At 39.8% G+C, this 72089-nt stretch overlaps 1 protein-coding gene across 1 annotated transcript in view; it reads left to right on the top strand.

Moving 5' to 3' along the window:
* Window positions 1–71504: 71504 nt before the first annotated feature.
* LOC120105118 overlaps window positions 71505–72089 on the top strand; it is a gene marked incomplete at both ends in the record, with an annotated part of 4835 nt that continues 4250 nt past the window's right edge. The window contains one exon of the mRNA XM_039117283.1: window positions 71505–72029. Within this exon, the coding sequence (XP_038973211.1) occupies window positions 71505–72029 (525 nt within the window). The remainder of the gene's footprint in view (window positions 72030–72089) is intronic.

Genomic DNA, 72089 nt, shown 5'->3' on the forward strand with positions numbered 1-72089 from the left:
GTGGCCCTGCTATGTGTCGTATCGAGCTCGGTCACCGACTGCTGAAGTGTGTCAAGCTTGGCGATGAGCACATTCGCCAAGCGCTCGGCCCCCTGGGTAGTGGTGCCCATGTCGTGTCGCATGTCATCGCGCATCTTCCGAGTGGTGCTCGTGACTTCGCTCATGCTGTGGAACTGGGCTTGGATCAGGAACCTTACATTGTAGATCTCTTCCCGCACATGGGCCGTCATCTCAGCCACGGCTGACAGGGAAGGGACCAACGCTGAAGAAGGTGCAGGAGAAGGAGCAGGCACTGAACCCCGGAGCTTCCTAAGTAGGTCGTCCCGGAGATCTCTAACTATCTCCTGCCGCAACTCCCGGAGCTGCTCAGGAGTGATCCGGACCTCCATGGGCTGAGTAGGTGGAGCTGAGGAGGAGGGTCCGGCTGAGGTGGTGGGAGCAGAAGTGGAGGGAAAGGTAGGATAGTTTGAGTCTGGGTCAGGACTGGGGGAAGGTCTGGTGGTATGTGTGGAGGTGGATGATTTCCTAATCCAGGTTCCCTGGACCTTCCGAAACCCCATCCTGTGTAGGGTTCCCGGACGCATGCGATCTGTCCATCGCAATGCGCGAGAGGGTTCCCCCTCAGGAATGGGAATCTCGGCCTCCCTAAATAGAAGAGTGAACATCATGCCATAGGGGAGGGTGAGCCTAGGTCTATCTAGTGGCTCACATAGGTATCTATACATCATCTTGGGAAAGTTGATTGGGGTGTCCTGGAGGATGTAGAACATAAGAGCTAGGTCTCTCTCAGATACAAAATCGAAGCGGCCAGTCTTCGGAAAGAGGGACCTAGAGATGATACTCAAGAGGAGCCGCATCTCAACTGAAAGTGAGCTAGCGGACACCTCATCTAAGGGGGACTGAGGTGGATGACCTAGAATGGCCGTAAGGGCCTCAGTCCTATCCTCGGGGTGTGTGGGAGCCACCCCTACTTGTGGAAGATGGAGGACCTGAGCAATGATATCCTCCGAAATGAACAATGGGACGCCGGCTACCGTGCCCTCGATACCCCCATCGCCCCTATGTACAGTACCGTAGAACTCCCTAACTAAGCCAGGGTATGTGGGGAGATCTAGGGAACAAAAATACTCTAAGCCCTGGGCCCGCAGTCTCTCTCCTATAGTAAAGCCCTTCCGGGAGAGATAGTCGAAATCGACGTATCTCCCGGTGGAGACCGCCTTCTCGGCACACGGCCTCGAGGGAACCTCCCTCGGCGGGGAACGAGCCGGAGGTTGTGGCCTCGCGGGATCGTTCCGAGCCTTGGAACGCCGCTCGGCACCGGTCGCGGGTTGGGGTCTCTTCCGGACAACGGCTTTACGAGGCATTTTGACCTAGGGAAGAGGAAGGAACCTAAAGAAGCGAGGAAGATGGACGGGAAAAACCTTAAGGTCGGCCGGAGACGCTCTAGGAGTCGGCTCTAGGGCTTGTGAACAGTGGCGGCGGTGAATAGAAGTGTTGAGTAAACGATGAAGTTAGGGTTAAAAAATCGGATCCCGACTGCGAGTCGACTCCTCTGAGTCGCGAGTCGACTCGACCTCGAGTCGACTCCAAAGTATGCGCGAGTCGACTCTCCTTATGCGCCTATTGACCTCGAGTCGACTCCTGCTGAATGCGAGTCGACTCCCCCTCTGCTGCCATCGATCTCGAGTCGACTCCCGTAAATGTGCGAGTCGACTCCCCGTTACGAGCCGACTCTGAAACTTGCTCGAGTCGTCTCGAACTCTGGCACGCACCTAAAAATCATGCTATGTTCGTGCCGAATGAGGGAAAATCACTAAGTTATGATCTGATTTGATGATCATTGTAAAGAAACTCTAAATTAGCCACAATCTAATCATCAAAATCAATGAACTAGTGGAAAATACCACTAGGATGGATCAATCACTCCCAATCCCCTCCTAAGCACACTAAATCTCTCTTCACTTAAGGGTTTTGTAAAAATGTCAGCTAATTGATCATCAGTGCAAACAAATTGAAGTGTCACATCACCATTCAGTACATGATCTCTTATGAAGTGATGTCTTACCTCAATATGTTTAGTTCTTGAATGCTGAATTGGATTTTTAGTTAGATTAATGGCACTTGTATTATCACAATTAATGGGAATTTTATCTTGTTTAATGCCATAATCTTCCAATTGTTGTTTGATCCACAAGATTTGAGCACAACAACTTCCGGCTGCAACATATTCAGCTTCAGCAGTAGATAATGCAACCGAGTTTTGTTTCTTGCTAAACCATGAGATTAAGTTTTCTCCTAGGAATTGACATGACCCGCTGGTGCTTTTTCTATCAAGTTTACATCCAGCAAAGTCTGAATCTGTGTATCCTATTAAGTTTAGGCTAGATTCTTTAGAATACCATAACCCTATATTCTTTGTTCCTATTAGGTATTTAAAGATTCTCTTGACTGCAATTAGATGAGATTCCTTAGGATTAGACTGATATCTAGCACACATGCAAACACTAAACATGATATCAGGTCTACTTGCAGTAAGATACAATAAAGATCCTATCATACCTCTATATAGTTTCAGATCTACAGATTTACCTGATTCATCTTGGTCTAATTTGCATGATGAGCTCATGGGGGTGCTGATTGACTTGTTCCCCTCCATATCAAACTTCTTAAGCATCTCCTTGATGTATTTAGCTTGATTGATGAAGATGCCTTCTTCAGATTGTTTGATTTGAAGCCCGAGGAAATAATTCAGCTCTCCCATCATGCTCATTTCAAATTCACTCTACATCAAGTCAGCAAATTCTTCGCAGAGACGATTGTTCGTAGCACCGAAAATAATATCATCAACATAAATCTGCACTAACAACATATCTTTGTTTTTCTTCTTTAGAAACAATGTTGTATCTACATTACCCTAGAAAACTCATGTTCTAATAGGAATTTGCTAAGCCACTCATACCATGCTCTAGGTGCTTGTTTCAAACCATAAAGTGCCTTGTTCAATTTATATACATGATTAGGGTATTGATGATTTTCAAAACCAGGAGGTTGTTCTACATATACCTCCTCATTAATATACCCATTTAAGAATGCACTTTTTACATCCATTTGAAATAATTTGAAGTCCTTAGAGCATGCAAATGCTAGTAAAAGTCTAATTGCCTCAAGTCTAGCTACAGGAGCAAATGTTTCATCAAAATCTATACCTTCTTCTTGATTATAATCCTTTGCTACTAGTCTAGCCTTATTCCTTATTACAATTCCATTTTCATCAAGTTTATTTTTATAAATCCATTTGGTACCTATAATTGAATATTCAGTAGGTCTTTCAACTAGATTCCATACTTTGTTTCTAGTAAATTGGTTTAATTCTTCTTGCATTGTATTTATCCAATTTACATTTTTTTCAGCTTCTTCTATGTGTTTGGGCTCAAAATGTGAAACGAAAGCTAGATGATTGTTTAAGTTCCTAAGAGATGCTCTAGTCCTAACAGGTTGAGATGGATCATCTAGAATTAATTCCTTAGGATGCCCGTGAGCAAACCTCCAAGCCTTAGTCAGCCCATGATCCATAATAGCCTCTTGGCTTGATGATGCATTTCCAATTAATTTTTGATTATCATCTTGTAATGTCATCTCATCTATCTTCTCTTCAAGAATTTCACCATCATCATCAAACTTAACTCTCTTGCTAGAAAAGATATCACTAAAATCATCAAAAACAACATGTATGGATTCTTCTATAACTAGGATTCTTTTATTAAAGATTCTATAGGCTTTACTAGTTGTGGAGTACCCCAAGAATATACCCTCATCAGATTTAGAGTCAAATTTTCCTAGATTATCTTTCCCATTATTTTGAACAAAACACCTACATCCAAAAATATGAAAATAGTTCACTTTTGGTTTTTTGTTTTTCCAAAGTTCATAAGGTGTTTTCTTTATGATGGGTCTTAATAAAACTCTATTTAATATATGACAAGAAGTATTGACGGCTTCTCCCCAAAAGTACTTAGGGAGGTTACTTTCACACAACATAGTTCTAGCCATTTCCTCTAGAGTTCTATTTTTCCTCTCCACAACTCCATTTTATTGTGGTGTCCTAGGTGCAGAGAAATTGTGTGTTATCCCCTTTTTACTACAAAACTCATCAAATAAATGATTTTCAAATTCGGTACCATAGTCACTTCTAATAGCTATTACTGAAGTATCTCTAGCATTTGTTACTTCTTTATGAAATTTCTTGAAAATTGAAAATGCTTGATCCTTATGGCCTAAGAACATGACCCAAGTATATCTAGAATAATCATCTACGATAACTAGACCATATTTATTTCCACCTAGACTTGTGGTTCTAGTTGGTCCGAATAGGTCCATGTGTAGTAGTTCTAGAGGTCTAGAGGTAGAGACACAATTTATAGATTTAAAGGAGTTCCTTGATTGTTTGCCAAATTGACATGCTTCACATATTTTATTCTTTTCAAACTTTAATTTTGGCAAACCTATCACAGAATCTCTTTTAACTAGTTTAGATATGGTGTCCATGCTTGCATGACCTAACTTACGGTGCCATAATCAACTAGCATCATTATCCTTAGTTTCATTAACAACTAAACATGGGTTGTGTTTGGCAAGATCCTCAAGGTCTACAACATACACATTTCCACGTCTTATTCCTTTAAAAACTAAACTATTGTCATTTGGGTTTGTTATGATGCATAGTGATGGTTTAAACATAACATTATAACCTCTATCACATAATTGACTAATGCTTAATAAACTATGCTTAAGACCATCAACATATCGAACATTATCAATAAAAGTTGAAGGGGTAATTTGTACTTTACCTATACCAATGATGTGACCTTGGTTATTGTCTCCAAAAGTCACAACACCTCCCTTCTTAGCTTCAAGGGTGAAGAATTGATCCTTGTCACCCGTCATGTGTCTTGAGCAGCCACTATCCAAGTACCAACAATTTTTGTCGACCTTGGCTGCAAGACACTCCTACACAAGCAAATCATATAATCTTAGGTACCCAAGTTTTCTTGGGTCCTTCATGGTTAGTAATGTTGGTTTCTTTTGGAACCCAAACCCTCTTAATTTTTCTTTTAGTTTTCCCTTTTCTATAATTACACACATTTGCTTTATGTCCTAAAGTTCCACAACAAAAGCAGGTTATTTTCTTAGTTTTACTTTTTCCTGCTTTAACAAAGAAGTTACTAAGAAGTTTTTGCTTATGTTTAGGTTTATACCCTAAACCCGCTCTATTGAATACCGCTCGTTGACTATTAAGTATCATATTCAATTTTTCAGAACTATATGTAAATTTTTCAACCAAGGGTTTGTATTTTTCAAGTTCTTTAGTTAGTGTTTGTTTTTCTGCTTTTAGATCATTTAGTTCTTTTATGAGACTCTCATTTATATGTTTATTATTTTTGGGTTCTAATGTTTCTTTGTTCAGCCTTTCATTTTCTTTAGTTAAGGTATTATTCTTTTGTATCAAGATTTGGTTACTTGTTTTAAGTTCTGCATTTTCTTTGATAAGAACATCTTTATCCTTAACTAATGAATCATACTTACGGAGATGAGTTTGGTTAGTTACTTTTAGTTCTTTGTTTTTAACGTTTATTGTTTTGTATTCATCCATTAATTCATTGAAAGCATCATATAATTCATCGAAAGTAAAATCTAAATGTGATGCGGATGTTACCTCATTTTCATTGGCCATGAAGCAGAAATTGGCCTTTTCTCCTTGTTCCTCATCCGATGATGATGATGATGTGTCGGAGTCCGATAGGGTGGTGACAAGGGCTTTCTTCTTCTTGTACTTGCTCCCCTTCTTCAGTAAAGGACACTCAGCTCTGATGTGTCCCGGCTTCTTGCACTCATAACATCCAATCCCCTCATTTTCTCTTTCCTTACCTTTATCCTTTCGATAGAAATTTGAGGGGCCTCTCCTTTGATGAAAGGACTTCTTTTGGTTGATGAATCTTCTAAACTTACGTACGAGAAGAGCCTCATCATCCTCTCCCTTGTGATCTTCTTCTTCACTGCTGCTACTGCAAGACAAGTCTTTGTTAGATGATGTAGATTTGAGAGCTATTACCTTTTTCTTATGGGAGGACTCTTCTTCGCTGTGTTGCTTCATTGTTAGCTCGTGCATCATTAGGGATCCAAGAAGCTCCTCAAGTGGTAGCTTGTTCAAGTCCTTGGCTTCTTGGATTGCCGTCACCTTGGCTTCCCATGACCTTGGTAGACAGCGAAGAATCTTCCTGACAAGATCACTGTTAGTATAGTTTTTGCCAAGGCTTTTTAGGCCATTGACAATGTCAATAAATCTAGTAAATATGCAAGTGATTGTTTCATTAGAATCCATCTTAAATAGTTCATACTTATGAACCAATATGTTTATTTTGGATTCTTTGACTTGATTCGTGCCCTCATGGGTCACTTCAAGTCTATCCCAAATCTCTTTTGCAGAATTGCAAGTAGAGACTCTATTGAATTCATTCCTATCTAATGCACAGTAAAGCACATTCATTGCTTTGGAATTGAGTGGTGCCTTTCTCATGTCATGGTCATCCCAATCCTTTTCGAGTTTGGGTACAGTGACACCCTCTACATAGATGGATGGGATGTATGGTCCATTTGAAAGAGTAGATGCCCTACAAGCCAATCGCAATATGTATTGCGAAGGGTTTTTCTTTTGATTTGGACATTTAAATATGAATAAAGGCATTATATTTTATCATATGCTGTTGATTATATTTATGATAAACTCCTTAGATTAGGGCAATGGTTTTAAGACTATGATGAGATCATACTAGTGAGACTTAAAATCCTAAAATCCTAATCTTAAATATTCCCAGTCATTGGTACATTGAGTCGGGGATCAATGATTACCGGAAAGACTGGCATGTCTTATGTATGCTAGATGCAGAGGATGATTGATCTCACAATCATTTGTGTGGAGACACTAATACAAAGATATGGGTGCTCATTAGAAGAATGAGTTCACTGAATTGACCTACAAAGAGAAATCTTATGAAGTCTTACTTACATGTCAAAAGATGATTCTCTTAGTGGGAGTTGTGCAACTGATCCTTTGACCTGAGATCACCATGGTATCTTGTGCACATGAACCTATGTTTTGGTTTACACTCATTCATGACAATAAGTTATGTACGAAGTCTTCTGGATATGGTGGATTGTGTACGAAGATTATGAGTAGGTCAACAAGGAATTAATCACTTCTAGTAAGAGAAGATAGCATCCTATTTATTCTAGTCATATGATAATTCAGGAAGCCTTTGATCAAAGCAGAATGAAAATTAGAAAGAGTTTCTAATGTTTCATTATTTGAATTATCATTAAAAGATTGAGAAAAATATGAATATGAAATTGAGTTTGACATATATTCATACTCATATACATATTTGGGATGCAGTTTGATTAAAGGATTGAATTGCATGGTAACTTGCCACTGAAGGGTATTTTTGGTATTTCTACCAAATTCCATATTTTCCGGGTAGACATGACACGTTGCTAGACGTCAATCTTGTCTTATAGGTTTGATCGAACTAAAGAGTTTAATTCGATCATCAATTAGAAAGGATTCTAATTGTTAAGTTCGGGTTCGCGCAGTTTGGACTTAAATCGATTAGAAGAGTTCTAATCAAGTTGGGTCAACTCGCACTCACACCTATTGCTGGCTAAGTATGGAACCCAATGGGTCACACACAAGAAAACTTATCAAGGGTCTAATTGGATTAGATCATGTTTGCAAGATAAACATCCTAGCAGGTGTTGCAAACCTTAGCTCCTGATTCGAACTGGATTCGAATCTGATTCGATGTGGATTCGAATCTGATTCTTAATTGATCTAATTTGATTAGATCATATTCTAATATGGGTTAGCCAAGAGTTGGCACCTAAATTGGCTTGATTTGAGTCTAATTGGATTAGATTTGATAAAACATTTAATTTTGACCGTTGGATCAACATTTGGATGAAGAGAAGGATCAAATGGATGGCGCCATGGATTAGAGCCATTGGATCTTCATCATGGGATGATGGGAGATCATGATCTCGTGATGGACTTGTGATATTGACTTAGTCAACATCAGATGGCGTGAGAAAGAAGGGAATACGGTGAATTTAGAATGGCGCCTCATGAAGAAGTGCCACTTGGATTGGATAAAGATGACACGTCATCATATCCTAACTACTTTCCCTTCAACCGCATCATTCTCTCTCTCCTTCTTTCTTATGGCGCCACCAATAAGGGCCTTTGGATCATCATCTAGCCTTGATCAATGGTTGAGAATGCTCCCTATTTTTCATGCGTGAGAAGAAATGAAGAGAGGCATGAGTACGGTGGATTTCATGAAGAGATGCTTAGGGAATGGATAAGGATGAAGCGCCATATCATAAGCACTTCATCTTATCCTAACTACTTCTGATATGCCCTCTCATCAAATGACACATCACTTGATCTCACGCCCCTCTTCATGCATGAATGGATGGCTACAATGCATCCGTACGCCATCTATAAATAGGGAATGCTCCCGGTGTTTTCAAATCATCGGAAATCAATCCAACTCTCTCTCTCTCATATCCCTTCTTTCTTACATTAGTTTCTTTCTTTCTAACATTGCTTCTAGTGTGTCCTAAGCCAAGACAAGGTGGTCTTCATTAGGACAAAAGGATTAGAAGTGATTTTAGAAGGCTAAAGAAAAATAGAAAGGAAGGAAAGCAAGCCGTTAGAGTTCTTTAGAAGAATTCTGCATTAAGGATCAAAAGTCTTTGGAGCTAAAGTCTTGATCAAGTTTTTGTGTGGATCACCATTGGAGGGCGGACACTTGGACGCCTCGTGGAGATTGTACACTTTGGATTAGCGTTTGAGGTATTCTACTAATTCTGCATTTATTTTATATTATTTGATTGTAATCATTAAGGTGATCTAGGCTTAAAAGGGTTTCATGCATAGGAACTTTATTAAGAAAATTTTTAAAATCCCTAGCTTCTGCTGCCCATTATGACATGCTAGAACCCTACAGTGGTATCAGAGCAAAGGTCCAAGAGTTGTGACCGATCTCCGAAAACTCTCACGCGTGATCGTGTGACGAAGCGTGGCTCTCCGTCCGGAGGCGTATAGAGATGCGTGATCTGATAGGTATACATGGGTGTCACCCTATTTTTAATAGGACCGAACCCATGTAGGAGTGGAGACTCCCCTACAGTGGTATCAGAGCTATCCTTAACTGGTTCAATCAAATAATAATGCATGATGTATGATTATTAATTTACTATGAGATAGTAATGTCATATGCTTAATGAAATGCTGAAATATATGATTCATATATGATATAATATGTAATAAAATGTCATGATATGAAATTTTCCATATAAAGATATGTTGAAGCATGTTAATTAGTTGCTTATGATTTATACATGCTATGAGATAGCTATGATGCATAATAGCTTATTTTAGATATGTTAAATATATGTTACAATTAAAGAATGTGCTAGAGACTAGTAAGTCCTCAATAAAAATTATATTAAGTCATAGTGTTAAAAAATTTTGAGCTAACCCATTCTAGAACAATTAATCTAATTGGTGTCTAAGGAAAGCACTAAAGGTGGTTACTTAATTAGGACCTTACTCTTTGAGTAAGGGGAGCCTCCCACCTGCTTACCTGACCAATTGTTTGATTGTCTATTATGGATAAGCTTAATATTGATATAATACTATTGATAGCCTTCCTTCATGCCTCGATATTATTATGTCAAGATCCATGCTAGTTTGTTGTGCTAACACAAAACTTGCAATGGGGACTGATGTTATACTGTCTTGGTGCATTAAGATGCTTATGGCATATTTTAATATATTGCCTTGTTGTGCAACCATAAGGGCAATATTATTCGAATATGACTATATGGAAATGAAGGGTTTGACTTAACTAAAATATTATTGTTTGTTGTGCTAACACAAGGCAATAAGTATTTTAAGAGGACAAGATAAAGTTGAGAATTGCATGAGATGCAATCGGAAAGAGTTTCCTACCTTTGAACTCATAAAGGTTTGTTGTGTAACCACAAGGCTTTTTATGATGAATTAGGATCTCAACCCTACTAAGAAAAATTATATTTTCACGTTTATCATAGGAGAGGGCTATGATATTCGATAAAAATAGTAGGAGACAAATTAGATTAAAGTCCTTATCTAGTTGCAAACATGTCATCATGATTAGTCTGCTTATATTAGTTATGTTCTTGTATATGTAGAATTATTAAATGGCTTCTTCACTTTCACTAAGAGGCATCTTAGATGCCAACAAGTTGACCGGACCAAACTATGTGGACTGGTTGAGAAATTTAAAGATAGTACTCACTCAGGAGAAAATTTTCTATATACTTGAAACCTCTGATCTTGGAGATCTAGGGGATGATGCTACAGAAGAGGAGGTTGCCACACATAAGATGTGGAAAAATGACAGTTTGACTGTCAAATGTATCATACTTGCCTCTATGAGCAATGAATTACAGAGACAACATGAAGGCATGGACACTCAATCCATACTTCTCAATTTAAAAGAGTTGTATGGAGAACAAAGCAGGACTGCTAGGTATGAGATATCTAAGCAGTTGTTCCGTGCTAGAATGAATGAAGGAACTCCAGTGCAAAACCATGTTCTTATGGTTATAGACTTAATCACTAGATTAAGTCAATTAGGTTTTGCTATGGATAGTGAGCTCAGTCAGGATTTGATCCTGCAATCACTGCCTGATTCATTCTCTCAGTTTGTTGTGAACTTTCACATGAACAAGCTGAACACCTCCCTGCCCGAGCTGTTAAATATGCTCAAAACAGCTGAAGGCCATATTAAGAAGGATAAAGGTCCACTCCTTCTTATAAATAGCACTTCTAAAAGGAAATCGGAAAATAAGGGTTCTAAGAAACGATTGAACCCCAAGAGTAGCATCAAAAAGAAAAAAGGAAAGAAAAACTCCGGATCAAGTACCTGTTTTCATTGCGGCAAAGCTGGCCACTGGAAAAAGAATTGCAAGAGTTTTCTTGCAAGTATGAAGACCGATGCAAGAGTTGCATCAAAAGGTATGTTTATGTTACATGCCAACTTGTCATTAAGTTCTTCAAATTCAAATTCATGGGTATTGGATACCGGCTGTGGTTTTCACATTTGCAAATCTTTGCATGGACTACAGAAAATTAAAATTTTGAAGAAAGGTGACTTCGAGCTGTATGGCGCTGGAGGAGAGTCCATCCAGGCTGAAGCTGTTGGAACCTACAACTTGGAGTTACCTTCGGGAGAGCTCCTACAATTAGAAGATTGTTATTATATGCCCAAAATTATTAGAAATGTAATTTCCATTCCTTTGTTGTTAAAGAAAGGATTTGAAATTAATGGAAAGGGCAATGGTTGCTCTATTTATTTTTCTAATAAGCATCTTTGCAATGGCATTATGGAAAATGGTCTTCTTGTTTTATTACTTAATGACAATGTCTTTCATATTAATAAAAGCAATAAAAGAAAGAGAGAGGAAGTAAATAACACCCTTCTTTGGCATTGCCGACTTGGTCACATAAGTGAATCAAGAATCAACAAGTTATACAAAGAAGAGTTCTTTGATCCTTATGATTATGAATCATTAGGAACTTGTGAATCTTGTCTTATGGGTAAAATGACTAAGTCTCCATTCACTGGACATGGAGAAAGGGCAAGTGAGTTATTAGGACTTATACACACAGATGTATGTGGTCCTATGACAACTCCAGCTAGAGGTGGATACTCTTACTTCATCACATTCACTGATGATTTATCAAGGTTCGGATATGTGTATCTTATGAAACATAAATCCGAAGCTTTTGATAAGTTTAAAGAGTATCAAAGTATGGTTGAAAAACAAACCGGAAAGTGTATTAAAATCCTTCGATCTGATCGAGGAGGTGAATACCTTTCTAGTGAGTTTTTAAATCATCTTAAAGAAAAGGGCATTCTCTCTGAATGGACACCTCCGTATATGCCACAATTAAATGGTGTAGCTGAACGGAGGAATCGTACTTTATTAGATATGGTACGGTCCATGATGTGCTTTACTGATCTTCCTATTTCCTTCTGGGGTTTTGCCCTAGAGACTGCTGCACTAATATTAAACAGGGTACCTTCTAAGTCTGTACCTAGCACTCCATATGAGATATGGAGAGGAAAGAAGCCTAATCTTAAGTATCTTAAGATATGGGGTTGTCAAGCTTATGTCAAAAGAAATTTTGGACACAAGCTAAGTGCTAGATCAGATAAATATATTTTTGTAGGTTATCCTAAAGATAGTATAGGATACATCTTCTATCATCCTACTTAACAAAAAGTTTTTGTAGGTAGGCATGCCATTTTCTTAGAAAAAGAGTTTATCTTAGAAAAGGGCAAGGATAGAAAAATAGAACTTGAAGAAGTTCAAAACCTACAAATAGAAACACAAGAAATTCTTCAACCAGATGTACCCATTGATGAGGTACAACCACAACACACATCTCCTCTCTGAAGGTCAGATAGAGTGCGAAGAGCACCTGAGAGATATGGGTTCATCATTGAAAATGATGAAGCCCACATTGTTCAGAATAATGATCCTCTGACCTATTCGGAAGCTGTCATGAGTAATGACTCTGACAAATGGCTAGAAGCCATGAAATCCGAAATAGATTCTATGTATACCAACCAAGTATGGACTTTAGTTGATGCACCAGAGGGTGTAAACCCTATAGGTTGCAAATGGGTCTATAAGAAAAAGATTGGAGCAGATGGCCAAGTAGAAACCTACAAGGCTAGATTGGTGGCAAAAGGTTTCAGGCAAAAGCAAGGAATTGACTATGATGAAACTTTTTCGCCAGTAGCTATGCTCAAATCTATTCGGATTTTGCATGCAATAGCTGCATACTATGATTATGAAATCTGGCAGATGGATGTCAAAACCGCCTTCCTTAATGGTTATCTTGAGGAAGAAGTTTACATGACACAGCCAGAAGGATTTGTCTCAAGTAAGAGAGCAAATCAAGTATGCAAGCTTAAGAGATCCATTTATGGATTAAAGCAAGCATCGAGGAGTTGGAACATCCGTTTTGATACAACAGTCAAAGAGTTTGGTTTTATCAAAAATGTGGATGAACCATGTGTGTACAAGAAGACTAGTGGGAGTGCCATTGTCTTCTTAATATTGTATGTAGATGACATACTGATCATTGGAAATGATATTCCAATGTTACAATCGGTCAAGACTTGGCTGTCAAAAAGCTTTTCCATGAAAGACTTGGGAGAAGCATCCTATATACTTGGTATAAAGATCTATAGGGATAGATCTAAAAGGATGCTAGGCTTGTCCCAGTCTAGGTACATAGATAATGTGCTGAAAAGATTCAGCATGGAAGAAAGTAAAAGAGGTTATTTGCCTATGAGTCATGGCATACGTCTCTCTAAGAAGATGTCTCCTAAGACATCTGAAGAGAGGAATAGAATGAATTCTATTCCCTATGCTTCGGCAATAGGATCGATTATGTATGCTATGCTATGTACTAGGCCTGATGTTGCTTATGCCTTAGGCATAACAAGTAGATTTTAGGCTGATCCAGGAGAGGATCATTGGATAGCTGTGAAAAATATTCTTAAGTACTTGAGAAGGACTAAAGATATTTTTTTAGTTTATGGAGGATCTGAGTTGAAACTAGAAGGATTTTCTGATTCTAGTTTTCAATCAGATCCAGATGATAGCAAGTCCACTTCAGGGTATGTCTTTACCCTAAATGGTGGTGCAGTGAGCTGGAAGAGTTCCAAACAGCATACTGTAGCTGACTCAACTACTGAGGCAGAATACATTGCTGTAAGTGAAGCCGCTAAGGAAGCTGTCTGGATGAAGAAGTTCATCTCTGAGTTAGGAGTAGTTCCCGAGATTGCTGGACCAGTCCCAGTTTATTGTGATAACACTGGAGCTGTTGCTCAAGCGAAGGAACCAAGGTCTCATCACAAATCCAAGCACATTCTAAGACGCTTCCATCTTGTTCGAGAGATTGTCGAGAGACAAGACATAGTCATTGAACGAGTAGACACCAAGAACAACCTAGCAGACCCGTTCACTAAAGCTCTACCACAACAGCAGTTCAATCGCCACCTCGATTGTATGGGGATAAAATATATGAGCGATTGGCTTTAGTGCAAGTGGGAGATTGAAAGAGTAGATGCCCTACAAGCCAATCGCAATATGTATTGCGAAGGGTTTTTCTTTTGATTTGTCCAAATCATGTACATGACATTTAAATATGAATAAAGGCATTATATTTTATCATATGCTGTTGATTATATTTATGATAAACTCCTTAGATTAGGGCAATGGTTTTAAGACTATGATGAGATCATACTAGTGAGACTTAAAATCCTAAAATCCTAATCTCAAATATTCCCAGTCATTGGTACATTGAGTCGGGGATCAATGATTACCGGAAAGACTGGCATGTCTTATGTATGCTCGATGCAGAGGATGATTGATCTCACAATCATTTGTGTGGAGACACTAATACAAAGATATGGGTGCTCATTAGAAGAATGAGTTCACTGAATTGACCTACAAAGAGAAATCTTATGAAGTTTTACTTACATGTCAAAAGATGATTCTCTTAGTGGGAGTTGTGCAACTGATCCTTTGACCTGAGATCACCATGGTATCTTGTGCACATGAACCTATGTTTTGGTTTACACTCATTCATGACAATAAGTTATGTACGAGGTCTTCTGGATATGGTGGATTGTGTACGAAGATTATGAGTAGGTCAACAAGGAATTAATCACTTCTAGTAAGAGAAGATAGCATCCTATTTATTCTAATCATATGATAATTCAGGAAGCCTTTGATCAAAGCAGAATGAAAATTAGAAAGAGTTTCTAATGTTTCATTATTTGAATTATCATTAAGAGATTGAGAAAAATATGAATATAAAATTGCGTTTGACATATATTCATACTCATATACATATTTGGGATGCAGTTTGATTAAAGGATTGAATTGCATGGTAACTTGCCACTGAAGGGTATTTTTGGTATTTTCACCAAATTCCATATTTTTCGGGTAGACATAACACGTTGCTAGACGTCAATCTTGTCTTATAGGTTTGATCGAACTAAAGAGTTTAATTCGATCATCAATTAGAAAGGATTCTAATTGTTAAGTTCGGGTTCGCGCAGTTTGGACTTAAATCGATTAGAAGAGTTCTAATCAAGTTGGGTCAACTAGCACTCACACCTATTGCTGGCTAAGTATGGAACCCAATGGGTCACACACAAGAAAACTTATCAAGGGTCTAATTGGATTAGATCATGTTTGCAAGATAAACATCCTAGCAGGTGTTGCAAACCTTAGCTCCTGATTCAAACTGGATTCGAATCTGATTCTTAATTGATCTAATTTGATTAGATCATATTCTAATATGGGTTAGCCAAGAGTTGGCACCTAAATTGGCTTGATTTGAGTCTAATTGGATTAGATTTGATAAAACATTTAATTTTGACCGTTGGATCAACATTTGGATGAAGAGAAGGATCAAATGGATGGCGCCATGGATTAGAGCCATTGGATCTTCATCATGGGATGATGGGAGATCATGATCTCGTGATGGACTTGTGATATTGACTTAGTCAACATCAGATGGCGTGAGAAAGAAGGGAATACGGTGAATTTAGAATGGCGCCTCATGAAGAAGTGCCACTTGGATTGGATAAAGATGACACGTCATCATATCCTAACTACTTTCCCTTCAACCGCATCATTCTCTCTCTCCTTCTTTCTTATGGCGCCACCAATAAGGGCCTTTGGATCATCATCTAGCCTTGATCAATGGTTGAGAATGCTCCCTATTTTTCATGCGTGAGAAGAAATGAAGAGAGGCATGAGTACGGTGGATTTCATGAAGAGATGCTTAGGGAATGGATAAGGATGAAGCGCCATATCATAAGCACTTCATCTTATCCTAACTACTTCTGATATGCCCTCTCATCAAATGACACATCACTTGATCTCACGCCCCTCTTCATGCATGAATGGATGGCTACAATGCATCCGTACGCCATCTATAAATAGGGAATGCTCCCGGTGTTTTCAAATCATCGGAAATCAATCCAACTCTCTCTCTCTCATATCCCTTCTTTCTTATATTAGTTTCTTTCTTTCTAACATTGCTTCTAGTGTGTCCTAAGCCAAGATAAGGTGGTCTTCATTAGGACAAAAGGATTAGAAGTGATTTTAGAAGGCTAAAGAAAAATAGAAAGGAAGGAAAGCAAGCCGTTAGAGTTCTTTAGAAGAATTCTGCATTAAGGATCAAAAGTCTTTGGAGCTAAAGTCTTGATCAAGTTTTCGTGTGGATCACCATTGGAGGGCGGACACTTGGACGCCTCATGGAGATTGTACACTTTGGATTAGCGTTTGAGGTATTCTACTAATTCTGCATTTATTTTATATTATTTGATTGTAATCATTAAGGTGATCTAGGCTTAAAAGGGTTTCATGCATAGGGACTTTATTAAGAAAATTTTTAAAATTCCTAGCTTCCGCTGCCCATTATGACATGCTAGAACCCTACACCATTTACTACAATGGTCCACATCTCATAGTCTTGGGCTTGGATAAATATTCTCATCCTAGCCTTCCAATATGAGTAGTCGGATCCATTAAAGAATGGGGGTCTTTGGGTGGACTGACCCTCAATGTGGAAAGATCCAAATGGGATTGTCATTTTGATCTTTTACTCTTAGGGTAGAAGAGTTTAGGCTCTGATACCACTTGTTGCTCAGATAGACAACCCAAGTGGGGGGGTGAATTGGGTTTTAAAATAATTTTGCAATTAAAACGTTTGAGGATGACTAATTAATACTTTTGCATGATGATTAATTAATTGCTATGTGCTGTGAGTGAAATGAGAGTGAGAGAGAGAGACACAAGCAATCACAAACACAATGTTTATAGTGGTTCGGAGCTAACCCTTGCTCCTATGTCCACTCCCCAAGTCTCACTTGGGAATTCACTATAACCCCTTGGATTACAGCCGGTTGTTTTACAAGCTCACAACCCAACTTGTTGTTTTACGAGCTCACAACGAACTCGGTCGGTTTTCCCAGGCTCACCGACTAGAACCACCCCGATTGTTTTTCTGGGATCACAATCGAACCCTTACACGTTGGTTTTACCCTCGGCTCACCAACCAACCTCTACACACTCTTGATTCAATCCCCTGATTGAATCAAGCAAAGACAAGATGGAAAGAACAAGGACAAACAGAAAAATAGAGCTTCTAAAAAGCAGATATACAGCAATATAAACTAGAGAGAAGTTAAGAGCCCTCAAACACTTTTGAGTTGGAATAGAGAAGGGCTTCTTGAATTGTGAGTCTCCTCTTGAATGTCTGGTCGACTTGAAGGCAGGAGGAGACTTCTTTAAATGCTAGGAAGAGGTAGCTGGATGGAGTTAATGGCGCTCTTCCTTCTTTTCTGTTGAAAACCAGTTGGCAGAGATAGGATGCTTGATTTCTTTGAGTGGAATGGTGCTTCTCTGCCTTGCTACAGTCCTCTGTGGCTATTTAAGCCATCCCCCACGGAAACTAGCCGTTAAACATCTTTTTCTGCCCGTTCTGCACACTCTGCACATCCTGACAATATGTCCGTTGGGGTCGGAGTCGACTCGCGCGATCTGGAGTCGACTCGGCTGTAGCGGAAGTCGACTCATGCTTTTCTGGAGTCGGCTCGGCAACTGTTCCGGATTTGAATTAAAGTGACCTCCGCGACTGGGAGTCGACTCGACTTAACCCGGAGTCGACTCGCCAACTTCTGGAGCTGACTTGCCATTTTCGGAGTCGGCTCATCCCATGAAGTCCATGGAGCTAATTTTTCAACTTGGCCCACTCGAGTCGACTCGACAATCCTGGGAGTCGACTCGGCGCTCAGAGCCCGAACTCCCGATCTTCTGTCTTTTGGCTCGTCCAGTCTTGGAGTCGACTCGAACTGTTCCGGAGTCGACTCGGCTCTCAGTTTCCGAAACACAGCCTTCTGCCTTTTTGATGTAGCACTGCCTTGGAGTCGACTCGAGCTGTTTGGGAGTCGACTCGGCTCCCAGAGACAATAATTCGGTCTTCTATCTTTTTGGGGTTGCGCTGTCTCGGAGTCGACTCGCGCATTGCGGGAGTCGACTCGGATCTCAGAGTCCGAAAACTGCTCTCTGACTTTTGCCTTGTGTACCACTGAGAGTCGACCTGCCAACCATCGGAGTCGACTCGCGTTCCACAGGAGTCGACTCGAATCTCAGGGTCGAAAATCGCTCTCTGACTTTTCTGTCTGTAACTCCTTGGAGTCGACTCATACTACTCCGGAGTCGACTCGGTAATCATCGGAGTCGACTCGCGCACTTCAGAAGTCGACTCGCTGACAGGTTTTGAGTTGAGTCTTTCTGTTCGTCTGTCGGTTCTCAGTCGGAGTCGACTCGAGCCCGTGCCAGTGATTCTGATACGCTTGGAGTCGACTCGTAATATTCCAGAGTCGACTCGAGTCTCAGACTTTGGTTCAAACTGACTTCTTAACTTATCCAAAATATCTTGAACCAAGTCTAGAAACACTTAGACAAGATTTTCACTGAAACACTCAATTGAATTCATTAGTAAATAAAAGATATACTCAAATGCTTTGAGCTCATCAAAATCAAATAGGGTTTTAATCAATCACTCCACACACTGCAATGTCGACGGCCACTGGAAGAGGAACTGTCCTTCATACCTCGAGAGCCTGAAGAACAAGAAAGGTGACACATCTTCAGAAGGTATAGACTTGCTCATAATTGAAACTAATCTAATGGTTTCTTCTACTTCTAGTTGGGTTATAGATTCTGGTTCTAGTGCTCATCTATGCACTACCATGCAGGGTCTAAAGAAAAGCAGAAGGCTGGCGGAAGGTGCAGTAACCCTTCGGGTAGGCAACGGGGCAAAAGTTGCTGCTGTGGCTGTGGGCACCTACCATCTGCGACTACCGTCTGATTTTAGTTTATTACTTAGAGACTGCTATTATGTACCTGCTGCTAGCAGAAATTTGATTTCTGTTTCATGTCTAGCACAGGAAGGTCATATTTTTATATTTGACAAAGACTGCTGTTCTATTTATTTCAGAAATAAAATAGTCGAACGTGGTTTTATGATTGACAGTCTCTATCTTTTGCTTATGGATGTATCTGTAAATGTGTCTGAGCAAGAAGTGAGTGCCAAAGGATCCAAAAGATCCAGGGATGAGATAAACCAAAAATATTTGTGGCACCTCAGGCTTGGCCATATTGAAGAGGACAGAATAAACAAAATGGATAAAAATGGGCTTCTCGGCTCATTGACTTCCGAGTCATATCTAGTTTGCGAGTCCTGTCTTCAAGGAAAAATAGCCAGATTGCCCTTTGTAGGACATGGGAAGAGGGCCACTGAAATACTTACCCTGGTACATACAGATGTATGTGGCCCATTCGATGTGCTAGACAGGGGACGTTATTCGTACTTCATTACCTTTACCGATGATTATTCACGGTATGGGTATGTGTATCTTATGAGACATAAATCTGAATCTTTCGAAAAGTTCAAAGAGTTCAGAAATGAAGTAGAAAAACAAACTGGAAAACCTCTTAAGGCTCTTCGATCAGATTGAGGAGGAGAATACCTTAGTGGAGAATTCCGGGACTATCTCAAGGACAATGGCATAGTCTCACAATGGACTCCTTCGGGTACACCTCAACTTAACGGAGTGTCAGAGAGGAGAAATCGGACTCTATTGATATGGTCCGGTCCATGATGAGCTTCACTGATCTACCGATGTTTCTTTAGGGAGATGCCTTACTTACCACAGTATATCTACTTAATAGAGTTTCCTCTAAATCCGTTCCTGTCACACCGTATGAGATATGGCATGGTAAGAAACCAAGTCTTGATCATCTCAAGATTTGGGGATGTCCGGCCCACGTCAAAAGACTACAGGCGGACAGACTAGAGGCTAGGACCATAAGTGCTCGTTTTATAGGATATCCTAAAGAGTCATTAGAATACAATTTTTACGTCTCAGAGGAGCACAATGTGTTTGTGAGCTGTCATGCCATCTTCTTGGAAAACTAGTTGATCCTTGATAGAGGTAGTGGGAGGAAAATTGAGCTTGAAGAGAAAGTCTCTGAAAAGCAACGAGTCATGGATCCTATCGAACCCATTAATACAGAGCCAGTACACGATGTCCCTCAACCACCTCGAAGATCAAGTAGGGTCTCCCATCCTCCCGATAGATACTTAGGTATACTAGAAGAGGATACTGAGGAAATATTCCTAGTGGAAGATAGGGATCACATACAGGATCCCAAAACCTACAACGAGGCGATATCTGATATCGATTCCGAGAAATGATTGGAAGCTGTGAAGTCAGAATTAGACTCCATGCATTCCAACCAAGTCTGGACCTTAGTAGATCCACCAGAAGGTATTGTACCTATTGGATGTAAATGGTGTCGGTTTACCCTCACACGCGTTGCGACGATCGCAGCGGAAAGACGCGCGCGGGGTCGTTCATCTCATGAACGTCCAGAGGAACGTAGATTTCAAAAAAATTCTGAGTTCTCTAACTCAGAAGATCATGAAATCTGAAGGAAAGGATTAAAATTAATTACTTGATTAATTTTCAGATCTACAATTAAAATTATAAAGATCAAATCTTTACCTTTGAGCGGGTAGATCTTCACCGCTATTTGATGATCGTGGAAATCAGGTTCGCTTGAAGCCGCACAAGTGTCCGGCCTCTACGGGTATCCACACGAAGATCTGGATTGATCGAGGTTGCGATCTCACCGGGGTGCTAGCTCCCTTGCAGAGATCCCTTTTGATGGTTGGAACTTCTCTAAGCAATCAACTCTTGATTGTTTCCAAGAGGAGAAAGAAGGAGAAGGAAGAAACGCTTTCTTTTCTTTTCTTTACCATGGAAGAAGAAGGAGGAAGAGAGAAACACCTTTCTCTCTTTGTTTTCTTCCATGCATCTGATGAAGAGGAGGAAGAATCAAACATCCTTGCTGCTCCTCTTTTACCTTGCGGATGGAAGAAGGAAGAGAGGGAGAGATGGAGGCCGCTCGCCTAAAAAGAACCACCAAGAATTATCCCAAAGGGGGCTGCCCCCTTTTTTATTCTTTTTCTTTGAAGCCCTTGGTGTGGACTCCTCCTAGAAGTTAGGAGGAGCCGCACCAATGTTTGGCCAAAATGGGTCTCGCGTCCCGGGCATCCGGGACGCGAGTCCCGTCCATTCGGGTCGCACATCCCGGTCATCCGGGATGCGGATCCCCGGAGCATCCGAGGAAGGGAGGGGCTCTTGCCCCTCCCTTCTAATCCTAATCAAATTAGGAATTAGGTGGCCCTTGGTTCATTGAATCTTAATCTAAGTAGAACTCAATTAGTCTCCCTATTTGATTCACATGAATCCTAATCTAATTAGGAGTCATCTTTATCTATTGGACCAAAATTAATTAGTACTCTAGGAATCCTAATCCAATTAGGACTCATATAATTTTAGTCCTAATCCAATTAGGACTTTTATAATTTTAGTCCTAATCCAATTAGAACTTTAGCAATCCTACTCCAAGTAGGACTCTTGAACCTTATCATATAAGATCGAGCCCAATTAATTAAGTCCAATTGATTCAATCAAATTGCAATCCAATTACAATTAATTCCTTCTTCAACTCACTAACTCTTAGTGGGTTAAACTAATTATCAATCAAATTGACAATTACAAAATATTGTGATTCCAAATCATAATCCAACCATTAGATCGATCAGATCCTCTATTGTGTGTGACCCCATAGGTTCTATTCTGTCTGGTAGTGAGATATGTTGTGATCCCTATCACAATATCATTGAAACTCCTTTCAATGGGTTGGAACAATTCCAACTCTTCTCATTCGGATTCACTGATCATCAAGTGAATGCCTCTGAGTCTCACAATCCACCAGTGACACCTAGCAGCATGTAGTGGCAACCCAGCAGAGTAGAATAGATGAACCTCTAGGTGCAGTTAGCGTATGATACAGTCTCTCTATCGTGGATCCGAACAGGATGGAGGTCATGGATAACTCGTCAAACCCCATCATCTGTCATATGTAAAATTTATTCGACTCCAGTTTGAGATTGGAAAACTCTTTTTCCAAAAACTACCTTGGCCAAGGATTTAAGAACTCAGTCTCATAAATCACATAGGATCTCTCCTAATCTATCAAGGTCGATAGATTCCATCTAGATGCACCCCTACTCCTGCAATAAACCTACTGCAGCCAATCTGCACCACAAGGACCCAAATGGATAGGGCCCATGTTTATGTGCTCGTCAAACTACAGCAACCTCACTGTGAATAGCCGAGGCATTGCAGGTCAAAGGACCAGTCATACAACTGCAGCATCAAGTAAGTCACTGACGAGTGGATAGACATCCAAGTGACTACTTGCTTTGGTCACGCTCAGTACCCTTGTTCTCTAACAAGTACTTACACAATCACTCCAGTGTCCCTACACTGTGGACTCAAGACTCATCCATCTGACTAAGTGATCTGTGCACTAATCTCAGCGGATCGATCACCGTCCCTCGTGATGGATCCATCGATCGGGAGCAATTCAGGAATTAATCACCAATGACACATGCCTCAAATTCTCAACTCTTGAGAATATGCGTCATCATCTTATTAATTCCTTGGACGATTCATGGACGCATAAGAACATGAATGAAAAGAATGCCCATCCTAATAAATTCATTATTAGGTTAAGTACAAATTTATGTCCCAAAACAAAATAATGCGTCAGCCAAATTGGCTTCCGGGGCATATTTCTAACAATCTCCCACTTGCACTAAAGCCAATCAGCCATAAATCTAAGCCCCATCTTCTCAAGATGTGCTTCAATTTTCTGCTGACTTAGCTTCTTAGTGAATGGGTCTACCACGTTGACTGTGGAGTCTACTCTCTATGCCTCTACTTATTTCTTTTCGAGATAGTCGCATATCAGGTTAAACTACCGCTCTATGTGCTTAGACTTCTGGTGAGACCTTGGCTCCTTAGCTAGTGCTATGGTGCCATTGTTATCGCAGTATAGTGTTATAGCATCGGATGACATTACACCTAATTCTGCAATAAACTTCTTAATCCAGAAGGTTTCCACTGCACCCTTAGAGGTGGCGATACATTCAGTTTTTAAGGTAGAATCTGTAATGATCGATTGTTTGGAACTCTTCCAAATTACCGAACACCATTGCACATATTCTAATGTAGACTTTCTATCATCAAATGTGTGTATCCTTCTACCTTTAACTCTGATCTTCTCCTAAAGACCAAGAACATGTCCTTAGTTCTTCTCAAGTACCTACGACTGTTCTTCACAGCTATCTAGTGCTCGTTGCCTGGATTTGACTGATATATGCTCGTGACACTCACAGCATGTGCTATATCAAGTCATGTACATAGCATGGCATACATGAGGCTCCCTATAGCCAAAGCATAAGGGATCTTGCTCATCCGCTAAATCTCTTCAGATGTGTTGGGGCACATCTTCTTAGAGTGATTTATCCCATGCCTAAGGAGTAATAATCTCCTTTCAGAGGTTTCCATGCCGAACCTCTTCAGCACTCCCTCTATGTACATATTCTGTGATAGGACAAGCATCCTCTTAGATATATCTTTATAGACCTTAATTTCCAAAATATATGATACTTTCCCAAGGTCTTTCATAGATAATTTCTTAGACAACCATACCTTGACTTTAGTTAGCATGAGAATATCATTCCCAACAAGAAGGATATCATCCGCGTACAATACGAGAAATACAATAGCCCTCCCACTAACCTTCTTATAAACACATGGTTCCTCTTCGTTCTTGATGAAATCAAACGATTTGATTACATCGTTGAAACGAGTTTTCCAACTTCGAGATGCTTGCTTTAGTCCATAGATGGATATTTGCAGTTTACAGACCTTATGATCACCATCACAATATCATGATATGCTGCAACAGCGAGCAATATTTGAATAGACTTCAGCATGGCTACAGGTGAAAAGGTATCCTGATAATCAATGCCTTCGTATCGATTATAACCTTTTGCTACTAGCCTTGCCTTATAGGTCTCTACCTAGCCATTCAAACCTTTTTGTCCTTTTGTAAATCTAATTACAACCAATAGGTACTATACCTTCTGGTGGATCTACTAAGGTCCAGACTTGGTTGGAATGCATGGAGTCCATCTCTGACATCATTGCTTCCAACCATTGCTCAGAATCGATGTCTAACATAGCCTCGTTGTAGGTATTGGGATCCTTACCTTGATCCCTATCTCCCATGGAATACTTCCTCTTCATCCTCTGTAAGCATACCTAAGTACCTTTCAGGAGGATGGAAGATCCTACTAAACTTACGAGGTGGAGGAGATACAACATGTACTGGCTCACTACGAATAGGTTCTATAGGCACAATGACTCGTTGCTCTTCAGAGACTTTCTCTTCGAGCTCAATTTTTCTCCCACTGCCTCTATCAAGGATAAACTATTTTTCAATGTAGATTGCATGTCGGCTCACAAACACTTTGTGATCCATTGGGACGGAAAAATCGTATCCTAATGACTCTTTAGGATATCCAATAAAACGAGTATTAATTGTCTTATCTTCTAACTTGTCCGCCTGTTGTCGCTTGATGTGGGCCGGACATCCCCAAATCTTGAGATAACTAAGACTTGGCTTCTTACCATGTCATATCTCATACGGTATGGTAGGAACAGATTTAGAGGAAATTCTATTCAATAAGTAAATAGCTGAAAATAGGGTATCTCTCTAAAGAAACAAGGGTAAATCAGTGAAGCTCATCATGGACCTGACCATATCCAATAGGGTCTGATTCCCCTTCTCAGACACCCCGTTGAGCTGAGATGTACCAGGAGGGGTCCATTGTGAAACTATACCATTCTTCTTGAGATAATCTCGGAACTCTCCACTAAGGTGTTTACCTTCTCGATCCGATCGAAGAACCTTAATGAGTTTTTCTATTTGTTTTTCTACTTCATATCCAACTCTTTGAACTTTTCAAAAGCTTCAGATTTGTGTCTCATACACATATCAATACCGTGAGTAATCATCGGTAAATGAAGTAAACAATTATTTTTCCTAGCTTGCACATCGAATGGGCTACACACGTCAGTGTGTACTAGGGTAAGTATTTCAGTGGACCTCTTTCCGTGTCCTAAAAAGGGTAATTTGGCCATCTTTCCTTGAAGGTAGGATTCACAAATCGGATATGACTTGGAAGTCAATGAGTCGAAAGCCCATGTTTCTCTATCTTTTCCTATATGGCCAAGCCTGAGGAGCCACAAATACTTTAGATTTATCTCATCTCTAGATCTTTTGGATCCTATGGTACTCACTATTTGCTCAGATAATTTTACAGGTACATCCAAATGTAAGTGATAGAGACTGTCAATCATAAACCACGTGGAACCAATTTATTTCTCAAATAAATGGAACAGCAGTCTTATAAAAATTTTTTTGTGCTAAACAAGATACAGAAATCAAATTTCTGCTAGCAGTAGGTAACAGTTCCTAAGTATCCTGAGCATATCTGACATACCTTCTTAAGGTGTGTCACCCTTTCTTGCTTTTTATGCTTCCCATGTATGTAGGACAGTTCTTCTTGCAATGGCCGTCCACAATGCAATGAAAATACTTTCCCTTGCAATCGGCCCTTTTCTTGGAACTTTTTTACTTGGCCTTTTCCTGGTCTTCTGCTTCTTCGCAGGCTTCTTCTTCTTCCAGGTAGACTCTCTCTTGGAAGTAGAAGCCAACTCGACAGCGAAAACTATGCCCCTTGAACTCTTCAAGGTTCCTAAGGTAGTTACCAATTTATTTAACAATTCTGTTTTGGTGCATACAGTCTTGTTCATATGATAGTTTACTATAAACTGTTCATATGAAGCTGGAAGGGATTGCGGGATCAAATCCGTTTGCAATTCCTTGTGCATGGTCATGCCGAGCTTCTCAAGCTCCTCAAAATCCTTTATCATGGTCAAACTATGATTATGGACGAACTGCCCTTCGCGTATCTTGGCCTTGAAGAGCCTTTTAGACACTTCAAACCATGCTGCGCGACTCTGTTCACCCTACAACTCTTGCATGTGATTCAATATATCCCCGGCAGTCTTCATGTTCTCATGCTGGCATTAAAGTTCATTGGACATTGATGCCATTATATAGCACCTAATTTTATTGTCATTGTTCGTCCACTTGACATGCATCTTATGCTGATCAGTGATCAGACGGACTGGTAACGCAGAAAATTCATGGTCTAGCACACACCCTAATTTCACACAATTCAAAACTATTTTGAAATTGCAGAGCCAGTCTTTATAATTGGGTTTGGTCAAACGGTGGTTCTTTAGGATATGAGTTAAGAGTTTGGAAGCTGACTTTATAATCCTCAGAGAGTAAAGATTCTAGTTAGAATTTTGTACTTGAACTCTATTTGTTTTAAGGACATTTAAAACAAACACCTCCCACTATTTTCTCGAATCTCTTACACTCCTCCAGTAGAGAAACGGAAACCTGCGACTCTAGATTTCAAGTGGGGTGCTACGGTCCCACCAATTTACATGCCACCTCACCTAACAGTTATTGATGACACATAAATGATAAGTGTACAACTCTTTGTACAATGCTTCTCAAGCAAGTTGTAGCCTACTTGGTCTCCAAGTCATAAGAACCTCACCTAACAGTTATTGGTCCCGTTCCTTGGTTAAGTCAGACCCACCGTAATTCCCGCAGAAGTAAAGTCGTCATTGGGCCCTCACCTAACAGTTATTGGTACCCAACCCCACCTCTACCCCACAACATCTCATGCCAATAGAGAGGTCCAGTCCCCCGATGCAACTTGCCCACTGTATCCAGCCGAGACAAATCAACGCCGGAAAGACCTTAGCAACTCTACTACGGTGGAAGACCTTAAGACTTAATATTAGGTAATCTAGTCTTAGTGATTCCAACTTTGAGCTATTCATAGGAGGTAATCGATCAATTGGCCAGGTAAGCAGGTGGGAGGCTCCCCTTACTCAGAGAGTAAGGTCCTAATTAAGTAACCACCTTTAATGCTTTTCTAGACACCAATTAGATCAATTAATCAAATATGGCTAGCTCAATGCATCGTTCACTCTCGACTGATTGAGGAGGTTTTAGGTCTCAAAGGATTTGCATTTAATGTAACAATCTATCCCAAACCAAATGTTATATAATTACATCTTATGTAAATGTCACATTGGTTCAAGTTTACATCCTATGTAAATATGAAACTCTTTCATATATTATGTGATTACATCTTATGTAAATGACATAATTGTTTCAGTTTACATCTTATGTAAATGTCCTATTTTAAGAATTTTATTTACATCTCATGCAAATAAATTTTGTTTAACTAATACATACATCTCATGCATACATTTTAAACACATCCTCAAACAGGGGTCGACTCATGTATGCTTGGAGTCAACTCGAGTTAACCTTAAGTTGACTCGAGTTGACATCCTTTAATTATCATGAATCCATGATTTGATCATATCTTATTCATCTCATGCATATATAATTTTCCTTTTAAGCATAGGCATAAACAGAAAAATATATTTTTATGATCATGAATCCATGATTGATTCTTATCACATGCATCTCATGCATATAATTTCAGATCTGATAATTTTAATTTTAATCATGCTACCAACTGAATCTCTGATTATACAAGACATGATTTTTAATTGTTTCAATCTCATTGTAATTTAAAATCAACATGCAACATCATAAGAATAAAAATCAGCATGCTGAAATTTCTGAAATCTGAAATTTCAGCACGCAGAAAATTTCAGCAAGCATGAATATTAAAATTCAGATCTAATAAAATCGTAATCAAGTCTATTAATGTTAATCTTAATCCTAAAAAAAAACTTGGCTCTGATACCACTGTCGGTTTACCCACACACGCGTTGCGACGATCGCAGCGGAAAGACGCGCGCGGGGTCGTTCATCTCATGAACGTCCAGAGGAACGTAGATTTCAAAAAAATTCTGAATTCTCTAACTCAGAAGATCATGAAATCTGAAGGAAAGGATTAAAATTAATTACTTGATTAATTTTCAGATCTACAATTAAAATTATAAAGATCAAATCTTTACCTTTGAGCGGGTAGATCTTCACCGCTATTTGATGATCGTGGAAATCAGGTTCGCTTGAAGACGCACAAGTGTCCGGCCTCTACGGGTATCCACACGAAGATCTGGATTGATCGAGGTTGCGATCTCACCGGGGTGCTAGCTCCCTTGCAGAGATCCCTTTTGATGGTTGGAACTTCTCTAAGCAATCAACTCTTGATTGTTTCCAAGAGGAGAAAGAAGGAGAAGGAAGAAACGCTTTCTTTTCTTTTCTTTACCATGGAAGAAGAAGGAGGAAGAGAGAAACACCTTTCTCTCTTTGTTTTCTTCCATGCATCTGATGAAGAGGAGGAAGAATCAAACATCCTTGCTGCTCCTCTTTTACCTTGCGGATGGAAGAAGGAAGAGAGGGAGAGATGGAGGCCGCTCGCCTAAAAAGAACCACCAAGAATTATCCCAAAGGGGGCTGCCCCCTTTTTTATTCTTTTTCTTTGAAGCCCTAGGTGTGGACTCCTCCTAGAAGTTAGGAGGAGCCGCACCAATGTTTGGCCAAAACGGGTCTCGCGTCCCGGGCATCCGGGACGCGAGTCCCGTCCATCCGGGTCGCGCATCCCGGTCATCCGGGATGCGGATCCCGGGAGCATCCGAGGAAGGGAGGGGCTCTTGCCCCTCCCTTCTAATCCTAATCAAATTAGGAATTAGGTGGCCCTTGGTTCATTGAATCTTAATCTAAGTAGAACCCAATTAGTCTCCCTATTTGATTCACATGAATCCTAATCTAATTAGGAGTCATCTTTATCTATTAGACCAAATTAATTAGGACTCTAGGAATCCTAATCCAATTAGGACTCATATAATTTTAGTCCTAATCCAATTAGGACTTTTATAATTTTAGTCCTAATCCAATTAGAACTTTAGCAATCCTACTCCAAGTAGGACTCTTGAACCTTATCATATAAGATCGAGCCCAATTAATTAAGTCCAATTGATTCAATCAAATTGCAATCCAATTACAATTAATTCCTTCTTCAACTCACTAACTCTTAGTGGGTTAAACTAATTATCAATCAAATTGACAATTACAAACTATTGTGATTCCAAATCACAATCCAACCATTAGATCGATCAGATCCTCTATTGTGTGTGACCCCATAGGTTCTATTCTGTCTGGTAGTGAGATATGTTGTGATCCCTATCACAATATCATTGAAACTCCTTTCAATGGGTTGGAACAATTCCAACTCTTCTCATTCGGGTTCACTGATCATCAAGTGAATGCCTCTGAGTCTCACAATCCACCAGTGACACCTAGCAGTATGTAGTGGCAACCCAGCAGAGTAGAATAGATGAACCTCTAGGTGCAGTTAGCGTATGATACAGTCCCTCTATCGTGGATCCGAACAGGATGGAGGTCATGGATAACTCGTCAAACCCCATCATCTGTCATATGTAAAATTTATTCGACTCCAGTTCGAGATTGGAAAACTCTTTTTCCAAAAACTACCTTGGCCAAGGATTTACGAACTCAGTCTCATAAATCAAATAGGATCTCTCCTAATCTATCAAGGTCGATAGATTCCATCTAGATGCACCCCTACTCCTGCAATGAACCTACTGCAGCCAATCTGCACCACAAGGACCCAAATGGATAGGTCCCATGTTTATGTGCTCGTCAAACTACAGCAACCTCACTGTGAATAGCCGAGGCATTGCAGGTCAAAGGACCAGTCATACAACTGCAGCATCAAGTAAGTCACTGACGAGTGGATAGACATCCAAGTTGTTAGGATTTTCCAGTGCCCTAGGGCGCAGCGGAAGATACGGGATTATAAAATTTTCTTATAAAACCCATTATATGAAACCCTAATAAGCCAAGATCGCCTTAATAGTATAACCAAATAATGTAGAAAATATAATCTTGGTATAGAAGAATACCTATCACGCTATATCCAATATATCTGAAGATGTCCTAAGGTGCCCAAATGTTCACCCTCCGATGTTGATCCACACAGGAATGGGTTCAAGACTCTAGCTCCACCAAAACTTGATTCTAATTGTTCAATCCTTCCAAAGGATTTAATTGCTGATTTTTCTTCACTTCTTCCTTTCTACCTCTAAAACATTCACTAGCCTTTTTGTCCTAAAGAAGACCCTCTTGTCTTGGGTTAGGACAAAAGAGAGAGACTTGTATGAAAGAAGGGATAAGGGAGAGAGAAGGAGAGGTTTTTTCTTGGATGATCTTTAGAACCCCAAGGCACCTCCTTATTTATAAGAGATGGAGGGATGCATCATAAAGGGATGCATCCCATCCACACACCTCATCATGATGAGGCATGTGCCAAGAGATGCATCCCATCATGATGGGGTGCTAAGGAGAAGGGTGTATCAACTTCTTTCTCACATCTCCCTCTTAAATCCTGATGATCCAAGGGCCCAAATGCAGTGAACCAAAGCCAATGGTCCAGATCTAGGTGCCATCTAATGGTCCAGATCAAGACATCATCATCCAGGGTGCCATCCAATGGTCCAGAAGTAAGATGCCATCACCGATGGTCCAGATTCAGGCGCTGAGCAACGGTCCAGATCTTTCATCCAGAGAGCCATCCAGTGGTCCAGATTCAGGCGCTGAGCAACGGTCCAGATCTTTCATCCAGAGAGCCATCCAGTGGTCCAGATTCAGGCGCTAACCAGTGGACCAGATCCTTCATCCAGAAAGCCATCCAATGGTCCAGATGAAGGCGCCAACCAGTGGACCAGATCCTTCATCCAGGAAGCGATCCAATGGTCCAGAAGTGAAGGCCCTATTAAACCCAATCCAATTGGGTTTAACCAACTTAAAGAAAACATTAAACCTAATCAAATCAGGTCTAATTAAAGCCAAATGGGTTTCAACTCTTGGCTAACCCATATTAGGTCATGATCTAATCATATTAGATCAGCCAAATCTAAGAATCATATTCGAATTTAATTTGAATCAGGAGCTAGGGTTTGCAACACGTGCTAGCATGTTCATCTTGCAAACATGATCTAATCCAATTAGACCCTTGATCAATTCCCTTGTGTGTGACCCATTGGGTTCCTTATCTTAGCCAGTAGTAGGTGCAGGTGCAAGTTGACCTAACCTGATTAGAATATCTCTAATCCAATTTAGGTTCAATTTAGTGCTAAACCTGACTTAGCAATCAGAACCTTTCTGATGCTTTGATCTAATCAAACTCTTTGATCCGATCAACCCACAAGACATGATTGACGTCTAGCAACGTATCATGTCTACCCGGAAGATGAGGAATGTATTGAACAAATCCAAACATACCCTTCAGTGGCAAGTTACCGTGCAATTCAATCTCTCAGTCATACTACATCCTGAATAAGTGCATGAGTATGGATCAATATCAAACTCAATCACTTATTCATGTCTCTCTCAATCTTTTATATGATAATTCAAACAATGAAACATTAGAAACTCTTTCTAATATTCATTTTGCTTTGATCAAAGGCTTCGTGAATCATCATAAGATTAGAGTAAGTAGGATGTTACCTTCTCTTACTAGAAGTGACTGATTCCTTGTTGACCTACTTACAACCTTCGTACAAAATCCACCATATCCAGAATATCCCGTACACAACGCAATGTCGTGAATGAGGGTAAACCAAAACATAGCTTCAAGTGCACAAGGTACCATGGTGATCTCAGGTCTAAGGATCACTTGCACAACTCCCACTATGAGAACCATCTTTTGATAATTAAGTAAGAATCCATAAGATGTTCTCATGGCTGGTCATTTCAGTGAACTCATTCCTCTAATGAGCACCCACATCTTTGTATTAGTGTCTCACACAAGTGATTGTGAGATCAATCACCCTCTACATTGAGCATACATAAGATGTGCCAGTCTTTCCGGTAATATTGATCCCCGACTCAATATACCAATTTGACTGGAAATATTCTAAATTAGGATTTTAGGATTTTAGGTCTCACTGGTATGATCTCATCATAACCCTTAAAACCAATGTCCTAATTTATGGGGTTCATCATCCAATAATAAAATAGATAAGCAGCAAATGATGAAACACAATGCCTTTATTGATATATATCGAGTGTCAAAGTACATGATTTGGAGGATTACAAAGAAAAACCCATCAAATGATTGGCTTATAGGGCATCTACTCTTTCAATCTCCCACTTGCACTAAAGCCAATCGCCCTTATATTTTAACCACATACAATCGAGGTGACGATTGAATTGCTGCTGTGGTAGAGCTTTAGTAAATGGGTCTGCTATATTGTTCTTTGTGTCTACTCGTTCAATCTTGACGTCTTGTCTTTCGATTATCTCTCGAACAAGGTGGAAGCGTCTCAAAATGTGCTTGGATCTATGATGAGACCTTGGTTCCTTAGCCTGTGCAACTGCTCCAGTGTTATCGCAATAAACTGGGACTGGTCCGGCAATCTCAGGAACTACACCCAGCTCTGTGATGAACTTCTTCATCTAGACTGCTTCCTTAGCAGCTTCACTAACAGCTATGTATTCTGCCTCAGTAGTTGAGTCAGCTACAGTTTGCTGTTTGGAACTTTTCCAACTCACAGCTCCACCATTCAAAGTGAAAATATATCCAGAGATTGACTAGCTATCATCTGGATCAGATTGAAAGCTAGAATCTGAATAGCGTTCTAGTTTCAATTCTGATCCTCCATAAATCAGAAAAACATCTCTAGTCCTTCTCAAGTATTTGAGAATGCTTTTCACAATTTTCCAATGATCTTCCCCGGGATCTGCCTGAAATCTACTTACCATACCTAAGGCATAAGCTACATCAGGCCTAGTACATAACATAGCATACATGATCGACCCTACTGCTGAAGCATAGGGAATAGAACTCATTCTATTCCTCTCTTTGGATGTCTTAGGAGACATCTTCCTAGAGAGTTGTATGCCATGTCCTATGGGTAAGAAACCTTTCTTACTTCCATCCATGCTGAACCTCTTCAGCACATTATCTATGTACCTAGACTGGGACAAACCTAGCATCCTTTTAGATCTATCTCTATAGATCCTTATACCAAGTATATAGGATGCTTCACCCAAGTCTTTCATGAAAAACTTTTTTGATAGCCAAGTCTTGACCGATTGCATCATTGGAACATCATTTCCAATGACCAATATATCGTCCACATATAATATCAAGAAGACAATAGCACTCCCACTAGTCTTCTTGTACACACAAGGTTCATCTATATTTTTAATGAAGCCAAACTCTTTGACTATCATGTCAAAATGGATGTTCCAACTTCTAGATGCCTGCTTTAATCCATAAATGGATTTCTTAAGCCTACATACTTGATTTGCTCTCCCTCTTGAGACAAATCCCTCTGGCTGTGTCATATAGATCTCTTCCTCAAGGTGACCATTAAGGAAGGCGGTTTTGACATCCATCTGCCAGATCTCATAATCATAGTATGCAGCTATAGCAAGCATAATCCGAATAGATTTGAGCATAGCTACTGGCGAAAAAGTTTCATCATAATCAATGCCTTGTTTTTGCCTGAAACCTTTTGCCACTAGCCTGGCCTTGTAGGTTTCTACTTGGCCATCAGCTCCTATCTTCTTCTTGTATACCCATTTGCACCCTATTGGAATCACTCCCTCAGGTGCATCAACCAAAGTCCACACTTGGTTTGTATACATAGAATCTATCTCGGATTTCATGGCGTCCAACCATTTGTCAGAGTCCCTACTCTTGACAGCTTCCGAATAGGTCAGAGGGTCATCGTTATCAACGATGTGGGCTTCATCATTCTCAATAATAAATCCATACCTCTCAGGTGCATTTCGCACTCTTTCTGACCTTCGAAAAGGAGTAGTGTGTAGTGGCTGTACCTCTTCCATGGGTACATCTGGTTGAGGATTATTATGTGTCTCACCTTGTAGGTCTTGAACTTCATCAAGTTCAATTCTTCTATCCTTGCCCTTTTCTAAAAAAAACTCTTTTTCCAAGAAAGTGGCATGCCTAGCAACAAATACCTTTTGTTCGGTAGGATTATAGAAGATATATCCTAAACTATCTTTAGGATAACCTACAAATATACATTTGTCCGATCTAGCACTTAGCTTATGTGCAAAATTTCTTTTGACATAAGCATGACAACCCCATATCTTAAGATACTTAAGATTAGGTTTCTTTCCTTTCCATATCTCATATGGAGTGCTGGATACAGACTTAGATGGTACTCTATTTAATACTAATGCAGCAGTTTCTAGGGCATGTCCCCAGAAGGAAATTGGAAGATTTGTGAAGCACATCATGGACCGTACCATATCTAATAAGGTACGATTCCTTCTTTCAGCTACACCATTTAATTGTGGCGTATATGGAGATGTCCATTCAGAGAGTATACCCTTTAATTTAAGATAGTCTAAAAATTCACTAGAAAGGTATTCTCCTCCTCGATCAGATCGAAGGATTTTAATACACTTTCCAGTTTGTTTTTCGACCATACTTTGATACTCTTTAAATTTATCAAAGGCTTCGGATTTATGTTTCATTAGATACACAAAACCGAACCTTAATAAGTCATCAGTAAATGTGATGAAGTAAGAGTATCCATCTCTAGCTTGAGTTGACATAGGACCGCACACATCAGTGTGTACGAGTTCTAACAACTCACTTGCCCTTTCTCCATATCCCAAGAATGGAGACTTGGTCATTTTACCCATAAGACAAGATTCACAAGTTCCTAATGATTCAAAATCATAAGGGTCAAAGAATTTATCTTTATACAACTTATGTAACCTTGTCTCACTAATATGACCTAATCGGTAATGCCAGAGGAGGGTATTATTAATATTTTCTCTTTTTCTTTTATTATCTTTGCCAATATGAAACATAACATTATTAAGACATAATACTAAAAGACCATTTTCCATAGTGCCATGACAATAATACTCATTAGATAAAGAAATAGAGCAACCATTGCTCTTTCCATTTATTTCGAATCCTTTCTTAAACAACAAAGGAATTGAAATTACATTTCTAATGATTTTTGGCATAAAATAACAGTCTTCTAGCTTCAAGAACTTTTCAGAGGGTAGCTCCAGTATGTAGGTGCCAACAGCTTCAGCCTGGATGGATTCTCCTCCAGCGCCATATAGCTCGAAGTCACCTTTCTTCAGTCTTCTAATTTTCTGCAGTCCATGCAAAGATTTGCATATGTGAGAACCACAACCGGTATCCAATACCCATGCATTAGAATCAGAAGAACTTAATGTCATATTGGTATGTAATAAAAACATACCTTTTGATGCAACACTTGCATCAGGCTTCACACTTGCAAGAAAGCTCTTGCAGTTCCTTTTCCAATGCCCCGTCTTGCCACAGTGGAAACAGGTACCGGGTCCAGAGATTTTCTTTCCCTTCTTCTTTTTGATGCGACTCTTAGGGTTTAGTTTTTTCTTTGAACCCTTGTTGCCCGACTTCTTCTTTGAGCTCTCACCAACAAGAAGGATCGGACCCTTGTCCTTCTTGATGTGAGACTCTGCTGTTTTCAGCATATTTAGAAGCTCAGGCAGGGAGGAATTCAGTTTGTTCATGTGATAATTCACGACAAACTGCGAGAATGAGTCGGGTAGTGATTGCAGGATCAAATCCTGACTGAGCTCACTGTCCATAGCAAAACCAAGTTGACTTAATCGAGTGATTAAGTCTATAACCTTTAAACAGTGGTCTTGCACAGATGATCCCTCGATCATTCTAGCACGGAACAACTGTTTAGATATCTCATATCTAGCAGTTCTGCTCTGCTCACCATATAACTCCTTTAAGTTAAGGAGTATGGAGTGAGTATCCATGCTATTATGCTGCCTCTGCAATTCATTATTCATAGAAGCAAGCATGATACATTTGACAGTCAAACTATCATTTTTCCACATACGATATGTGGCCAATTCCTCCTCAGTTGCATCTTCCCCTGCTGACCCTAGGTCAGGGGTTTCAAGAATGTAGGAAAGTTTTTCTTGTGTGAGAACAATCTTTAAATTTCTCAACCAATCCACATAGTTGGGACCAGTCAATTTGTTTGTATCTAAGATACCTCTAAGTGAGAGTGAAGATGCCATTTTTGCAGAATTAATCTATAATTACAAAGAACACTAATATAAGCAGACCAATCATGATGACATGTATTCAATCAGACAAGGACTTTTATCTAATTGTTACTCCCACTATTTTTGTCGAATATCATAACCCTCAAGTATGATGAACGAGAAAATACTAATTTTCTTAGTGGGGTTGAGATCCAAATTCCTTATAAAAGACCTTGTGGAAATCACAACAAGCCCTTTAAGTTCAAAGGTAGGAAACTCTTTCCAATTGCATCCCATGCAATTCCCAACTTTATTCTGTCCTCTAGCACACATATAGTCTTGTGGGAATCACAACAAACTATTGTGTCTAGTTAAGTCAAACCCTTCATTTTTATACAGTCATATTTGAATAATGCTGCCCTTGTGGGAATCACAACAAGGCAACATATTAAAATATGCCATATGCATCATATGCACCAAGATATTACAATATCAATCCCTAATACTAGCCTTGTGGGAATCACAACAAGCTAGCGTAGATATTGACATAATAATACTAAGCATGAAGGAAGGACCTTTATAGTGTTATATCAGCAATTAGCTTTTCCATGGAGGTCAATCAAATAGTTGGCCAGGTAAGCAGATGGGAGGCTCTCCTTACTTAGTAAGGTCCTAATTAAATAACCACCTGTAGCCTCTTTCCTAGACACCAACTTAGTCAATTGATTCAGAATGGCTCAGCTTAAAGCAATTAACACTACGACTTAATTATGAATTTAGTGAGGGCTTTCAAATAGTAGTATCTTACTAACATTAAGCTCAACCATAAAGGATAATCAAATAATTGGCCAGGAAAGCAGGTGGGAGGCACCCCTCACTCAGAGAGTGAGGTCCTAATTAAGTAACCACCTGTGGCTTCCTTCCTAGACACCAACTGAGTCGATTGTTCCAGAATGGGTCAGCCCAAAGTTTTCATACTACTATATTGGTCTCATTGCACATTCTATAATTTAGTACTAGCAATTATACTGTGCTACAACATGAATATAACACTATCTCATAGCATAAACTAATCATGCATACAAACAACCTAGCTATCTCATAGCATCAAGATAATAGCATGTATTATCATTTGGTTAAACTGATTAAGGGTGGCTCTGATACCACTGTTAGGGTTTTCCAGTGCCCTAGGGCGCAGCGGAAGATACGGGATTATAAAATTTTCTTATAAAACCCATTATATGAAACCCTAATAAGCCAAGATCGTCTTAATAGTATAACCAAATAATGTAGAAAATATAATCTTGGTATAGAAGTGTTGGGAACCCGCCCATGCCGCTGATATTTCAAAAATTTTTCAGATGGCAGCGGAATCGGCATGCACGGGTTCGACGTTCATCGCATGAATGCTTGTTTCGAGACCTTTCGTAATTAGGTAAGAATTAAAGCTTTTAAAACAATAGGAAGATCAAATCTTCACCTTGCGCGGGTAGACGATCACCGTGAATCTGAATTCGTGGTTATGGGAGAGGGTTCGCTTGAAGCCGTTCAAACGTCCGGCCTCTACGGGTATCCACACGAAGTAGAGAACCGATCAAAGCTTTCTTGTCTTCCCGGGGTGCTAGCTCCCTTGCAAAGACTCCTTTGATGGCTGATCTCTTCTCTTTCTTTCAACTCTTGAAAGTGCTTGAGAGGAGGAAGAAGAAGGTTGAAGAAGAGGAAGAAGAAGAATCCCCACGCAGCCTTCTTTCTTTTCCCTGCGTTGGAAGGAAGAAGGGAGGAAGAGGATGCCGCCAACCTTTGGCCTTGGTCTTCCTTGCTTGCGGCTGATCACAAGAAGAGAGGAGAGGGAGGCTCACGGCAAGGAGAAGGAGGAGTTCTTCTATGCTTAGGGCGCCGGCCTCACACCTCCTTTTATAGCCATCTAGGGTTCCTACTAAGTAGGAGCCCTAGACATCTTTCCAAAGAGGGGGCGCCGGCCCCCTCTCTTGTGCCGCACCAATGGATCAAGGGGGAGGGGCTTGCGCCCCTCCCTCTTGGTAAACCCTAGTCCACATTAGGGTTTGCATTGCCCTAATGTGGTCAAGCCCTAATCCTATTAGGTTTAGCCTAAGGGTGAACCAATGGATCCAATCTAGGTAAGTCCTAATCCAATTAGAACTTGAATCAATTTTGACTCAATTGAACTCTTCAATCCTAATCCAATTAGGAGTCTTATTGATTCATTAGATTAATAATTAATTGTGACTTAAGAAACCCTAATCCATATTAGGATGTATTTAGTCCTAATCCAATTAGGATTAGATTTGAATCCGAAGTCCTAATCCAATTAGGATTCCTAGGAATCCTACTCCAAGTAGGAATCCGATTTTAATTCAAAATTCCTAATCTCATTAGGATTGTAGGAATCCTATTCCAAGTAGGAATTCCAGTCCTACTCCAACTAGGATTCCCAGCCCTAATCCAATTAGGACTCTAGGAATCCCTCCCGAAGTAGGATTTGTGTTTAAGTCTAATTAATTAATTCCCTTTGTTTCTTCTTCAACTTCTTATCAATCAAATTGATTTCTTGTGATTCCTAATCACGATTTCAACCATCGGATCGGTCAATACTTCTAGTGTGTGTGACCCCATAGGTTCTATTCTGGCTGGTAGTGAGATATATTGTGATCTCTATCACTATATCATTGAAAACTCCTTTCAATGGGTTGGAACGATTCCAACTCAACTCATTAGGGTTTATCGATCATCAAGATAATCCCTATGAGTCCCACCATCCACCAGTGACACCTAGCAGCATGTAGTGGCTACCCAGTAGAATGGAATGATGAACCTCTAGGTGCAGTTAACATGTGATATAGTCCTACTATCGTGGATCCCTACAGGACGGAGGTCATGGACAACTCGTCAAACCCCATCGTCTGTCATATGTCAAGATTTATTCGTCTCGAGTTCGATAGTGAGAAACTCTTTCTCCACTGTGTATACTGCCCCGGCCGAGGTCTTATGAACTCAGTCTTATAAATCACATAGGATCTCTCCTTATCTATCAAGGTCGATAGATTCCATATAGGTGCATACCCTACTCCTACAGTGAACTTACTGCAGTCAATCTACACTGCATGGACCCATATGGCTAGGGACCATGTATGTGTGCAGTCAAACTACAATAACCCCACTGTGAGCAGCCGAAGCACCGCAGGTCAAAGGACCAGTCACACTACTGCAACATCAAGCAAGTCACTGACGAGTGGATAGACATCCAAGTGACTTCTTGTATTGGTCACGCTCAGTACCCTTGTTCTCTAACAAGCACCTGCACTATCACTTCAGTGTTCCTACACTGTGGACTCAAGTCTCGTCCATCCAGAAGGAGAGTGATCTGTGCACTGATCGGATCGATCACCGTCCTCGTGATGATCCTTTGATCAGGAGCATTTAGAAATTAATCACCAATGATACATGGCTCAAATTCTCAACTCTTGAGAATATGTATCATCATCTTATTAATTTCTTGGACGATTCATAGACACATAAACAATATGAATGAAAAGATGCCTTTTATTTATTCAATAATAAATAGTCAAGTACAAAATTATGTCCCTAGAATCAACAATGTGTCAGCCAAATTGGCTTCTAGGGCATACATCTAACAATCTCCCACTTGCACTAAAGCCAATTGGTCATATATCTTAGGCCCATCTTCTCAAGGTGGGCTTCAGTCTTTTGCTGACTCAGCTGCTTAGTGAAAGGGTCTGCCACGTTATCCGCGGAGTCTACTCTCTGCACCTCTACATATTTCTTCTCCACATAGTCGCGTATGAGGTGAAAGCGCCACTCTATATGCTTAGACTTCTGATGAGACCTTGGCTCCTTAGCAAGGGCTATGGCGCCATTGTTATCGCAGTAGAGTGTTATGGCATCTGATGTCATCACATCCAGCTCTGCAATGAATTTCTTGAACCAGAAGCCTTCCTTAGCAGCTTCAGAGGCGGCGATGTATTCGGCTTCCATAGTCGAATCAGCAATGATCGGTTGTTTAGAACTCTTCCAATTCACCGTACCACCATTGCACAAGAACACGTATCCAGATGTTGACTTCCTGTCATCGACATCAGTCATGAAGTCTGAATCTGTGTACCCTTCTACCTTTAACTCTGATGATCCTCCAAAAACCAAGAATAAATCTTTAGTTCTTCTCAAGTACTTAAGAATATTCTTCACAGCTGTCCAGTGTTCTTCACCTGGATTCGACTGATATCTGCTTGTGACACTCACAGCAAGAGCTATATCAGGTCGTGTACATAGCATGGCATACATGAGGCTTCCTATTGCCGATGCATAAGGAATCTTGCTCATGCGTTGAATCTCCTCAGGTGTGTTGGGGCACATCTTCTTGGAGAGATGAATTCCATGCCTTAGGGGTAAGAGACCCCTCTTGGAGTTTTCCATGCTGAACCTCTTCAGCACCTCCTCTATGTACATTTTCTGTGACAGGCCAAGCATCCTTTTAGATCTATCTCTATAGACCTTTATTCCCAAGATATAGGATGCTTCCCCAAGGTCTTTCATGGAGAATTCTTTTGACAACCAGACCTTGACCGAGGTTAGCATGGGAATATCATTCCCAATCAGGAGAATGTCATCTACGTACAGTACGAGAAAAGCGACAGCACTCCCACTAACCTTTTTATAAACACATGGTTCCTCCTCGTTTTTGATGAAATCAAACGTTTTGATTGTATCATCGAAACGAGTGTTCCAACTCCGAGAGGCTTGCTTTAGTCCATAGATGGACCTTTGCAGCTTGCAGACCTTGTGATCTCTATCACTGGAAGTGAAACCCAAAGGCTGTTCCATATAGATATCTTCATCAAGATATCCATTCAGGAAAGCAGTTTTCACATCCATCTGCCAGATTTCATAATCATGAAATGCTGCAATGGCAAGCAATGTTCGGATGGATTTTAGCATGGCTACAGGTGAAAAGGTCTCCTGATAGTCAATGCCTTCGCGCTGACTATACCCTTTCGCCACAAGCCTTGCCTTATAGGTCTCTACCTCTCCATCCGAACCTATCTTCCTTTTGTAGATCCATTTGCATCCAATAGGTACAATACCTTCTAGTGGATCTACTAAGGTCCAGACTTGGTTGGAATGCATGGAGTCTATCTCTGACTTCATAGCTTCCAGCCATTTCTCGGAATCGATATCAGATATCGCCTCGTTGTAGGTTTTGGGATCCTGTATGTGATCCCTATCTCCCACTAGGAACATTTCCTCAGTATCCTCTTCAAGTATACCTAAGTATCTATCGGGAGGATGGGAGACTCTACTAGATCTACGAGGTGGTTGAGGGACATCGTGTACTGGTTCCTTATGAATGGGTTCTATAGGATCCATGACTCGTTGCTTTTCAGAGACTTTCTCTTCAAGCTCAATTTTCCTCCCACTGCCTCTATCAAGGATAAACTGATTTTCCAAGAAGATGGCATGACGGCTCACAAACACATTGTGATCCTCTGAGACGTAAAAATTGTATCCTAATGACTCTTTAGGATATCCTATAAAACGAGCACTTATGGTCCTAGCCTCTAACTTGTCCGCCTGTAGTCGCTTGACGTGGGCCGGACATCCCCAAATCTTGAGATGACCCAGACTTGGTTTCTTACCATGCCATATCTCATACGGTGTGGTAGGAACGGATTTAGAGGGAACTCTATTCAATAAATAAATCGCTGTGAGTAAGGCATCTCCCCAAAGGAACATAGGTAAATCAGTGAAGCTCATCATGGACCTGACCATATCCAATAGGGTCCGATTTCTCCTCTCTGACACCCCGTTGAGTTGAGGTGTACCCGGAGGTGTCCATTGTGAGACTATGCCGTTTTCTTTGAGATAGTCCCGGAATTCCCCACTAAGGTATTCTCCTCCCCGATCTGATTGAAGAGCCTTAAGAGGTTTTCCAGTTTGTTTTTCTACTTCATTCTTGAACTCTTTGAACTTTTCAAAGGATTCAGACTTGTGTCTCATAAGATACACATACCCATACCGTGAATAATCATCGGTAAAGGTAATGAAGTAAGAATAACGTCCCCTGGCTAGCACATCGAATGGGCCACATACATCTGTATGTACTAGGGTAAGTATTTCAGTGGTCCTCTCCCCATGTCCTACAAAGGGTAGTCTAGCCATCTTTCCTTGAAGACAGGACTCGCAAACTGGATATGACTCGGAAGTCAATGAGCCTAAGAGCCCATCTTTATCCATTTTGTTCATTCTATCTTCTCCAATATGGCCAAGTCTGAGGTGCCACAAATATCTTTGGTTTATCTCATCTCTGGATCTTTTGGATCCTTTGGCACTCACATCTTGCTCGGTAACATTCACAGATACATCCATATGTAAATGGTAGAGACTGTCAATCATAAAACCACGTGCGACTATTTTATTTCTTAAATAAATAGAACAGCAGTCTTTGTCAAATGTAAAAACATGACCTTCCTGTGCTAGACATGAAACAGAAATCAAATTTCTGCTAGCAACAGGTACATAATAACAGTCTCTAAGTATTAAACTAAATCCAGACGGTAGTCGCAGATGGTAGGTGCCCACAGCCACAGCAGCAACTTTTGCCCCGTTGCCAACCCGAAGGGTTACCGCACCTTCCGCCAGCCTTCTACTTTCCTTTAGACCCTGCATGGTAGTGCACAAATGAGCACTAGAACCAGAATCTATAACCCAACTAGAAGTAGAAGAAACCGTTAGATTAGTTTCAATAATGAGCAAGTCTATACCTTCTGAAGGTGTGTCACCTTTCTTGTTCTTTAGGCTCTCGAGGTATGAAGGACAGTTTCTCTTCCAGTGGCCTTCGACATTGCAGTGGAAACATTTTTCTTTGTCGTTAGCCTTTTTCTTTTGAACTTCCTTCTTTGGCTTCTTGTCTTTCTTCTGCTTCTTTGCAGGCTTCTTTTTCTTCCAAGTAGACTTTCTCTTGGAACCAGAAGTCAACTCAGCAGCGAGGACATTGCCCCTTGAACCTTTCAAGGCTCCCTCAGCAGTTACCAACATGTTGATTAGTTCAGTCTTAGTGCATTCAATCTTATTCATGTGGTAGTTTACTATAAACTGACCAAATGAATCATGAAGTGACTGTAGGATCAAATCCACTTGCAATTCCTTGTGCATGTCCATACCGAGCTTCTCAAGCTCCTCTAGGTCCTTGATCATGGTCAGACCGTGATCATGGACAGACTGCCCTTCGCGCATCTTCGCTTTGAAAAGCCTCTTGGACACTTCAAAACGAGCTGTGCGACTCTGCTCACCATACAACTCTTGTAGGTGTGCCAGTATGTCCCTAGCAGTCTTTATATTTTCATGCTGGCATTGGAGTTCATTAGACATAGATGCCATCATATAGCATTTTACTCTAATGTCATCGTCCAACCACTTTTTATGCATCTCACGCTGAACATCAGTGGGACGTGCTGGTAATGTGGGGATATCTGAATCGAGTATATAGCCTATCTTCTCACAGTCCAAAACTATTTTGAGATTTCTAAGCCAGTCCTTGTAATTGGTTCCGGTCAGTCGGTTGGTCTCAAGAATACGGGTCAAAGGGTTTGAAGCCGACATTGTATCTGCAGAGAGTAAAGATTCTAGTTAGACTCTTGTACTTGATCCTAATCTGTCCTAAGGTCTTTTAGAACAAATATGACTCCCACTATTTTCTCGAATTCCTCACACTCCCCTGGTAGGAAAACGGAAATCCCACACGACTAGGATTTCTAGTGGGTACTGCGGTCCCACCAATTCACATGCCACCTCACCTAACAGTTATTGGTGACACATAGATGGATGAGTGTACAACTCTTGTACAATGCTTCTCAAGCATGTTGCAGTGCAACTTGGTCTCTAAGCCATGAAGACCTCACCTAACAGTTATTGGTCCCATTTCTTAGTTAAGTCAGACCCACCGTATAACCGTAGGAATAAAGTCGTCATTGGGTCCTCACCTAACAGTTATTGGTGCCCAACCCCACCTTTACCCTACAACATCTCATGTCTATAGAGAGGTCCAGCCCCCCAATGCAACTTGACCACTGTATCCAGCCGAGACAAGTCAACATCAGAAAGGCCTTAGCAGCTCTACTACAGTGGAAGACCTATTGACTTAATATTGGTTAATCAGGTCTTAGTGTTTGCAACTTGAGCCTTTCATAAGAGGTAATCGAACAATTGGCCAGGTAAGCAGGTGGGAGGCTCCCCTTACTCAGAGAGTAAGGTCCTAATTAAGTAACCACCTTTCATGCTTTCCTAGACACCAATTAGATCAATTAATCTAATATGACTTGCTCATGTCGGTTCACTCTCGACTTGATTGAGGAGGTTTTAATTTAGGTCTCAATTGGGTTTGCTACATCACATGTAGACCTATCTACCCGACTCTCATTCACATCACATGCAAACGGCGCATTGCAGGCAGTTATAATCGCGGCATCAAATTAAAGCTAAACTTTAACTAGGTGATGATCATGGATTCTAATTAGGTCGTATTACAAGCACATGCACATCAATCGATCAAGTGGTCTTCAACTCTTGAATTGGATCCAAGCTTCCTTGATTCGATCCTTGATCAACTCTTGATCCCATCGCCATCAACCGCTTAGACCCCTGTTCATCTCATGCATCGTCTTCGACTTGATCGTTGATGTACATTACATCACAGAAATACAACCAGATGTAAAATAAAAATAAAAATAATTTACATCTCTTTTTAGGGGGCACGCAGGCCTCTCAAAACATCAAATAAGATGCATGCAAGCATCTGAAAAATTACATGACATCGCAGATCACATCGCAGGTCATTACATTTGATACCAAAAGGGGTTGAATCCTATGATCATCACCGTATGCTACAATTATAATTTTCAGATCTGAAACTTAACTGATTATATCATGACATAGGTCGCTGATCATGCTAATCATGATTCTAAACTTTGTAATCCCATTAACAATGCAATTAGAATCATCTTTTTATCACATAAAAATCAGCATGTAAAAATTCAGCACCCCTGAAAAATCTGCATGCAGAATTTTTCAGCATGCATGATCAATCAATTTTCAGATCTAATAAGCCTTTAAATATTTAATTCTTACCTTAATCTACGAAGCCTAGGCTCTGATACCACTGTTGGGAACCCGCCCATGCCGCTGATATTTCAAAAATTTTTCAGATGGCAGCGGAATCGGCATGCACGGGTTCGACGTTCATCGCATGAATGCTTGTTTCGAGACCTTTCGTAATTAGGTAAGAATTAAAGCTTTTAAAACAATAGGAAGATCAAATCTTCACCTTGCGCGGGTAGACGATCACCGCGAATCTGAATTCGTGGTTATGGGAGAGGGTTCGCTTGAAGCCGTTCAAACGTCCGGCCTCTACGGGTATCCACACGAAGTAGAGAACCGATCAAAGCTTTCTTGTCTTCCCGGGGTGCTAGCTCCCTTGCAAAGACTCCTTTGATGGCTGATCTCTTCTCTTTCTTTCAACTCTTGAAAGTGCTTGAGAGGAGGAAGAAGAAGGTTGAAGAAGAGGAAGAAGAAGAATCCCCACGCAGCCTTCTTTCTTTTCCCTGCGTTGGAAGGAAGAAGGGAGGAAGAGGATGCCGCCAACCTTTGGCCTTGGTCTTCCTTGCTTGCGGCTGATCACAAGAAGAGAGGAGAGGGAGGCTCACGGCAAGGAGAAGGAGGAGTTCTTCTATGCTTAGGGCACCGGCCTCACACCTCCTTTTATAGCCATCTAGGGTTCCTACTAAGTAGGAGCCCTAGACATCTTTCCAAAGAGGGGGCGCCGGCCCCCTCTCTTGTGCCGCACCAATGGATCAAGGGGGAGGGGCTTGCGCCCCTCCCTCTTGGTAAACCCTAGTCCACATTAGGGTTTGCATTGCCCTAATGTGGTCAAGCCCTAATCCTATTAGGTTTAGCCCAAGGGTGAACCAATGGATCCAATCTAGGTAAGTCCTAATCCAATTAGAACTTGAATCAATTTTGACTCAATTGAACTCTTCAATCCTAATCCAATTAGGAGTCTTATTGATTCATTAGATTAATAATTAATTGTGACTTAAGAAACCCTAATCCATATTAGGATGTATTTAGTCCTAATCCAATTAGGATTAGATTTGAATCCGAAGTCCTAATCCAATTAGGATTCCTAGGAATCCTACTCCAAGTAGGAATCCGATTTTAATTCAAAATTCCTAATCTCATTAGGATTGTAGGAATCCTATTCCAAGTAGGAATTCCAGTCCTACTCCAACTAGGATTCCCAGCCCTAATCCAATTAGGACTCTAGGAATCCCTCCCGAAGTAGGATTTGTGTTTAAGTCTAATTAATTAATTCCCTTTGTTTCTTCTTCAACTTCTTATCAATCAAATTGATTTCTTGTGATTCCTAATCACGATTTCAACCATCGGATCGGTCAATACTTCTAGTGTGTGTGACCCCATAGGTTCTATTCTGGCTGGTAGTGAGATATATTGTGATCTCTATCACTATATCATTGAAAACTCCTTTCAATGGGTTGGAACGATTCCAACTCAACTCATTAGGGTTTATCGATCATCAAGATAATCCCTATGAGTCCCACCATCCACCAGTGACACCTAGCAGCATGTAGTGGCTACCCAGCAGAATAGAATGATGAACCTCTAGGTGCAGTTAACATGTGATATAGTCCTACTATCGTGGATCCCTACAGGACGGAGGTCATGGACAACTCGTCAAACCCCATCGTCTGTCATATGTCAAGATTTATTCGTCTCGAGTTCGATAGTGAGAAACTCTTTCTCCACTGTGTATACTGCCCCGGCCGAGGTCTTACGAACTCAGTCTTATAAATCACATAGGATCTCTCCTTATCTATCAAGGTCGATAGATTCCATATAGGTGCATACCCTACTCCTACAGTGAACTTACTGCAGCCAATCTACACTGCATGGACCCATATAGCTAGGGACCATGTATGTGTGCAGTCAAACTACAATAACCCCACTGTGAGCAGCCGAAGCACCGCAGGTCAAAGGACCAGTCACACTACTGCAACATCAAGCAAGTCACTGACGAGTGGATAGACATCCAAGTGACTTCTTGTATTGGTCACGCTCAGTACCCTTGTTCTCTAACAAGCACCTGCACTATCACTTCAGTGTTCCTACACTGTGGACTCAAGTCTCGTCCATCCAGAAGGAGAGTGATCTGTGCACTGATCGGATCGATCACCGTCCTCGTGATGATCCTTTGATCAGGAGCATTTAGAAATTAATCACCAATGATACATGGCTCAAATTCTCAACTCTTGAGAATATGTATCATCATCTTATTAATTTCTTGGACGATTCATAGACACATAAACAATATGAATGAAAAGATGCCTTTTATTTATTCAATAATAAATAGTCAAGTACAAAATTATGTCCCTAGAATCAACAATGTGTCAGCCAAATTGGCTTCTAGGGCATACATCTAACAAGAAGAATACCTATCACGCTATATCCAATATATCTGAAGATGTCCTAAGGTGCCCAAATGTTCACCCTCCGATGTTGATCCACACAGGAATGGGTTCAAGACTCTAGCTCCACCAAAACTTGATTCTAATTGTTCAATCCTTCCAAAGGATTTAATTGGCTGATTTTCCTTCACTTCTTCCTTTCTACCTCTAAAACATTCACTAGCCTTTTTGTCCTAAAGAAGACCCTCTTGTCTTGGGTTAGGACAAAAGAGAGAGACTTGTAAGAAAGAAGGGATAAGGGAGAGAGAAGGAGAGGCTTTTTCTTGGATGATCTTTAGAACCCCAAGGCACCTCCTTATTTATAAGAGATGGAGGGATGCATCATAAAGGGATGCATCCCATCCACACACCTCATCATGATGAGGCATGTGCCAAGAGATGCATCCCATCATGATGGGGTGCTAAGGAGAAGGGTGTATCAACTTCTTTCTCACATCTCCCTCTTAAATCCTGATGATCCAAGGGCCCAAATGCAGTGAACCAAAGCCAATGGTCCAGATCTAGGTGCCATCTAATGGTCCAGATCAAGACATCATCATCCAGGGTGCCATCCAATGGTCCAGATCAAGACATCATCATCCAGGGTGCCATCCAATGGTCCAGAAGTAAGATGCCATCACCGATGGTCCAGATTCAGGCGCTGAGCAACGGTCCAGATCTTTTATCCAGAGAGCCATCCAGTGGTCCAGATTCAGGCGCTGAGCAACGGTCCAGATCTTTCATCCAGAGAGCCATCCAGTGGTCCAGATTCAGGCGCTAACCAGTGGACCAGATCCTTTATCCAGAAAGCCATCCAATGGTCCAGATGAAGGCGCCAACCAGTGGACCAGATCCTTCATCCAGGAAGCGATCCAATGGTCCAGAAGTGAAGGCCCTATCAAACCCAATCCAATTGGTTTTAACCAACTTAAAAAAAACATTAAACCTAATCAAATCCGGTCTAATTAAAGCCAAATGGGTTTCAACTCTTGGCTAACCCATATTAGGTCATGATCTAATCATATTAGATCAACCAAATCTAAGAATCATATTCGAATTTAATTTGAATCAGGAGCTAGGGTTTGCAACACGTGCTAGCATGTTCATCTTGCAAACATGATCTAATCCAATTAGACCCTTGATCAATTCCCTTGTGTGTGACCCATTGGGTTCCTTATCTTAGCCAGTAGTAGTGCAGGTGCAAGTTGACCTAACCTGATTAGAATACCTCTAATCCAATTTAGGTTCAATTTAGTGCTAAACCTGACTTAGCAATCAGAACCTTTCTGATGCTTTGATCTAATCAAACTCTTTGATCCGATCAACCCACAAGACATGATTGACGTCTAGCAACGTATCATGTCTACCCGGAAGATGAGGAATGTATTGGACAAATCCAAACATACCCTTCAGTGGCAAGTTACCGTGCAATTCAATCTCTCAGTCATACTACATCCTGAATAAGTGCATGAGTATGGATCAATATCAAACTCAATCACTTATTCATGTCTCTCTCAATCTTTTATATGATAATTCAAACAATGAAACATTAGAAACTCTTTCTAATATTCATTTTGCTTTGATCAAAGGCTTCGTGAATCATCATAAGATTAGAGTAAGTAGGATGTTACCTTCTCTTACTAGAAGTGATTGATTCCTTGTTGACCTACTCACAACCTTCGTACAAAATCCACCATATCCAGAATATCCCGTACACCACGCAATGTCGTGAATGAGGGTAAACCAAAACATAGCTTCAAGTGCACAAGGTACCATGGTGATCTCAGGTCTAAGGATCACTTGCACAACTCCCACTATGAGAACCATCTTTTGATAATTAAGTAAGAATCCATAAGATGTTCTCATGGCTGGTCATTTCAGTGAACTCATTCCTCTAATGAGCACCCACATCTTTGTATTAGTGTCTCACACAAGTGATTGTGAGATCAATCACCCTCTACATTGAGCATACATAAGATGTGCCAGTCTTTCCGGTAATATTGATCCCCGACTCAATATACCAATTTGACTGGGAATATTCTAAATTAGGATTTTAGGATTTTAGGTCTCACTGGTATGATCTCATCATAACCCTTAAAACCAATGTCCTAATTTATGGGGTTCATCATCCAATAATAAAATAGATAAGCAGCAAATGATGAAACACAATGCTTTTATTGATATATATCGAGTGTCAAAGTACATGATTTGGAGGATTACAAAGAAAAACCCATCAAATGATTGGCTTATAGGGCATCTACTCTTTCACAAGTGACTACTTGCTTTGGTCACGCTCAGTACCCTTGTTCTCTAACAAGTACTTACACAATCACTCCAGTGTTCCTACACTGTGGACTCAAGACTCATCCATCTGACTAAGTGATCTGTGCACTAATCTCAGCGGATCGATCACCGTCCCTCGTGATGGATCCATCGATCAGGAGCAATTCAGAAATTAATCACCAATGACACATGCCTCAAATTCTCAACTCTTGAGAATATGCGTCATCATCTTATTAATTCCTTGGACGATTCATGGACGCATAAGAACATGAATGAAAAGAATGCCCATCCTAATAAATTCATTATTAGGTCAAGTACAAATTTATGTCCCAAAACAAAATAATGCGTCAGCCAAATTGGCTTCTAGGGCATATTTCTAACAAATGGATCTACAAAAGGAAGATAGGTTCGAATGGAAAGATAGAGACCTATAAAGCAAGGCTAGTGGCGAAAGGGTATAGTCAACGCGAAGGCATTAACTATCAGGAGACCTTTTCACCTGTAGCCATGCTGAAATCCATCCGAACATTGCTTGCCATTGCAGCATTTCATGATTATGAAATCTGGCGGATGGATGTGAAAACTGCTTTCCTAAATGGATATCTTGAAGAAGATATCTATATGGAACAACCTCTGGGTTTCACTTCCAGTGATGGAGATCACAAGGTCTGCAAGCTGCAAAGGTCCATTTATGGACTGAAACAAGCATCTCGGAGTTGGAACACTCGTTTCGATGACGCAATCAAATCGTTTGATTTCATCAAAAACGAAGAGGAACCGTGTGTTTACAAAAAAGTTAGTGGGAGCGCTGTCGTATTTCTCGTACTGTACGTGGACGACATCCTCCTGATAGGGAATGATATTTCCATGCTAACCTCGGTCAAGGTCTGGTTGTCAAAAAAGTTCTCCATGAAAGACCTTGGGGAAGCATCCTATATTTTGGAAATAAAGGTCTATAGAGATAGATCCAAAAGGATGCTTGGCCTATCACAGAAAATGTATATAGAGGAAGTGCCGAAAAGGTTCAGCATGGAAAACTCCAAAAGGGGTCTCTTACCCCTAAGGCATGGAATTCATCTCTCAAAAAGGATGTGCCCCAACACATCTGAAGAGATTCAATGCATGAGCAAGATCCCTTATGCATCGGCAATAGGGAGCCTTATGTATGCCATGCTATGTACACGACCTGATATATCTCTTGCTGTGAGTGTCACAAGCAGATATCAGTCAAATCCAGGTGAAGAACACTGGACAGTTGTGAAGAATATTCTTAAGTACTTGAGAAGAACTAAAGATTTATTCTTGGTCTTTGGAGGATCATCAGAGTTGAAGGTAGAAGGATACACAGATTCATACTTCATGACTGATGTCGATGATAGGAAGTCAATATCTGGGTATGTGTTCTTGTGCAATGGTGGTACGGTAAATTGGAAGAGTTCTAAACAACTGATCTTTGCTGATTCTACTATGGAAGCTGAATACATCGCCGCCTTTGAAGCTGCTAAGGAAGGCTTCTGGTTCAAAAAATTCATTGCGGAATTGGATGTAATGTCATCAGATGCCATAACACTCTACTGCGATAATAATGGTGCCATAGCTCTTGCTAAGGAGCCAAGGTCTCATCAGAAGTCCAAGCATATAGAGCGGCGCTTCCATCTCATACGCGACTATGTTGAGAAGAAGTATGTCGAAGTGCAGAGAGTAGACTCCGCAGACAATGTGGCAGACCCATTCACTAAACAGCTAAGTCAGCAAAAGACTGAAGCCCACCTTGAGAAGATGGGCCTAAGATATATGACTGATTGGCTTTAGTGCAAGTGGGAGATTGTTAGATGTATGCCCTAGAAGCCAATTTTTGGCTAATACATTATTAATTCTAGGACATAATTTGTATTTGACTTTATTATTACTGAATAAATAAAAGGCATCTTTTTCATTCATATTGTTTATGTGTCTATGAATCGTCCAAGAATTAATAAGATGATGATGCATATTCTTAAGAGTTAAGAATTTGAGCCATGCATCATTGGTGATTAATTTCTGAATGCTCCTGATCGATGGATCATCACGAGGGCGGTGATCAATCCGATGAGATCAGTGCACACATTACTTTCCTTATGGATGGACGAGACTCGAGTCCACAGTGTGGCGACACTGAAGTAATAGTGCAGGTGCTTGTTAAAAACAAGGATACTGAGCGTGACCAATACAAGAAGTCACTTGGATGTCTATCCACTCGTCAGTGACTTGCTTGATGTTGCAGTAGTGTGACTGGTCCTTTGATCTGCGGAGCTTCGGCCACTCACAGTGAGGTTATTGTAGTTTGACTGCACACATACATGGTCTCTAGCCATATGGGTCCATGCAGTGTAGATTGGCTGCAGTAGGTTCACTGTAGGAGTAGGGTATGCACCTATAAGAAATCTATCGACCTTGATAGATAAGAAGAGATCCTATGTGATTTATAAGACTGAGTTCGTAAGACCTCGGCCGGGGTAGATTGCACAGTAAAGAAAGAGTTCTCCGCTCTCGAACTTAAGTCGAATAAATCTTCATATATGACAGACGATGGGGTTTGACGAGTTGTCCATGACCTCCGTCCTGTAGGGATCCACGATAGTAGGACTGTATCACATAATAACTGCACCTAGAGGTTCACCATTCTATTCTGCTGGATAGCCACTACATGCTGCTAGGTGTCACTGGTGGATGGTGGGACTCATAGGGATTGTCTCGATGATCGATAAACCCTAATGAGTTGAGTTGGAATCGTTCCAACCCATTGAAAGAAGTTTTCAATGATATTGTGATAGAGATTGCAATATATCTCACTACCAGTCAGAATAAAACCTATGGGGTCACACACACTAGAAGTATTGACCGATCCGATGGTTGAATAGTGATTAAGAATCACAAGTAATCAATTCGATTGATATTCAGTTGAAGAAGGAACAATGGGAATTGATTAATTGGACTTAAAACACAAATCCTACTTAGAGTAGGATTCCTAGAGTCCTAATTGGATTAGGACTGGGAATCCTATTTGGAGTAGGACTGGGATTCCTACTTGGAGTAGGATTCCTACAATCCTAATTAAATTAGGATTTTGAATTCATCTTTGGATTCCTACTTAGAATAGGATTCCTAGAAATCCTAATTGGATTAGGACTTCAGATTCAATTAGAGTCCTAATTGGATTAGGATTAAAATTAAAATGTCCTAATTTGGATTAGGATTTCTTAAGTCACAATTAATTATTAATCTAATGAATCAATAAGACTCCTAATTGGATTAGGATTGAAGAGTTCAATTGAGTCAAAATTGATTTAAGTTCTAATTGGATTAGGACTTATCTAGATTGGATCCAAATTAGTTCACCCTTGGGCTAAGCCTAATCGGATTAGGGCTTGACCACATTAGGGCATTCCAAACCCTACTTAATGTGGATTAGGGTTTACCAAGAGGGAGGGGCGCAAGCCCCTCTCCTTTTTGCTTCCTTGGTGCGTGATGACCCAAATATTGATTTAAAGATTGATTTTGATGATCACAAAACCTTGAAGTATAAATACTAATGTTTGTGTTGCAAGAAGAAAGATAATTTGTTTTGCAAGGAACATAGCAAGTTGGAAAAATACAAGAAGACCTCCAAAGCTCTCAAAAAAAGTTGGAAGAAAGCTACAATTTATTGGCCCAAGTTTCAAGTTCAAAGAATTCAAGTTGAAGGAGCAAATTCAAAGAAAAATTCAAAAGAATAGTCCTCGAGTCGACTCCTGGAAGTTTAGAGTCGACTCTGGCACTCTAGAGTTTCAAGAAACAGTTCTCGAGTCGACTCCGATACTCTACGAGGCGACTCCGACTGAAAACAAACAAAAAGACAGAGAGTTGATTTTCAGCGCTACAGTGATCTCGAGTCGACTCCAACTTCAGCGCTACAGTGCGGAGCCGACTCCCAGCTACAGTGCCGGCAGACTACTATTCACAGGTCGACTCGTGTTTCAGCCGAGTCGACTCCTACTTCAGCCGAGTCGACTCGAGCATGCTGGGAGGCATAACGGCTAGTTTTTTCTTGATTCCAACGGCTCTATTTTTGTCTCTAACGGCTAGATTTTTGTTGGCACTCCCTCTAAAGCTATAAAATCAAGAGGAGAGCTAGGGGAGAAGGTATGGAAGTGGAAGAGAACATTTAGGGAAGAGATTTCAAAGAGATTACAAGGAAAATCTCCCATAAGCACAAAAGGGCCATTCAAAGTAAAATAGAGAGAAGAAGAGCATCCAAGTGAATCCCAAAGCTTCCTCTCCATCCGTGTGCTGCCTCGGTGATCCTCTACTTCGTGCCAAATCAGAAGAGGGTCAAGTAAAGAAGAAGCCGAGTTCCTTCATCTTCAAAATTCGTTTGAGAGCTTCTCTTTACTCCATTTATTTATATTTGCTATATTTGCTTAGTTAAGAAGCTTGTATTTGCTTTAAATTCTTTGTCTAATATCTTGTAACTTGATTCAATCAAGGGATTGAATCAAGGGGTTAAGGTTTATTGGTGAGCCAAAGGGAAAACCAATATTGTAAGGTTGTGGTTGGTGAGCCTTTGGAAAAACCAATTGGGTTGATTGTGAACCCGGAAAACAATCGTTGTAAGGTTGTGGTTGGTGAGCCTTTGGAAAAATCAATTGGGTTTGATTGTGAACCCGGAAAAACAATCGGTTGGTTCTAGTCGGTGAGCCTGTGAAAACCGACCGAGTTCGTTGTAATCTCGCAAAACAACAAGTTGGGTTGTGAGCTTGTAAAACAACCGGCTGTAATCAAGAGGATTATAGTGAAATTTCCAAGAAGTCTTGGGGAGTGGATGTAGGTGCTGGGTGCACCGAACCACTATACATCTTTGTGTTTGTAATGCCTTATCTCTTATGTTTCATGCCTTACATTCATACTTGATTGTGTAGTATCTCTAGCTTTGTTTTCTATAGAGTTATAAGTAATTGTTTAGAATTTGCCTAGCTTCCACTCCATTCTCACCATACACATAGACTGAAATTGATCATACAACTATAAGTTAATTTTAGATCAATTGCACCCTAAACCCATAGTATAATTGCTCTAGCTTAATTTTTCACTACTTTACTTGTAATTGCCTAGAGCTTAAGTAAATAACATCTTATCATTTCGCTGCATTCAATTTAAAGTAAAAATTAGGGAATATAATTTTTAGAAAACCCAATTCACCCCCTCTCTTGGGTTGTCACCTTGGGCAACAAGTGGTATCAGAGCAGGTGCTCTAAAGTTAATTGTTGATCTCACGATCCAGAGCCAAAGATCATGACAACTCAAATAGATAGTTTTCTAGAAGAGGGACAATTAATTGATAGACCTCCACTATTTAATGGCATAGACTACACATATTAGAAAGCACGCATGCACATTTTTATTCAATCACAAAACTATTATTTATGGAATATCATAATAAATGACCTTCACACACTCTCTCAAACTGTTAATGAAAAAGACTTAGCACAATTGAATGATAATGCTATGAACATACTATATTGTGCTATCCATGAAACTATATTTAATAAGATTTCTGCATGCTTATCTGCTAAAGAAATCTGAGATACTTTAAAAAATATTTATGATAAATCTCAGATTAGCTCACATGTGCTTCAATTACATACTAATTGTGAAACTGCAGAATCTCCCTTATCAGCCGAGTCGACTCCCAATTTGTCCGAGTCGACTCCTAGAGGAAAATAGTCTGAAAGGCTGAGACTCAGATTTTCAGACCATGTCAGCGAGTTGACTCCAGAAAGGTTCGAGTCGACTCCGATGGTTGCCGAGTCGACTCCCGACGTTTCCGAGTCGACTCCTAAGGGTAACAGAAGAAAGACAGAACGATGTATTTCAGACCCTGCAACCGAGTCGACTCCAGAAGGTTACGAGTCGACTCCGAAGTTTGGCGAGTCGACTCCTAGTTACGTCCGAGTCGACTCTCAGAAGAAAGCAAGACTAAAAGGCAAAGAACCAACTTCGGGGACTCTGAGAGCCGAGTCGACTCCAAGCGCTCTAGAGTCGACTCCCAAGTCAGCCGAGTCGACTCCAAAACGATCCGAGTCGACTCCGAGGCAGTTCAGCTCCAAAAAACTACAAAAGGTAACTAATTTGTGCTTTATGGCACAAGAAGATAAGGTAAAATCTGAATCTACTTTTACATCAAATGATTCTCAAGAAGAATTTCCTTATGATGAATTATTAAATGCTTTTCATGATTTGTATGGTGAATGTAGAAAATTAGCTATAAAGAATAAAAATCTTAAGAAACTAAATCTGAAAATTTTAAAAGAAAGAAATTCTAGTGATGAGATACAAGATAAACTAAATTCTGAAAATGAAAGCTTAAGGTTAAATTTAGAACAATTGATTCAAAAAAATCAGAGTTTAATTAAAGAAAATCAAAACTTAAGTAAAGAAATTAACCAATTAAAATCTTTTATTAACAAATTCACGGTAAGTTCAGAAAGATTAAAAATGATGTTTGAAAGCCAATATGTTGCTTATGATAAATCAAAACTTGGCTTGACTCCTTTACTTAACAATAAATCTCTAGAGAAAAAGGTTATCAATTCACCAAGCAAACCATTAAATAAGATAACTTATTTCAAACATGAAAAAATGGGCATAACAACTTTACCTATCGTTCTAACATAATTAAATCAAGTGGTAAAGTTATTACGATTAAACAAATTTGGGTTCCAAAAGGAACCATATGTCCTAACTCTCAAGGACCCAAGCAAGCTTGGGTACCCAAAATGAAAATATGAGGATGTAGATGTAGGTGTGCCAAGATACCTATGGACAAATAGAACTTTCATACAAATGGGTGTTCTAGACACACGTCAAAAAAATGAAACTTGAAATATACTTATGAAAAGTAATTAAAAAATAATAATAATGAAATCAGTAACCCTTGCATCTCATCATTATTTTTGCTTTAGTATTTGATTAAAATATGAATTGCAAGTATTGATCAATTTTGTGATATAGAAAATACTTTTGGGAATATAATCAAATCACTTCATTTTATAGTATACTTTACTCACTATTGGATAAGTTGCTAAATGATTAATCAATTTATTAAGAATAAATCTATGAATTCTCTATGTGCTTGATTGAGAGTTTTTATCCATGGCATTATTGTTTATCGATCATAGATATGAAAATGTGTACTTGGTATACCTTTGAATATATGCACTATGAATACTAAGATTAAAGAAACCATCTTTGGCATATAAAATCAACTCATGCTAGTATGTATTTAATTTCAAAAGACCTTGCCATTGGCTTACTTAGAGTATCTTCTGAAAGGTCAAAGTTTACTATGCATGTTAACTAAGAAAACAAACAAAAATCAATTTCTAAATCTAAAGATGTTGTTTCCATTACTAAATTTTCAAAAGCTTACATTAGTTTTGTTCTTGGCACTCAAATTGAAATATTTTCTACATTGGTACAAACTCACAAAAAGGGTTCAGATAAAAAAGGTTTGCAAACTATAAAAATAAAGAAGTATCATGGCATAGTTTTGAAAACCAATTTTGCTGTGCACAGAAAATTGAAAGTGAATCCTAGGTTCTTCGGTGTTTAGCAGGCTGAATTTTTTATTTTTTTTTGAAAACCATGGCTGAACCTGATCGGGTTGCCTACGTACCCCTTCATAAGGGGGATCAAGCCATACGTAGTTCTTTTTAAGTTTTAAAACGCAGCGAAAAAACCGAATCAAACAATTTAATTCATGCATGCTTACAAGATCAAATCTAGAAATCAGCACCTTAAGAACATATAGGATTATGCAGGAATCGTTTAAACAATTATGCTAAAACTTTTATGCATGATTAACTATCAGATCTGAAACTTAAGAACTCTATTTCAATTAATCTCCGAATATCCATCGAATGGATTCTGGAGATATCTCCGTGAGGAGCCCCAAAAGAGGGTAAAACCTCGGGGAATTGGACCTAGACCTTGACACCATAATAAATGATTAATGCAAGATTAATACCTTTTATGATGGATGAAAGTTGTGAATCTGATTCTTGACTTCGCAGCCACGCATACGAATGGCCTCTACGAGAAGTACACGCGAAGTCCTGAAGGATCTTCTTCCGCAACAGTGCTAGCAGCTGCAGAACACTTGAAAGCTGAAATCTGCCCGCCGGGATTCAATCAACTCTTGATCAATCGTCTTGAAGCATATAGAGATGAGGTTTGTAAGAAAAGTAGAGGACTCAGATCTGATCTTGAATCTTCTAGATATTCACCCTGAAAACCCTATCTAAAATGGAGAAGAAGAGGAGGAGGAGGCGGGTGAGGAAGAAGGCTGCAATGGATGTGTTTTTGGTGCCCATGTTTGACCCCTTTTAATGGCCTCCGAATTTTCATTCAAAATTCGAAATTTATTTTCAGAAAACCTCTTTTAGTTGGCACATGCAAAGGAATAGGAACAACCCAAATCAGATCTCAACCAAATCTGATTTAAATTCAAATTTTAAACACATGTGCAAGAGGGAAGGAATTTGAAATCCATGCGGCAAGGTAAAACACTTCATAATTTCGAAATCACCTCTTGAAATTCGAATTTAATCCATTCAAAAACTCAGACGCCACCTTGGCTGATGGTTTGAGTGATTAAAATCATTTAACACATTGCTTAATGTTTGAATTTAAATTCAAATAACAAACAATGTCGCCATGTGTCAAGCAATGGGTCCATGTGCCATGCAATAATTTTGGTTTATTTAAAATTCATGAAATCCAATTCCATGTCACCAATAATTGCCACATCATCTGAGCCTAATCCCCTTGGGTTGCGCCTAATCAAATTTGGTCAAACCCGAATTAAAACAAAGCAATTTGGTTGAACCCAATCTAATCAGGTCAGACCCTGATTGAGCTCAAATTGAATCCAATTCAATTTTGGCTCATGCAAACTCAATCAAATTGAATTATTACTTTGTGTTGGACCTAATTCAATTAGGTCAATCCCCAATTAAGAACAAATTAATTTAAAATTAATTTGATCAGCTTAAGTCCTTTTTGGTTCTGACCTAATCCAATCAGGTCAAAATCCTGATTGAGCCCAAACTTGAATCCAATTCAATTTGGCTCATCCTTAGCACAATTACTCAATCAAATTGAGTTTATTAGTAATTTAATTACTAATTAATCCTTCAATAATTACTTTAATTATTTTATAAGATAATTTGCCAATCAAATTGATCAAATTACCCCTGAATGATTCTTAATCATTCATCAGCTTTCTTGATCAATCAGGAATCTTCTATGCGTGTGACCTCATAGGTTCAAACCTAAGCCGGTAGTATAGGAACAATTTTCTACACTAATCGATGTGACCATCTAGCAATGGTACCCGACGTCCGGATAGGTCGAATATATGCGAAGCAAATATTCTGGAACCCTGAACTATGGTTACTGTATAATTCAATCCCTTTGACTCCTAATGCCAGGATGACTTAGAGCTCACTGTCAACCCTATAATTAGTACATCCATTATGTGATTAACTTTAGATATCCCGTGACTCCTCACTGGGATTACCCTGGCCAAGGTTTTGCTAAATTAATCACAAGACATTATCTCCTGTTTTCAGGAGGGGTCAATTCCATCTTGACACACAACTGACTACGCAAGTACTTGACTGCACCCAGTGACCTTCCGTCACTGAATTAGAAATTCAGGTAGTCCGGTACCAAAGTACAGTGAGTTGCTTGCTAGTCACAGGTTGCGGTCTCAGGTCAGAGGGCCAAACTTATACCCATATCCACTCGGAACATCTCTCGACAGTAGAGCGTTCCGGAATTGGTCATGTTTAGTGAAATGTACTTCTACACTTCACTTGTGTGGCATACCAGTGTCTCCACACTCCTTGGTTAAGAGGACAACCAACGTATATGTCACACAACGACCTAATCTCGATAATGTTGTCGTCCTAGTAACAACATATCATGTCGTCGCAAACAAGTTTAAGGACTCAAAGATAAATCCTCCTTTATCATAACATAAGTCCTAAGGACTTCATCATATAAGAGTTCATTTGAAGATGAAATGATGAATAATGCCAAATAACACTTTATTAATTTGTCAATTCATTTACAAAATTCAATCATCAATATGCTGACGATTGACATTTAGGATACAAATTCCAACAACTCCCACTTAGCCTAATGCCAATCGGCACAGTATCTAATACCCATCTTCGACTTGTGTTCGTCGAACTCTTTGATGCCGAGGACTTTGGTAAATGGGTCAGCCAGATTTTCTTTTGTGTCAATCTTCTGAAGATCAATATCACCTCGATCAATGATCTCTCGAACCAGGTGGTAGCGACGTAGAATATGCTTGGTCCGCTGATGTGCTTTGGGTTCTCTTACTTGAGCTATGGCCCCAGTATTGTCACAAAATACAGGCACTGGACCATCAATGGAGGGTGTCACTCCAAGCTCGGTGATGAACTTCCGCAACCATACAGCTTCCTTGGCGGCATCAGATGCTGCGATATATTCTGCTTCACATGTAGAATCTGCCACTGTATGCTGCTTGGAACTCTTCCAGCAGATGGCCCCACCCTTAAGAGTGAAGATATATCCTGACACGCTCTTGCTATCATCTTGATCTGACTGAAAACTTGAATCAGTATATCCCTCAAGTTTTAAGTCAGAATCACCATAGACAAGCCACTGATCTTTAGTATTTCTCAAATACTTAAGGATGGTTTTTACAACCTTCCAGTGGTTGCTACCTGGATCAGACTGGTATCTGCTCACTACTCCTAGTGAGTATGCCACGTCTGGTCTAGTACATGTCATGGCATACATTATAGATCCCACTGCCGAAGCATATGGAATTCTATCCATACTCTCTCTTTCTTGAGGGGTTGTCGGACAATCCCTTTTAGAGAGGTTAATTCCATGGCCCATCGGAAGATAGCCTTTCTTCGAATTAATCATACTGAACCTCTTCAGTATAGTATCAATATATGTAGATTGGGATAATCCAAGCAATTTTCTAGATCTATCTCTATAGATCTTCATCCCTAGGATGTAAGATGCTTCTCCCAAATCCTTCATGGCAAATTGAGATGATAGCCAAACCTTTATTCCTTGTAATGCAGGAATGTCATTCCCGATTAAAAGAATGTCATCCACATACAAAATAAGGAATATAATAACTGAACCATTTGCCCATTTATAAATGCATGGTTCCTCTTCATTCTTAATGAAGCCATATGTTTTGATTACCTTATCAAAACGTATATTCCAACTCCGTGAAGCTTGCTTTAATCCATAAATGGATTTTTGAAGCTTGCACACTTTAGACTCATCTGCAGATGTAAAACCTTCAGGTTGTATCATATACACTTCCTCTTCTAAATCTCCATTTAGAAATGCGGTCTTTACATCCATTTGGCAGATTTCATAGTCTAAATGTGCTGCTATCGCAAGCACAATCCGAATGGACTTGAGCATTGCCACAGGAGAAAACGTCTCGTCATAGTCAATACCATAACGTTGACGATAACTCTTGGCAACCAAACGGGCTTTATAGGTCTCTACCTTTCCGTCTGCGCCCCGTTTCCTTTTGAATATCCACTTACACCCTATGGATTTAATTCCTTCGGGTGGGTCAACTAATGTCCAAACATCATTGACCTTCATGGATTCCATTTCGGATTGCATGGCTCCAAGCCATTTATCAGAGTCATACCTCTGCATTGCATCAATATATGTGATCGGATCCTCATCGTTTTCATCAAGTTCGATAGGATCCCCATCCCGGACCAAGAAACCGTAGTATCTGTCCGGCTGACGTGGTACTCTACCCGATCGCCTTAATGGTGCATCTAATATGGGTTCTGGATCTGATCTAATCAAATCCGACTCAACTGGTTCAGTAGATGGTGTCGGATCTTCTACATGTTGAACTTCTCTAAGCTCAACATTAGAGCTATTTGTTCCTTCACCAAGGAATTCCTTTTCTAAGAAAATTGCTCTATTGCTTACGAACAACTTTTGTTCTTCAGCAAAGTAGAAGTAATATCCTTTAGTTTCTTTAGGGTAACCAACAAAGAAATATTTGTCAGACTTGGGTTCAAGTTTGTCTGTCTTCAAACGTTTGACGTACGCCGGACACCCCCAAATCCTAAGGTGAGAGAGCATCGGCTTACGTCCAGTCCACATCTCATACGGTATTTTATTTACAGACTTACTTGGAACCTTATTTAGAATATAGCAGGCTGACTCAAGAGCATATCCCCAAAAGGATATGGGCAGATTAGCAAACCCCATCATGGATCGAACCATGTCTAACAGAGTTCGATTTCTCCTTTCTGACACACCATTATATTGTGGTGTACCAGGAGGAGTCCATTGGGAGAGAATCCCATTTTCTTCTAGATATGACAAAAATTCACTGGAGAGGTATTCACCTCCTCGATCTGATCGAAGAGTTTTAATACTCTTTCCAGTTTGTTTTTCTACTTCATTACGATATAATTTGAACATTTCAAATGATTCAGATTTATGTCTCATTAAATAGACATAACCATACCTAGAAAGGTCGTCTGTAAACGTAATGAAATATGAATACCCACCTCTAGCATCTGTGCTCATTGGCCCACATACATCAGAATGTACAAGGGTCAATAAATCACTGGCTCGTTCACCTTTTCCGGTAAAAGGTGATTTGGTCATTTTACCAAGAAGACATGATTCACAGGTTGTCAATGATTCACAATCATTAACATCAAGGATTCCCTCTTTACTTAACCTGTTCATCCTATTCTTGTTAATATGACCTAGCCTATGATGCCAAAGGTAGACATCCGTGACATTATCTATTCTAGGGCGCTTATTGGATTTATACATTACATGAACAGGCTGTGACAAAATGTAAATGCCATTACTCAGAATTCCATTCATTACAACAACACCATTCCAAATGACATTGCAATAATCCTTTCTTATTGATATTTCATAACCATTTTTGGCCAAAAGGCCTACAGAAATGATATTCAATAGAAAACTTGGACAATAGTGACAATCACTAAGGACATTTACATGAGAGCTGAATTCAAGTTTAAGAATTCCTAAAGCTAGAACTGGAACTGGTCTTCCATCTCCAACATTCAGGAACCTTTCTCCTTCTTCAAACCTCTACTGACTTGTAGCCCCTGCAACGAATTGCAAATATTAAAAGGACTACCGGTATCCAATACCCAGGTCGAATTATCACAAATAGAAAAATTGCAAGGTGTTATCATATAAGTACCTTAATTGGCAACTGATTGCCCACTTTTCTTAGGCCGGTTCGGATCGAGGGATGCAATGTAAAGAGGACAGTTCCTCTTCCAATGTCCTTGCTTCTTGCAGAAGAAGCACTCCGCCTTGCTCTGATCAGCCTTTTTATTCTTTTTCTGACTAGGCTGAGCATGGTGCACCTGTTTCTTTTGGATTTTATTTTTCTTTTTCCCTTTCTTAAAGGAGCGACCCTTGGATGAACCTCCCACTAAATTCACCGTCTTCTTAAGAAGTTGGTGATCATTCTCAAACGTCTGTAGTAACCCCAACAATTGGTGATAATTCACTACAGATTTCGTCATACGAAAATGAGTGAGAAAAGGACGGTATGATCCAGGCAATGAGTTTAGTATGGCATCCTTCCCCAATTGATCATGAAGGGAAAAGCCAAGAGAGCTTAGACGCTCGATCAACTCAATCATGTACAGTACATGATCAGTTATCGAGGTCCCATCTTTCATTCGGGTGCTGAAGATGGCACAACTAGTTTTGTGCCTCTCAACGTCGTCAGGAACCCCGAATGATTTATTCAACACTTGAATGATATCTTCCGGCTGCGTATTCTCAAAACGCCTACTAAACTCATCACTCATTGCTGCCAACATGATGCATCGAACAGTGATCCGGTCACTGAGCCACTTCTGATAAGTGTCTCTGGCCGATCTTGATGCATTAGCAGCGGGCTGCTCAGGTGCTTGATCCGTTATCACATAAAGGATCCTCTCATGCTCTAGCACTATTTTCAGTTTCCTATGCCAATTATTGAAATTTGGACCAGTCAACTTGTCATTGTCCAACAATGAGCGAAGTGATAAATTAGTGGCCATTTCTGCATAAAAAGAAAATTTGGCTATTAGTACATGAATTGACTAAACACAGTAGACTTGGACTTTAGTCTAAAGATATTCCCACTATTTTATACAAATTGGTAGCCTCTACCTCTAATTCGAAAAATTACTCCTAATTCTTTAGTGGGCACTAGAACCCAATAGATCCCATATAGGCCCGAGTGTGGCTCGGCCAACCCATATGCACCTATTGGTAGGTTCTTAACCAATTGCTTCACCAAGCAACTTCTAGTGATGATTTTGCCCTAGGTTTTCCGGCAGGCGTGTGGCGCCTCCACCGAATACCCTAGTCAGGTCCAACCATTAAATGATAGGGTTAAGTCTAATCAACTAATAGACGACCAAGCCCGAGTGTGGCTCGGCTCACCTGACCGCCTATTGAAGGTACACTTAACTCATCATATATTGAATGACAATTCCAATGCTTGATAAGTACCAGGCGTGTGGCGCCTCCAATAATTATCAAAATATTGGACCCATTATCACCCAACTTAATGGGAGGCTATGACCTAGTTATCTCCATAACCATTTCATTTTAAGGACCTAATAATTTTAGAGGATTTCATAATTAGTATAGATGAGAAGATCCGGTTAGTCTAATTTCTCCCACTGACTTCACCAAATCAGATTAGACTCAAATCGATTAAGGAGACACCTAAATCAGTCATATTGATTTTTCTTAAGGCATGGGCTAACTCGAATCATTAAGTGATCCAATCAAAATGTGATTGACCATGTCGGCCAGGTAAGTGAGATCGGTGGAAGGGATATGCCATTAACTCGACAAAGACGAATCAGTGCGAGTAACTCCCAATTAAAAACCACCGGTCAAAACTGCCAAACTTACCTTAGACACCGACTGGTTAATCAATTTCGATTTGATTACTCAAATGACTCGGGCTACACCTCTGAGCCTAAATCAAGTTCCATCTTGGTCTAACAAAGACATGGAATTGATCAATCTACAACTATTGTATTCAACCTAGAGTTTTCTTGACCTAATCTAGTTACTACTTAATTAGATTTGATCAATTAACTCTAATTAGACCATGTTTGATTCTAACCTTAGGTCTAACCCAATCCTAAGAACTTGATTCAAGCTAACCCATATGCCCAAAGAATTATGCAATGTCAATTAATTGAGTTACAATTCTATTTCATAACACTTAATTCTCAATTAAGTTTAGACTTATGAAAGTTTTGATCATTGCATATTTCTGTTTAATTACATATTAATTACAATCTTTCAGTTCTTAAAACACATTTTCATATCTGAGTTTTTGTAATTAATCACATGTAATCAGATTTAATTCATGTTTAAGTCATTATGTTTTATGTTCATGCATCACATATACATAACAACATGAATTAATACAAACAACATACATCTTATGTATTTGTTTTTTCACTTTTATTTTCAGATCTGATTATTTCATTAAAATCAAAGATCATATGAATCATAAACTTTATTTAGATCTAATCTAAACAATATTATGATTTCAGATTTATTCATGTTACTAATCCTAACACAAACATGCATCATATGCATCCAAAATTTCAAATCTACTTAACCATGCATAATCAGCAATTAAATCAATCATAAAAAGCACTTTAGATCTAATCTAAATATGTTAATGATTTTAGATTTAATTATAAGAATTAAAACATAAAAGTTTAAACATAAACCTGGCTCTGATACCACTGAAAGTGAATCCTAGGTTCTTCGGTGTTTAGCATGCTGAATTTTTTTTTTTTTTTGAAAACCATGGCTGAACCTGATCGGGTTGCCTACGTACCCCTTCATAAGGGGGATCAAGCCATACGTAGTTCTTTTTAAGTTTTAAAATGCAGCGGAAAAATCGAATCAAACAATTTAATTCATGCATGCTTACAAGATCAAATCTAGAAATCAGTACCTTAAGAACATATAGGATTATGCCGGAATCGTTTAAACAATTATGCTAAAACTTTTATGCATGATTAACTATCAGATCTGAAACTTAAGAACTATTCCAATTAATCTCCAAATATCCATCGAATGGATTCTGGAGATATCTCCGTGAGGAGCCCCAAAAGAGGGTAAAACCTCGGAGAATTGGACCTAGACCTTGACACCATAATAAATGATTAATGCTAGATTAATACCTTTTATGATGGATGAAAGTTGTGAATCTGATTCTTGACTTCGCAGCCACGCACACGAATGGCCTCTACGAGAAGTACACGCGAAGTCCTGAAGGATCTTCTTCCGCAACAGTGCTAGCAGCTGCAGAACACTTGAAAACTGAAATCTGCCCGCCGGGATTCAATCAACTCTTGATCAATCGTCTTGAAGCAGATAGAGATGAGATTGGTAAGAAAAGTAGAGGACTCAGATCTGATCTTGAATCTTCTAGATATTCACCCTGAAAACCCTAACTAAAATGGAGAAGAAGAGGAGGAGGAGGCGGGTGAGGAAGAAGGCTGCAATGGATGTGTTTTTGGTGCCCATGTTTGACCCCTTTTAATGGCCTCCGAATTTTCATTCAAAATTCGAATAAGAAGAAATTTATTTTCAGAAAACCTCTTTTAGTTGGCACATGCAAAGGAATAGGAACAACCCAAATCAGATCTCAACCAAATCTGATTTAAATTCAAATTTTAAACACATGTGCAAGAGGGAAGGAATTTGAAATCCATGCGGCAAGGTAAAACACTTCATAATTTCGAAATCACCTCTTGAAATTCGAATTTAATCCATTCAAAAACTCAGACGCCACCTTGGCTGATGGTTTGAGTGATTAAAATCATTTAACACATTGCTTAATGTTTGAATTTAAATTCAAATAACAAACAATGTCGCCATGTGTCAAGCAATGGGTCCATGTGCCATGCAATAATTTTGGTGTATTTAAAATTCATGAAATTCAATTCCATGTCCCCAATAATTGCCACATCATCTGAGCCTAATCCCCTTGGGTTGCACCTAATCAAATTTGGTCAAACCCGAATTAAAACAAAGCAATTTGGTTGAACCCAATCTAATCAGGTCAGACCCTGATTGAGCTCAAATTGAATCCAATTCAATTTTGGCTCATGCAAACTCAATCAAATTGAATTATTACTTTGTGTTGGACCTAATTCAATTAGGTCAATCCCCAATTAAGAACAAATTAATTTAAAATTAATTTGATCAGCTTAAGTCCTTTTTGGTTCTGACCTAATCCAATCAGGTCAAAACTCTGATTGAGCCCAAACTTGAATCCAATTCAATTTGGCTCATCCTTAGCACAATTACTCAATCAAATTGAGTTTATTAGTAATTTAATTACTAATTAATCCTTCAATAATTACTTTAATTATTTTATAAGATAATTTGCTAATCAAATTGACCAAATTACCCCTGAATGATTCTTAATCATTCATCAGCTTTCTTGATCAATCAGGAATCTTCTATGCGTGTGACCTCATAGGTTCGAACCTAAGCCGGTAGTATAGGAACAATTTTCTACACTAATCGATGTGACCATCTAGCAATGGTACCCGACGTCCGGATAGGTCGAATATATGTGAAGCAAATATTCTGGAACCCTGAACTATGGTTACTGTATAATTCAATCCCTTTGACTCCTAATGCCAGGATGACTTAGAGCTCACTGTCAACCCTATAATTAGTACATCCATTATGTGATTAACTTTAGATATCCCGTGACTCCTCACTGGGATTACCCTGGCCAAGGTTTTGCTAAATTAATCACAAGACATTATCTCCTGTTTTCAGGAGGGGTCAATTCCATCTTGACTCACAACTGACTACGCAAGTACTTGACTGCACCCAGTGACCTTCCGTCACTGAATTAGAAATTCAGGTAGTCCGGTACCAAAGTACAGTGAGTTGCTTGCTAGTCACAGGTTGCGGTCTCAGATCAGAGGGCCAAACTTATACCCATATCCACTCGGAACATCTCTCGACAGTAGAGCGTTTCGGAATTGGTCACGTTTAGTGAAATGTACTTCTACACTTCACTTGTGTGGCATACCAGTGTCTCCACACTCCTTGGTTAAGAGGACAACCAACGTATATGTCACACAACGACCTAATCTCGATAATGTTGTCGTCCTAGTAACAACATATCATTTCGTCGCAAACAAGTTTAAGGACTCAAAGATAAATCCTCCTTTATCATAACATAAGTCCTAAGGACTTCGTCATATAAGAGTTCATTTGAAGATGAAATGATGAATAATGCCAAATAACACTTTATTAATTTGTCAATTCATTTACAAAATTCAATCATCAATATGCTGACGATTGACATTTAGGATACAAATTCCAACAAAAATAATTTGAATACAATTGTTTCTGCACCAAGAACACCATAAGTAAAATAGGATTAATAGAATGCTTGATGAAATGAAAAAGGCAATGTTGTATGATAGTCATCTACTTAAATAATTTTTTTTAAAAGCTATCATCATTGCTTGTCATATATATGGTTTCTATTAGATCTATTTTTTGATGAAAACTCCATTTGATCTTCTGAAAAATAAAAAAAAAATGATCTATTGCATATCTTTCATATTTTTCAGTAGTATATGCTATGCTTGATATAATCTTTTGAAAATAATGCCAAATCAGATAAAGATATTTCTTTGGATATCATTCATCAAGCAATGCATATAGAACATTCAATGAAAAGATTCTAGTTGTAGAAATATCAATTCATTTTATTCTTTATGAGACTAATGATTTATTATCAAGATACTAAAATCAAATTATATATGTATATGGTTAATCTTTTACATATAACAATCTGAAAATTTGTTAATAATTAGAACCAAATTGAGTTTTTTTTTTGGAGAAATGCACTTAATGAAGAAAAATTGATAACTACTAAAAGACTAAATCAAGAAAAGATGAAATAGATCTCGATAAAATTCTTGCATGATTAGAAGTAAAGATCACCATTATCATTTGCTTGCTTTATGAGCTTTATATTCTGTCAAATGAATGTGTAGAATGCACTCCTATGTGGTTATTTTATTAAAAAAGATCTATGTAAAATAACCACCTTATTTGAAAACACTCATTACAAATATGATAAAGCAATATGTGATTTGGAACAAGCATCAAAAGCATGATATATAAAAGCTTGAGTAACCTTTTGATAAAAAGTAATAATGATAAATCTATACATTAAAAAGGAAGAATTTGTGATATCTTACTTGCTCAAAGCATACATTGATGGCATCATCTTTGGTTCTACTAATGAAGATTTATATGGAGATTTTACTAAGCTCATGCAAAGTGAGTTTGAAATATGTGTAATGAATGAATTAACATTTTTTTTCTCGAACTCCAAATTAAGATAAACAAGGAAGGGGATCTTCATTGACCAAAGCTAGTTGTTGACCCCCTAATGGATTTTGATGAATACAAAACACTAGAGTAAAATTCCATTATATCTTAACAATTCGATTGAGGAATTCATGTGTTTTACTTAGAAAATTGTTAAGAAATGTCTAGGCAAGTTCCCACAATTTTTATGAATTTATTGAAGAATATTTTGAGCTAAAGAAAAAGTTCAGGGACAGCCGAGACGTCTCCTGATAGTTTCAGAGACGTCTCTGGCACAAACAGGAAGAACTGGCACACTTGGAGTCGTCCCCGGCACCTGCCGAGTCGTCCCCGCGTTAGCGGAGTCGACTCTCTCAGAAGCGGAGTCGACTCTCTCAGTGGCGGCAGAAAGACGTTTCTCAAGGGATATGCGCGAGACGTCCCCGCTGTACGCGGAGTCGTCCCCGTAGCAAGAAGTTCTTTCGGTTAAAACGCCGTGCGACTCGGAGGACATAAGACTTTTTGGTCAGGCCCAAAATCTTGCCGACTGCAAAAAGGAGACTCCCCGAGACGTCCCCAAGATGGCGGAGACGGCTCTCTCAGGGTTTTCCAGAGAATGGTTTTTGCGGTGATAAGGAAGCGGAGTCGACTCTGAGATAGCGGAGTCGTCCCCACGCATAAAGTGGACACAAGCGGAGACGTCCCCTGAAAGAGCGGAGACGACTCTCTCAGGGAATTCCAGAGGGCAAGTTTTTCGGAGATAAAGAAGCGGAGTCGTCCCCAAAGAAGCGGAGTCGTCCCCACTCAAAAAGCACAGACAAGGCGAGACGTCCCCGTAAAGTGCCGAGTCGACCCCAGATAAAGTAAAAAGTAAAATCCTGTAGGTGAGACGTCTCTCGCTGTAGCGGAGACGTCCCCGGAGTGCCTGGGACGCGACTGACAGCTTTTCAGGTTTGATTTTGAATTTCAAATCCTTCTCTTTTTGTCTCTAACGGCTATATTTGCTTTTTGGGCTATAAAAGGGACCTCTTAAGTGGTTCTCAACAACTCTTCACCAACCCAAAGCAAAATCATTCAAGAGAGAAGTTTGAAAGAAAAGCTCAAGGGAGTGAGTGCATCCAAGGAAGGAAATCAAGTACTTTCAAGTCTCCCAAGTGATTTCAAGCTCAACCACTCTCGCGCGCTCGGGAATCAAAGCTCACACTCAACCCTACGCGGTCTACCTTGGAAGAATCAACATCTCCCACGCTTCCAACGACAAAAAGATTCTTCCGGGTTTCATTGTTCATAAGTGCTATATTTGCTTTCTAGAGCTTTTATATTCTTTTGTACACTCTTTTATCGTGGTGCTTGTTCAAGTCAAGGGACTTGGAACAAGGGAAAGGCGTCCCAAGCCTAAGAGAAATTGGGGGTTTAGGGTTTGTTGTGAGCCCGGTGTAAAACAACGAGTTGGGTAGTGAACTCACAAAACTACCGTACTGTAATCTTGGATTATAGTGGAAATACCCAAAGGCGCTTTGGGGAGTGGATGTAGGAGCAGTGAAGGCTCCGAACCACTATAAAACCGTGTGCTTGTGGTTGTCTTCTCTTATCCCTTTATCCTTGCTTTAGTTTATATATTTGTGTGTTTTAATCTTAAATTAGTCAAAAAGTTTTTTAAAACACCCAATTCACCCCCCTCTTGGGTGACCATCTTTGGGCAACAAGTGGTATCAGAGCAGGTGCTCTTATATTTCTTGAAAGACCTAACCGTCTTAGCCAAAGATCTAGATGGGAACACCCTTTAACAATGTTCCTGCCGAGGGGCAAGCAACCAATAGACCTCCACTCTTCAATGGGACAAATTATACCTATTGGAAGACTAGAATGAAAATCTTCATTCAAGCACAAGACTATGCCTTGTGGAGGGTTATAGTCAAGGGACCACAAGAACCATCACACATAGTTAATGGCATTCGAGTTCCCAAACCTGAAGAGGATTGGGATGAGAATGATGATAGGATGGCTCAACTCAATTCTAGAGCCATGAACTCATTATTTTGTTCTTTAGATGCAAATGAGTTTAATAGAGTCTCCACATGTAGTTCCGCTAAGGAAATATGGAATAAGCTTGAAGTTACCCACGAGGGTACAAATCAAGTCAAGGAGTCCAAAGTGAACATTCTAGTTCACAAATATGAGTTGTTTAAGATGGAACCCAATGAAACCATCACATGCATGTTTACACGCTTTACGGATATAATTAATGGTTTAAAAAGCTTGGGTAAATCCTACACTAACCCGGAACTTGTGAGTAAAATTCTCAGGTCTTTGCCAAAAGCATGGGAAGCAAAGGTCACGGCGATCGTAGAAGCCAAAGACCTCAACACCTTGGGGCTAGAGCAACTCTTGGGCTCATTG

The sequence above is a fragment of the Phoenix dactylifera genome, unplaced genomic scaffold (assembly GCF_009389715.1).
Source record: "Phoenix dactylifera cultivar Barhee BC4 unplaced genomic scaffold, palm_55x_up_171113_PBpolish2nd_filt_p 000196F, whole genome shotgun sequence".
Classification (NCBI taxonomy): Eukaryota; Viridiplantae; Streptophyta; class Magnoliopsida; order Arecales; family Arecaceae; genus Phoenix; species Phoenix dactylifera.